General features: G+C 48.7%; 2 protein-coding genes across 3 annotated transcripts; one reads left to right on the forward strand and one right to left on the reverse strand.

Annotated features, from left to right (window-relative positions):
• Positions 1-2,967: 2,967 nt before the first annotated feature.
• PML (PML nuclear body scaffold) lies at positions 2,968-44,201 on the reverse strand. 2 transcript variants are annotated; one of them, XM_084642310.1, is made up of 9 exons: positions 44,064-44,201; positions 41,748-42,232; positions 33,752-34,332; positions 32,514-32,575; positions 27,939-28,025; positions 26,452-26,707; positions 22,159-22,211; positions 6,118-6,265; positions 2,968-5,251 (listed from the first exon to the last, which is right to left on the reverse strand). In XM_084642310.1, exons 1-9 carry the CDS (start codon positions 44,067-44,069, stop codon positions 4,677-4,679), a joined length of 2,253 nt encoding a protein of 750 aa, XP_084498436.1. In that variant the 5' UTR covers positions 44,070-44,201; the 3' UTR covers positions 2,968-4,676. The 2 variants fall into 2 exon arrangements, with proteins under 2 accessions (XP_084498436.1, XP_084498435.1); XM_084642309.1 differs by having other exon boundaries at positions 33,752-34,335.
• A 2,450-nt stretch (positions 44,202-46,651) lies between these two features.
• On the forward strand, positions 46,652-49,816 carry STOML1 (stomatin like 1; the record flags this gene model as incomplete). Its single annotated transcript, XM_084640353.1, has 3 exons — positions 46,652-46,763; positions 47,635-47,856; positions 49,614-49,816. The coding sequence occupies 3 exons, from the start codon at positions 46,652-46,654 to the stop codon at positions 49,814-49,816; spliced, it is 537 nt and encodes a 178-aa protein (XP_084496479.1).
• Between the last annotated feature and the right edge of the window lie 1,466 nt (positions 49,817-51,282).

Raw genomic sequence — 51,282 nt, forward strand, 5'->3', positions numbered from 1 at the left:
TGTCCTTCAGCAGCCCCAGGCAGTCTTCCCATTCACTGCCGCAGGGGCCACTCTCTCAGTGGCCGGTAGGGGTACCTGGCCCGCCCTCTGCTCTGGGCTGTCCTCTCCCCAGCCCTCACTGCTCTTTCCCGGTACTGCTACCTACCACCCTGGTTCCCCTCCTGGCCCTGGGTGTACCAGCTCCAAACCCTCCTCCCTGGGAGCGACTGCAGCCTGTGCATCTCTGCAGCCTCCAACACTCATCCCTCTTCCCAGGGAATGCCTGCCCTTTCCCAGCAGCAGCTCGTCTGTTGCCAGCAGTGAACTCAGAGTGGCAGCTGAGACTGTGAGCAGAGGGAGATAACTGTTACCTCTGATGCTGCTGTGCAGTGAGTGTTGCCAAATCTCTCTTTCATGGTCACCAGGACAGGAAGAAGAGATTAAATGAGGACTGTCTATTTTAGGTACTTCTCAGACTCTCCCACTAGTATACGGGCACCTCACAATCTCTATTGTATTTAGCCTCACAGCCCCCCTTGGAGGTAGGGCAGTGCTATTATACCCAGTATACAGAGGCAAAGACAGGTTAAGGGACTTGTCCAAGGTCACACAGGAAACCTCTGGCAGAGTAGGAGATTGAACCTGAGTCTTCAAAGTCCCAGAGTAGTACCCTAACCACTGGATCATCCCAACTCTCAGGACAGAACTCACAATACCTCTCTTCTCTGTTTGTATGTTGTAGCAGGTTAATATAATACCAGATACAATGGGGGTTCTCATGCTATACATGTGGCCAATAGAGGATGGATGGACAGGAAGAACTAGGGGACTCCTTTCTGACCACTAATCAGAGCGTTACTGGACAGTGGCTTGTGGATCCCTGCCACTCCTGGGCTGACCGCTAACTTCATTCCAATTAGCCTGGCGCCCCCAAACCATTCTTGACACCTTTGTCCCCAGCAGACAGCGTGGTGACAGTGAATGAGGCAGAACCACCAGCTCCTACCATCGCCACCATCAGTAGCAGCAGCAGGAGGAAACATAGCCCTGAAGAACTGCTGTCAGCTGGGGAGCTGTTTCAGTCTGAGTCCTTGGTCGGCCAAGTCAGAGCTTCCAACCAGCTCAACATCATACTTCCGCGTGGTGCCTGGAGCACCTACTTCATAGATCTCACTGCAAGTCACTGCCATTTATTCTCCCCGTGTTTGGGGGGCACTTTGGTGGGATAGGCGACTCATGGGAGGGACTAAATGGCGGGCACCAGCTAAAGGGTGGCATGTGACCTCCCCACATGACCACCCCTCATGATTCCACCCTGACCCCAGCCCTGGGCCCCCCGCACTCTCCCCATGCCCTTCTCCATCCCAGGTTACCTGGGGGAGAGGGGAGTCTGTCCTCTTGTTGTGCCCGATACCAGTTTGTGTCTCCCTGGCTGGGTCTCTACACCCCACCGGAGGATGGGGCTGGGGGCTGTACCGGTACAGCTGCACCGGAATAGCTGCCAGTGAGTGGCGCTGACTCCTGGGAGCGGCAGCCCCAAACCAGCAGCTCCTCCGGTGCAGCTGTACCAGTACTGCCCGCAGCCCCGCCCCCAGCCCTGTCCTCTAGTGGGGCTGTACAGACCCCAGCCAGGAGACGCAGCTGCATGGAAGGGCTGGGGGCAGGGCTGGGGGCAGTACAGCCATGCCAGAGGAACTGCCGGCTGCCCCATATTCTGCTCCTTTCACCACTGCTGTTCTGTGCTGAATGTATCCCCCCTGCCCCCACCCGAAATCTGGGGAGGGGCATGTGACCCTTCTTGCCCCTCCCAGGTGTCGCTGACCCTACATATAGAGCTGCTCATTAGTAGATTGGCTGGAAAATGCAGGTGAGGGGAAGTTCCATGGTCTCTCTCTCTCGTTCCCAAAGGCAATGGAGGAAGAATTCCATTTTCTGCTCTGCCAGGGATGCCAGAAAGAACCCAGAAATCACAAGCTCCTGTTCTGCCTTCACAACTTGTGCACCAACTGTCTGGAAGTGAACAAGCCCATGGGCCAGTGCACCATCTGCCACACTCCCATCCCACAAACCAGTGGGATCCCAGACCAGCACAACCTGCTCTTCGCCAATCTGCAGGCCAAGCTGAGCACCTACCAGATAACCGTCAAAGGCAGTGACCTGGTCTGTGACAACTGTGGGCAAGGGGGAGAGTTCTGGTGCTCTGACTGTGAGGAGTGCCCTTGCATCAAGCGGTTTGAGACCCTCAGAGGTATCTAAAGTGAGAGAGCCATGAAGCCAAGGTGGTGAGGGATCTCAAGGTGGGATCTGCCAGGATGTTTCTTGATGGTTCCAGGAAGCTCAGTAACTTGCCCTGTGCCAATCCAACCCACACAAACCAGATGCTGAGGTAATGTTCACAACCTGATCTGTTTTCTAAGCAGTTGCATCCAGAGTCTCTTTCTAGGCTCAGCTGTCTTTTTCACATATAGGCAAAACACCAAAACAGTTCCTCAGCCCAGCCTGGGCTGCAGCTCCCAGCCCCCTTCAGTCCTTCCTGCTTCAGGGCCTGCTGCACGATTCTTCTGTCCGCTCTTAGGTGAGCACCACCTCCCAGCACTCTCACTCCAGAGGCTCCTGTTCCCTAGCAGGTTCCCACTGCCTCCCCTCCAGGGAACTCACTCTGCTCCTGCTCCCCCGTCCCTCCTGACAGCCAAGCTGGGTTTGTTGACTGTGAGCATGTGAAAAACTGTTGGGTGTCTGTGAAAATGTTTGTGAATCCTGATGGCCCTGAACTTTCCACTCTAATGAATTGTGGTGTCTGAAAAACAGTGCTGGAAAGACAGCAGTTCCTTACTTGGTATTTTACTAGTTTCAGATATCTACTCAGGGAGTGCAAATGAGAGCATGTGGTTTAGGCGACAAATCATACTGCAGGAATCATTAACAGTGACCAGTCAACATGAAGCGTTGGTGAACAATCCATGATCTGAAATGTCTTTGTCCAGACTCTTCAGTGACTACTGATGAATAGCAAAGACTGCTGGTTCTGGAGTAGGACTGGGGCCATTGGCATCAGAAGGGGCAGGGTTGGGCCCCATAGTTCCATCCAGGATAGGCTGCCCCCATTGGCATTACGGATAGGAAGGGGGCAGGCCTGGACTCCAGCAAGACTTGTGCAATGAGCAAGTTGGCCAGGTTGTGATCTCCTTGATATTAAGGCCACAGGACAGTGACTTCTTCACATGCTAACTCTGGTGTGGTTAGCGACTTCCTCTTGTCTGTAACTACCGTGACTGGAATCTCTGTGACACTGTAAACTGGAATTCCCCTTGGAGCACTAAACTCCCGACCAACTAGTTAGCGATCAAACTGGCCAGTGGGGCTGAATGGTGGCTAGGACGAAAACACTCCTCTAGGGTACCTCACTGTCCTGCGCTGCTGTAAGATTCCTGCTGGATGTGATCTCCTTACAGTGCTATATTCTCCCAGGGAGAGGATTCCTGACTGCAGTCCTGCAGACCATCCTGCCTAGCTTCCTGTCCTTTTCAATCATAGAATCATAGACTATCAGGGTTGGAAGGGACCTCAGGAGGTCATCTCATCCAACCCCCTGCTCAAAGCAGGACCAATCCCCAACTAAATCACCCGAATCCCCAACTAAAACATCCAAAGCCATCATTGTGTTGGCTGGGAAACGAATCCAGGTCAACGGCTTGGAAGGCAGCTATGCTCACCACTATACCACCCACACAAAAAGAAAGTAGCTTTTTGTTAGAGAGCAGTATGATTTGCATTAAGGTAGTGCCTAGAGGCTCTAACTGAGACGCAGGCCCCATTATACTGGGTGCTGTACATACACACTGAGACAGCCTCTGCCCCAAAGAGCTTCCAGTCTAAATAGTCACGACAGAGAGAGGACAGCTCATTATTCCCCATTTCACAGCTGGGGATTTGAGAGATCAAACAACTTTCCCAAGGTCATACAGACAGTCTGTGGCTGAATCAGGAACTGAAGCCTAGTCTCCTGAGTCCCCATGCAATGCCTCCACACACACCATCCTTCCTCTTTAAGCAAGTGAGTGTGGCCCACATTCTGCTCTTGGTTGTATCAGAGGAATTCAATAACTGCATAGATCTTTAGTGGAACTGATCAGGATTTATACCTCTGTAACTGAGGAGAGTCTGACTTGGGGAGCAGGATAGACACTAGAAAAACCTAACTTGGGATAGTAAATCTCTTATCAGATGCTTGTTAATTTCAGAGAGTCATGTTTAGGGCAAGAAGCCAGAATTCCAAAGGCGTGTGTAGCAAATAGGCCTCTCTACAGTTGTGACATGGGTTAGATTCCAACCAGGAACACCTTAGAGACTCTCTTAGTTTTAAAAGTAGTTTAATCATACATGACAGATAGAGCACTGGGACAGTCTGGTGACTGACAAGCTAAAAGCACCTAAAGAGAGGTAGCTTAGTAATGGCCTCACGCTGCAGCTTGTTGCACTCTTGCTAGGAAAAGGGAGAGCTGTTTAGCAGCTTCCTCCCAGGTGTCCATCGGAAATACAGAGCTCGATTATCCAAAGCACAGATACACTGGCAATTGACGGCACCAGCAGAAGCAGGTCGACCGTCAGCAGCAGCACGGAATAATAATATAACTTATCATTCAAACCTTCAGGCTGATCACGGAGAGACCTGAAGTCACTGGCAGCCCTCTCTCCTGCTATGACTCCTGCAGTTCACAGAGGACCATACTGCGCATTGCCAGAGTCTTTGCAGCAGACCTGGTGAGCAATTTCTCCTGCACCAAAGGCTGAAGGGAAGTGTAAGATTCCAGGTTGCAGTGAGAGAGTGCAGGCCTCGGATCTAAATCTGTGTGGATCTCCAGAAGTTTACACAGATCCCTTAGGGCCTTCGCCGATGCCAGAGCACTGCTGTCGTTCAGCGGCTTCTGCAGGTACATTCTCACCAGGTTCTTCATTTTATAAAGACCAAACATGGGAATCTTTTCCTTAATCAAGGGCAGGGTATCCAGGTAACCACAGACAGTTGTGCAGAAGTCCCATTTCTTGGCAAAAGAATCCAAGGCTTTAAAGAGAACAGTGAGCTCCGACGTCCAGAAGTTATGTACAACTAAGATGGGCTTGGGAACAGAGCGGAGGTAGCAGAGAAAATTCTCTAGCCCTGTCTCAAGGGAGACACCTTGGGAAATCAAACCGAGCACAGTCTCTGGGATTTGTATCACAGCCTTAAAGCTGTTTTCTCCATTCACTGCAGCCAGCTGAGTGATCATCTGTGCTGGAGTAGGAAAATGGCAGAATCAGGAACTTTTGAGACATCATACAGCATCGGTAATGCAGAGAGAACTGGGATATGGGGAGCTGAGAAAAAGGGGTCAGAGGGCCAAGTGATCTCTTAGTTCTTGTCAAACTCTGGTATTGTAGGGACCCCCTGCCTACTAGCTGGAGATCTTTGCATTCTATAAGTGATGCCTGAGTGTAAAGGCAGCGTTGGGGGAGAGGGTTCCCAGCTAGTCCATCCTGCTGTCTCCTTTCCAAGCAGATGAGAATGCTTGTGCATAGAGCTAAGCGAGATCCTGATCAGAGAAGGCTTAGATTCCAATTATTTATTCACCTGATGTAACACACTAGCAAAGTGTGCTTCTGTGTCCCTATAGTGGCTGGCAAATATAAGAGGATATCAGCCCTGCTGCTGCCTCCTGCTAATGAAGTTAGTCCTTTAGTGCAAATGGCAGGGATCTGTGCTTTGGAGCTATACAGCTCAGGTTCAGTGAAGACTCAGCTAGGGTCATTACAGTAGTCATTGGATTGCTCTGTAAAGCACCTTGTCCCCATAGTGATTGGCACTATAGAAATATCATGGGTAGAAGGATAAACAAAGGGGGAGTGGACCTGGGCCTAGCCACAGAATGAAAGCCTCAGGATTTTCTTGGTGCTGGGCGCTGATTTGTGTGAAGCCCTGTATGATTGCACATGTCTAACCTGAACCGGCCTTGGAGTTTGTAGGAACTCCAGGAGAAAGATCTGCTCTGGATTGCTTAATAGCCGAGCAGGAGCAGGAGCTGCTATGGAAGCTCCTAACCCCTGCCTATACCATGCAGGTTATCTGCTAATAGAGATTCTCAATGAGCAAAGCAGACTCACTGTCTTTGTTGACCTTCATGTCGAAGAACACCAACGTGCTTCCCCCAAAGCCAGTGCTGGCCACGACCCCAGAGCCTGGCACACTGCTTTCCCATTCGAATGGCAGGTATGAGGAGGAGTCCTTGCTGCCCTCTAGCATGCTGGAGAGCTGCAACAGAAAACCAAAGAGAATGCACCATGCTCCCAATAGTGCCAAGAATCAGCCGGGTTCACCTGCACTAGGAGAGAGCCCTGTGCATGTGCTGAGAGGTGGAAAAGGAGGCTGGGCAAAGGTGGCCGAGCCGGTGGGTAGAGGAGTGGCCGAGTTTGAAGTCTGCGCTCTAACACCTGTCTAGGTAACCACCTTGACAGTGGTGTGAGCTTGGGGCCGCTCCCCTCCCCAAAGGGAAAGGAGAAGGAGGAGGTAGAAAAGTCTTGTTCCATGGTCTTGTCTGATCTCTCAATGCCCATATCTAATGCTGTGGAAGCCAGATGAAAAACAAAAAAGCGGATGGGAATGGATGACACTTCCTTTTCATATTCTTTTTCTCCAGGTTTTCACTGGCACCTCATAATTTTGAAATCTCACCTGACATGAAATATGTTGACCTACTCTGCAGTTGGTTGAAAAATGGGGGCACAGATTTTGTGAAAATTTTCTCCATGCTTTATTGTTTTTTCTTGGTTTTCTGCAAAATTTGAAACATTTGGGGCAGAATGTTGAGACATTTCTGATAATTTCTCCTCTCTCTCTGTCTCTCTCACCCCCTTGGTATTTATGAAGCACTCAGACTAAGCACTGTAAGGCTCTGTACTCCTTGGACAAATGCAGGGTTGCTTCCTATGTGACAGTCTCCAATCCTTTTTCTATTCCAGATGTGCCTGCACGTCTGCCATTCTGCTTGGGAGACTAGTCTGGAGTTTAATAGATCTGCAGCTTAGGAAATTGTTGTGTCTTGTAAACACAATCTGCAAAAACCACCCTGCCGAGTCAGGTCCCAAATAATTGTGGTTACTAAATATACCCTAATAGGCAGGGCTACACTCCACATGGCGGGCTGGTTGGGCTATGGTGGGTTTTAGAACATGGTGAATGCCACTGGAGGGCTCACCAGCTATTTAAAGGGACACTACCCTTTTCCAATAGACTACAGAAATACTGCCTGCTGTCCAGCTTACATCATCTTCTGCTCAGTTTCATTGCATTCATGCAAGTTTATACCCCTTGAAACAATTCTTCTCTCTCCTTTGCATACTAGGAACACATTGTATGCCAGGCCTTGATTCTGCTCTCATTTACACTGGTATAAATCAGAAGGAAGTCCATAATCAATGGAGTTACCCAAGGCCAAAAGCACTGTGCTGACTTTTCCTTTCTGTTCCCAGCAGTTGAGAGGCTAGGTCTTGCTGCCACTCCCCTGGAATGAGAAATCAGCTATTCTGCTTCCACTTTTTCACAGAAGGTAACCTGCATATGAAAGATCCCAGAGTTTGTGCCATGGACTGCCCACAGCAAACTAGCCCTTGTTGCGTCATATCTAGACAAAGGTGTGGGCCAGGGGTCCAAGGCCCAGAGCTCTCGAGTTCCTATTTAGGTTCTGACACTGGTGCCTTGTATACGCTGGGATACGACCGCTGCTCCTTGCTGTGTCTCTGTTTTCCCACCTGCAAACGGAGAGTGATGGCTTTAAGCACTCTATTGGGCTGCAGGAAATGTGGGTTCAATTCCTGGTTCTGCCATGGGCCTGCAAGGTGATATTGGGCAAACCACTTCCCTCCCATCTGTACAATGGGTACACTGATACTGACCATTGAGATCTTCTGCTTTCTATATAGTGTCATCAGCAACACTCTTCTACAGAAGGGGAAACTGAGGCACAGAGAGATGTGATGTGCCCAATGTCATGCAACTGGCCAATGGCAGAGCCACAAACAGAACCCAGCTCTCACAAGGGAAGATGTGAATGCTCTCTATAAATACATCAAATGGATAAATACTAGGGAAGGAGAGGTGTTATTTAAGGTGAGGGCCAATGTTGGCATAAAAACAAATGGATATTAACTGGCCATCAGGAAGTTTAGGCTTGAAATTAGATCAAGGTTTCTAATGATCAGAGGAGTGAAGTTCTGGAACAGACTCCCAAGGGAAGCAGTGGGGGCAAAAAACCTAACTGGTTTCAAGCCTGAGCTTGATAAGTTTATGGAGGGCATGGTATAAGGAGACTGCCTACAATGGCATGTGGCCTATCAACGACAGCTAGTAATAAATATCCCCAATGGATGCTGATGGGACAGTAGATGGGGAGATCTCCGAGTTACTACAGCAAATTCGTTCCCAGCTGTCTGGCTGGTGGGCCACGCGCACATGCTTAGGGTCCAACTGTCTGCCATATGGAGTCAGGAAGGACTTCCCCCCACCCGAAGTCACATTGGCAAAGGCCCTGGAGTTTTTGACCTTCCTCTGCAGCATGCAGTCACTTGCAGGTTTAAACTAGTGCAAATGGCAGAGTCTCTGTAGCTTGAAGTCTTTAAATAATGATTTGAGGACTTCAGTAGCTCAGACAGAGGTTCGGGTATATTACAGGAGTGGGTGGGTGAGGTTCTGTGACCTGCAATGTGCAGGAAGTCAGACTAAATCATAGAACCATAGAATATCAGGGAAGGGACCTCAGGAGGTCATCTAGTCCATCTAGTCTTTCCAATTTTTCCACATCCTCCTTGTCATGGGGGGACCAAAACTGGACACAATACTCCAGGTGTGGCCTCACCAGTGCCAAATAGAGGGGAACGATCACGTCCCTCGATCTGCTGGCAATGGTCCTACTTATACAGCCCAAAATGCCATTAGCCTTCTTGGCAACAAGGGCACACTGTTGACTCATATCCAGGTATCATATCCAAATGATCACGATGGTCCTTTCTGGCCTTCAAATCTATGAGTCTAAGTTCCAGTCCAGCGTTCTAGCCAGAGCCGTAACCAAGACAGGGCGAAAGGGGCAGCCACCCAGGTGGAGGCGGAAAAATGGGGCAGAAACAGAGGTGACATGTAAAGCCCCGGGTGGCAAGGCTTTGGTGGGCCAGCCCCATGCACCAGGGTTAGGGAGAGAGTGCCATCTCCAGCCCCTGACTCTCCTTAGTGTGCCACCCAGCCTGTCTGCATTGGGGGGCAGGGTAGCAAAAATTTTGGGAGCATATGCCTGATAGTAGGGCCAGAGATGACAGGTTTGGGATGCAGGAGGGGGCTCCAGGCTGGGGGGTGGGGTGGAGAGGTTCAGGATGTGGGAGAGGGCTCTGGGCTGGGGCAGAGGGTTGGAGTGCGGGGGGGGGGGGTGAGGGCTCCATCTGGGGGTGCAGGCTCTGGGGTGGGGCAGGCAGGAGGGCTTTTGTGTGCAGGAGGGGGCTCTGGGTTTGGGGGGAGCTCAGGGCTGGGACAGGGGGTTGGGGCACTGGGTTACCTCCAGCTGTTCCCAGTCAGTGGCACAGCTCGGGGGCTAAGGCAGGCTTCCTCCCTGTCCTGGCACCGTGGACCATGCTGCACCCGTAAGCGGCCAGTAGCAGGTCCAGCTCCTAGTATGGCAGGTGGCTCTTCGCACTGCTCTCGCCCACAGGCACCGCTCCCGGAGTTCCCATGGGCCATGGTTCCTGGCCAATGGGAGTGCGGAACTGGTGCTCGGGGTGGGAGTAGGGAGCGCAGAGCCAGGACAGGTGTGGACTAGCCTGCATTAGCCCTGCAGCACTGCCAACCGGACTTTTAACTGCCCTGTCGGCAGTTATGACCGGAGCTGCCAGGGTTCTTTTTTTGACATTGTATTCCAGTCGAAAAGCGGACACCTGGTCACTTTATTTGTGGGGGTTCCCAGGCTCCATTTTATATTCCTGGATTTCATTTTGAATAAGCAAGAGTCACTTCATCGTTAGAAGCTGCAGGTCACAGAGCACGAAAAACAGAATTGGTGGGAAAACCAAACTGGCGGGGAAAAGGTGGTGAACAACAATGCTAAAAACAGCAGAAGATCATACCACTGTCAGGTAAATAATGATTGCAGGCTAAAAATAGAACTGACAGTTTAGAATGTTGACAGCTGGCATGCGTCCAAGACAGATCTGACAGCAAGATATGAGCAGAAGTGTACAGAAAGTTCCCTGACAGAATGGTATAAAGGTCAGTGTGTCAGTTGAATTGGATTGACAGCTGGTGGGAGTTGAGAGCTGATGGTTGAGAGAGCTGGCAGAGAGAGGAGAGCAGCAGAGGGAGCCCTGCCTTGCCACTGGAGTGCACAGAGAGAGAGAGATAAGAAGCAGAGACCTCAAGAGAAGAGGCAGAGAGAGAGCGTGCAAGACAGTGCAGTGGAGTAAGTTTGTCAGACAAAGTTCTAGTTCTGGTATAGTATAGTGTTAGTGTATATGTGTGTGCATGGGTTTATAAAGATCTATCTGTGTGTGGTAATTGTAAAAGGAATTTATATATGTAGGACCTAAAAATATATTTAAAAACTGCTGTCAGTGATCTGTGAACAACTGATGACCAAAAGCAAAGTGCATCACTTAGCATCACTTTGTACTGTAAAGCAATATGGTTTGGGGTGCTCTTTAACTTGTTGGAAGGGATTTGTGTCTTATAATATCAATAAGGGATTTGTGCCAAGGATTGGGTTTATAACATCTATAAGAGGTGTTAACATCAAGAAAGGGTGATCTTTAGCTTGTTATGAGGAATAAAGGGCACCTTGTTTAAAACACGGCTTGTGTCACTCATTTATCGGAGGGCTGTATCCATGCCCTCTAAGATTTTTCCTTAGCCATCCTGGAGACCTAATATCTAATGAGAACAGATTAGTCATCTCAGGGAACCCAAATTCTGTTTTCGGGGTAACAACCCTGTGTGCCCCATACCACAACCCCTGTCACTTGTGAGTGGAAAAAATTGGTAGGGGTCACAAATATGCTTGCTCGCCCCAGGCGCTAAAATGCCCAGTTATGGCTCTGGTTCTAGTTCCTAGGCTATAATTGTGCCTATGTCTCAGGGCTGCTGGGAGGGTTACTTAGGTACCATATGTGCAGTGCTATGAAGTTGAAATGTGCTCCGCATTACTGCTACGGTGGCTGCTGCTGACTGAATTTGAATTGGAATCGGGGGGGGTTCTGTGAGATTGGAATTCTCCTGCCAAATCTGAGGGCTCACTAGAAATTGTGGCTTCTGTTGTGGCATTTTTCAACTAGTGGAGCAGACTGTTTGCTCAGTGAGGGAGCATGAACTCAGCTCCCTGCCGGACAGGATATGGAGGAGGCCTTGCATAAAAACCCAGCAGCTGGCCCCTCTCCCCTACCAGTCACATTTCCCGTCAGTGCCAGAGTATCCCCAGTGTGCTCAGGAACAAAAAAGCACTCAGGGAAACTCTCTTGCTATTAACTGCTGCTACAGCCCAGCCAAGCACATCTGCACATTGTTACTGAGCAGTAACACACAGAGATAGCCCCAAGCTGTGAAGTTCTTGGGTAAAATTTCCTGAAGTGCCTAGGTGACTCAGGAGCATAAATTTCATCTACAAAAGTGGCTTAAGAACCTAAACCCGACTGATTGTTAATGGGATATAGGCTCCTAAATCTAGGTCCCCCACAATATTTAGGTGCCTGCCATTGAAATCAATGAGAGTTAGGTGCCAAAATATCTGTGAGGATCTGGGCCTGCGTGATGAAGTCACTTTTGAAAATGGAACTTAGACAACTTCAACTTCCAGCCATTGGATCGTGTTCGAGTTGGGGCGTTGACTTGGTTGTCCAGTTCCCTTGTTTCCAAACCAACACACTTGATCATTTTGGGCAGGGGAGTTAAGGGGGAGGGAATCACCAAATGACCAAGACAGAGATTGAGACCAAGTAGTCTGTGAATTGCACACTGTATGCGAGGCCAGTTGTCTCTAGATAGAGAATTCACAGCACACCTGGACTCTGTTGCAAGCCCGCACACTATAGGGAACAATTCTAGGTCTTAGCTTTTCCTCTTACACTACTGTTACATTGACGTAACCCTGCTGATAGGGGTAGAGTTACTCTTGATTTACACTGGTGTAAACCAGAAGATTCAGGACACAGTCATAAGAGGAATTTACTTACCTGTAACTGGAGGTTCCTTGAGATATGTGGTCCCTATTTGTATTCCAAACATGGGTGTGCATGCCCGCCATACGCCGGAAGGCTTTCCTAGCAGTGTCTGTTGATATGCACGTGCATCGTGCGTCGTCTTGTACTCCCCAGCTGAGGCTATATTAGGCCGTGTGGATTGTGCCACTCCAGTGACACTCTTACCGCTGAGTAGTGCAGTCCACAGCTGAGGGGATGGATGGCACACATCTTGAAGACCCTCCAGTTACAGGTAAGTAGTCTCCTCTTCTTTGAGTGATGGTCCCAATATTTATTCCAAACCTGGGTAAGTACTGAGCAGTGATCAGTGTGGAGAGGGGTGTGAGGATGCAAGAGGCAGTGCAGTGTGTAGTATGGCGCATCCCACTGATGCATCATCAGCCCCCCTTGGGCAATGGCATAATGGGATGTGAATCTGTGCATGGAGCACCATGTTGCTGCTCAACATGTGACTTGCCAGGAGACATCCATCAGGTAGGCAGATGTGGTTGCTTGCGCTTGTGTAGAGTACACCATAACTCTGTCAGGCGGCAGTATGTTGGTTTGGGATGGAAGACAAGGAGGTGAACAGACTGATTGAGGTGGAACTCCAAAACCAACTGTGGGAGGAACTTAGCATGCAGCTGTCAGGAAATCATATCCTTGTGAAATACTGTGTAAGTGGGGGGTCAGCAATCATGGCTGCTAGTTCGCTGACCCATCTAGCCAAGGTAATAGCCACTAGGAATATTGCTTTCATGGAGACATGGGAGAGGGAACATGTCGCCATTGGCTCGAAGAGCGGCTTCGTGAGGGCAGATAGAAGAAGGGCAAGGTCCACGGGGGCATGGGCTTAAGTACTGTCAGGAAACTGCTGAGGACACCTTTTATGAAATGAATGGTGGTAGGGTGCGTGAACACCAAGCTGCCATCCACAGGGGGGGAAAGGCATCAAGTGTGGCCAGGGGACCCATACCGAGCTGAGGGAAAGGCCCTACATTTAGAGTTTGAGGAGATAATTGAGGATGATAAGTATGAGTATTGGTCTCAGCTGATGGTGATGGTCGGGAGGACATGAGGTGAAGCATTTACACTTATCTTAGTAGTAGGTCCAGTAGCGTAACTAGGGGGGGAGCGGGGCAGCGGCTGCTCCCTCACTGAGCACAAGTGGCACCTTGTCAATGTCTTGGCGCCTTTTAAATTTTCTCCTGTTGAGGGAACAGGGGGAGCAATCCAAAAAAAAGGCGCCACCCGCTGCGGCGCTTTTACTCACCCGGCAGCACTCCAGGTCTTCGGCGACGGGACCTTCACTCGCTCCGGGTCTTCGGTGGTACCTCAGCGGCGGGACCTTCAGTGCCGAAGACACCCGGAGCGAGTGAGGGCCTGCCGCTGGAGCGCCGCTGGGTGAGTATAAGTGCCACAGCGGGTAGTGCCTTTTTTTTGGATCGCTCCTCCTGGCTATGCGGCTGAATAGGTCCAGGGGCATACCCTCCTGCTCTGGTTAAGGAAGTGTCTCAGCAGAGTGGACAATGCCTTGTCTTTGGTCTGACCCAGTATGACCGTTCTTATGTTCTTATGTCTACTCTTGAGCCCCTTCCAAAAACTAGGCCGTGAGGTGAAGAGAACCCAGACTGGGAAACTGGACTCTGTCCCCATCTTGTGTGAGGAGGTCCAGGAGCAGCTGGAGGTGGAGTAGGTGTACGCATGGAGAGGCTGAGGAGGTCTGTGAATCAGAACGGATTAGGCCAGAATGGTGGCATGAGAATGACGGTGGCACGGTCCCGGTGAATCTTGCGGAGGACTTGTGGGAGGAGCGGAATGGGGGGAAAAGGCATAGCAGAGATTGCCCATCCAGAGTAGGAGAAGAGCATCACCCTGTGAGTCGTCCCCGATTGGCTCACCTGGAACCATAGAGGGGTAACTCGCGGTTGTCGTGAGTGGCAAAGAGGTCCCAGAATGGGGTGCCCCACGTGCGGAAGATGGAACAGAGAGTGTGATTGTGTAATTCCCACTCATGGTGGAGGTAGAGAGTCCCACTGAGCATGTTGGCTAGGAAATGTCGGGTGTCTGGGATGTACGTGGCTTGGATCATCTCATGGTGCTGGGTGAAGGGGGTACAGACCAGGACCTTGGAAGGGTCAGTCCACCAGGTGAGGGAGGCCAGAACTGTCTTTGGGAAAATGATTTTGGCATCCAACTGGTCCCTTGTAGGGTCTGTAAATGGAAAGGAGTCACATTTGGAAGCAACGCATGTGCAGACATACATGTGGTGTCACGTAGGTGTAGACTGCCATGTGCCAGCGGAGGGAGAGGAAATGGCAGACTGTGGTGCGAGGGTTGCAGTGTAAGTCCACAACTATGGCTGTCAACATCACAAAGCGGTCTGCTGGAAGGAAGGCCCATGTCACAATGGATTTGAGGGGGGTGCCGCTGATACCAGGCCGGTAGGGTGCATATGGCTGAGGGTGGAATGGTTGGTGCTGCTGTTTGCGTTGGAGGGCTGGGGTATAGATCCCCATGGAGCGCAAAGTTGCTAGAGTACTTCAGCGAGCGAAGGAACTAGTCTGTTTTGTCAGAGAACAACCTGTCCTCGTCAAAAGGGAGGTTTGGACCTCCTGAGGAAAGCCAGAGGACTGCAGCCAGGAGTCTTGTCACATGACAACACCCATGGCAAGAGAGCAAAAAGACCTGCCCATGACATTGACTGCCAGTTGGAGGCCCACTTTGGCCATCAGGCACCTCTCTTCCACCAGGGCATTAAAGTGTTGGTTCTTGCTAGTGCAGCATTGTTGTTGAAATCATACTTAGCCAGCAGAACCTGGTAATTTGCAATTTGGCATTGCAAAGCTGCCAAGTAGTCCTTTCTCCCCAAAAGGTCGAGGCGCTTGGCCACCCAGTCTGGAGGGCTGGACTTGTGTGTGCTGGCACACCAGTTCCATCACTGCATGCATAACCAGAGAGCTGGGGGATGGGTGGGAGAAGAGAAAGTCCGTCCCCTTAGTTGGTACCAAGTACTAGCACGTCACGCATTTTGGTGTGGGGGTACAGGAAGCGGGGTGTGCCACACTGCCCATGTGGGCTGAAGGATAGCATCTTTAATGGGCAGTGCTAGCCATGACAGTCCCTGTGGTTGGAGGACGTCCTGCAGTTGATGGTGCTGATCCTGGATCTCCTCTAACTGTACGCCCAGATCCGCAGCTACCTGCTGTAACAGGACCTGATATTGCCTTTGGTCATCTGGGGCCATAGAGAGGAAGGGGAGTCAGTAGGACCCTGTTCATTCACTGGCATGGGTAGCTTGCAGGCAAGCAGTGGAGAAGGCAGGTAGGGCAGCTCCAGTTGCCCCGTGGGGAGAAGAGGCTCCAAACGGCTAGGAGTCCAGGGGATGTCTCTGGAAGCACTGGAGAACCAAGGTGGTGTTCATGGAGATGGTTGGACCGATAGGTGCGAAGGCAGTTGGACAGTGCGCAAGCTGAAGACCGGTCAGGGCAGGCAGATGCTGGGACGACCAGCAGTACCACCAGATCCTTCTTGTGCTTTACTTCACTCTCGGTACGGGGAAGCTTAGCACTGGTGCATCAGTGCTGGTACATGACTCCTCACCCAACCTGGTCTGGTTCGGGAAAGGAACGCTATGCTTGGAGGTGGCCCTCAATGGGGACTTGCTCAGATGCCCATGAGAATGCTTTGTACCCTCATGTCTCGGCTCGCCCTTGACTGTCAGTACTGTCAGATCGGCGGCATGGGAAGTGCTGGGAGGAGCACTCACCACTGGTGATGGGCGCTGCAGTGACAGCTCTGAATCAGAGCGTGCCTGCGGTCTCATGGCCTCCTCCATAACCAACTTTCTGAGGTGAAGTTCCTGCACTTCCCAAGTCCGTGGCAGGAAGGACTTAAAGATCTTGCAACAAGTTGCGATATGAACCTCCCCACGTCAGTAAAGGTAATGCTGGTGCTCGTCGCTCACCGAGAACAAGTGGGGGCACAAAGCAGTTTTTAAACCCTGGAACTTGAGGCATAGTACTTGGGGGAGGGAAAACGTACCATGAGCAGGGTAAACAATCTCTAATTAACTACACTAACTACTATGTGTACTTACCATGCTATACAAGCAAACAACAACTATATACAACAGTCGAAAGTGCTCTCTTAGTCAAAAAGTGAGATCCCAGAAGAGGAGGGGGTCTGACTCTATACATGCGGCAGTAAGAGGGAACTAGTGCAGCGTTGACTCATTCAGCATAATATAGCCTCAGCTGGGAGCACAAGATGAAGTGCGGGTCAATGGACACTGCTACGAAAACCTTCCAGCTCCGGCGCATGGCATGCATGTACACCGACATTTGGAATACATATAGGAACCACCACTCAAAGAAGATTAGAATCATAGAATATCAGGGTTGGAAGGGACCCCAGAAGTTCATCTAGTCCAACCCCCTGCTCAAAGCAGGACCAATTCCCAGTTAAATCATCCCAGCCAGGGCTTTGTCAAGCCTGACCTTAAAAACCTCTAAGGAAGGAGATTCTACCACCTCCCTAGGTAACGCATTCCAGTGTTTCACCACCCTCTTAGTGAAAAAGTTTTTCCTAATATCCAATCTAAACCTCCCCCACTGCAACTTGAGACCATTACTCCTCGTTCTGTCATCTGCTACCATTGAGAACAGTCTAGAGCCATCCTCTTTGGAACCCCCTTTCAGGTAGTTGAAAGCAGCTATCAAATCCCCCCTCATTCTTCTCCTCTGCAGGCTAAACAATCCCAGCTCCCTCAGCCTCTCCTCATAACTCATGTGTTCCAGTCCCCTAATCATTTTTGTTGCCCTTCGCTGGACTCTCTCCAATTTATCCACATCCTTCTTGAAGTGTGGGGCCCAAAACTGGACACAGTACTCCAGATGAGGCCTCACCAATGTCGAATAGAGGGGAACGATCACATCCCTCGATCTGCTCACTATGCCCCTACTTATACATCCCAAAATGCCATTGGCCTTCTTGGCAACAAGGGCACACTGCTGACTCATATCCAGCTTCTCGTCCACTGTCACCCCTAGGTCCTTTTCTGCAGAACTGCTGCCTAGCCATTCGGTCCCTAGTCTGTAGCTGTGCATTGGGTTCTTCCGTCCTAAGTGCAGGACCCTGCACTTATCCTTATTGAACCTCATCAGATTCCTTTGGGCCCAATCTTCCAATTGGTTCTAAACTTGTGAGTACTCTTGATTCTAAACTTGTGAGTACTCTTGAACTCAGTCTCTGCCCATCAGTTACTATTCATGGGAGGCAGAACTATTCCTTGTCCCTAGGTTCAGTCTGGATGGGGCTGGAGACAGGACTTTCCCTGTGGAGGATCCTTGGTGGTAGAACTCCCCTAGAAGGCATCTGTTGGAGTCCTTCACCAGCTGCTTAAAGGGTGAGATGAGTGCCATTTATTTGAGCAGGCTTATCCTTATGCGTGGCTTGGGTTTGCTCTGCTGTTCTCTTACATCTGCTACCCCTTTCACTGCTGTTGGTGCCATCAACTGACTCGGGGTAGTGGCCACCTAAGCCTTTGCCCATGTGCCTGGTCCTTTAGGCTGCTTGCTTCTTCCTTTCCATGCTAACATCGGCATCCCATGGAGATACACATTAGGGGGCCCCCATCAATACAGCCAGACAGCAGCTCTTTATAAGGCAAAGGGGGCAGCTAGATTAATAATTGTCCCAATTCACTCTACACCTGGTAGCTGGGATTTCCAAAGGAGTCTGAGGGAGTCAGGTGTCTGAATCCTTTGAAAAGTATAACGTGCTCCTGGATGTTCTTAGCCAGGAGTGCGGTGGAAGCGGGCTCTGAGCCACAGTGCTCAATGACTTCCATGTCGAGTCAAAGCACTCTGACCTACTGAAGCTATGATGAAGGACAGATGAAAGGAGGATTCATGGATGCAGACACCTGGCCTGGGAGGTGTGTTCAAAGCATTGAACAGACACTACCCTAATTAATCCTCCCAGCACCCCTGTATCATCATCCCCATTTGACAGGTGGGGAAACACGAATGAAAGGTGAAGTGAGCCACCCAAGGCCACACACTGAATCAGTGGCAGAGCCAGGATTGGCAGCCAGTCCCCTATGACTCCAAACTCCATGCTTGTTCCTCCAGACCATGCTGCCTGTGGGAGAAAATGCCAGAAGGCGTTAGGGTTTACCAGAGAGACAGGGGTGCAGGAGGCAGCATTGGAAGAAGGAATGGCATGAGCATAAGTCTCTTGGTTGGATTGGATCCAGTTCCCATTTAGGCTCAATTCACTACTGGAAGAAGGAAAGAGAAACTGCAAAGAAAACGGGTAAGGAAGATGGCAGTGGGTTGCTTTTAGTTTGGAAATAGTTTTATTGAGGGTAACAAGAGTGACTTACATTCCTGTATTACTATCCCATACAAAAGCACCTCCACGTTACATTCCCCAAAACCATGGTCCCATCCCAATTTTATATCCAACCCCTTCCACTGAAAACAGGTCCCTTCCCACCCCATCAATTTAACTGCTTCTTTATTTATAAGGATATCTGCCACTAGGATTTGTCATGTGGTTAAATATATCATGAATCCTGTGGATTTTTAATATTGTTTTCAAAGTAGGGGGCGGGTGGTACCTTTTCAAAGTGTTACGTGACATTTTGTCTACACAACTACTATTAAAATTTCTACACACTGAACACCTTATCCTGTCCCATGCATCAAAGATGGTCCCCATTTTTATAGGCCCTAGATAATTGCTAATGCTGATCCAACAGTAACAAACAAACTACATAAAACCTCATTCGCTAATGTTTCCATGCATCAAAGCTCCAAGGGCGGATCCAAAGCCCAAGGAAGGCAATGCAAAGACTCCCACTGATTTCAATTGCTTGAGTCATACCCTAACTTTTCCCTTGATCTGGGCCAATTCAGTTTGGAACAGACAATCTGCCATATTGCTTTATCTTTGGCCTAAGCTAAAAATTCTCTTCTCTGTGAGGCTTATAAATTCCACAGGCTTCAGCCCCTAGAGTCATTAATTAAAATATCCTTAAATATAACATCCTTAATTCAGTTATCCTTAACTGATCTTGTAAGTTGCTTGATATGAAGCTATTTGGTCTGAAGATCTTAAAAGCTCTGCCTATTTCTTGAGCAGAATGGGTAAGTTCCTTCAATCGGAGATACTTGTCTTTTGACTCTGACAGTGCGGCGTGTCATGGACAATGGTGGCATCTTTGACAAAGTCATCCTTAAAACGAGTAAAAAAACAGGAAAGTTCTAATGGCGACACACAAAACTGCTGACTTCTAACATTCCAAACTTCAAACCATCTGAACTGACTGCCTACAAACGTAGCCTGTGGTTTTAAATCTTACTGAGATCTAAAAACAAGACAAGTTTGACGTTCCTGGGCCAAATTCTCCTCTCACCTACTCTGGTGTAACTCAAGAGTGAGTGCACTGAAACCAATATAAAAGTGACAGAAGTGAGAGAAGAATTAGACCCTCTACATTTTAGTCATATTGAGTCATCTGAGAGCACTTTCTGATGGAGACTAATAGGAATTATTGTTCACCCACTCCCCCACTCTCCAATAACTCACAAATAGCTCAAATGAAGTGGCTCAAACAATTCCTCTTTTGGCTGAGACAAAAACATAAAATTGAAGCCTACATTTGTCTGTGTAAATTATGAGCCTCTGGAAGAGCAAGCTGGAAATCAACCTTAACTAGGTCACGTGCTACCAGCACCAATTATAAAAAATTATTTTTATACATTTCATTCTGTAGTGTACCACAGTACTGCTATCCAAGTTAAGCTTGAAGAAACTAGTTCAGCAAAATACTGCAAAATTCTATAAAGCATACTTCCTCCTATTTAATTTTTGTTACAGTGTCATCAATAAAGAATAATACCAGAACATCTCAACAAGAATGATGTAGGAAGGTGCTTGAGTTCCAGAAAAAATACCAACTGGGCAGAATTTCTGGACTGGACAAAACTGGAAACATTAAGTATAGAAATGTGCAAAAGAGCTGGGATTTCCACTAGGAGATTTAGCAGTTCCCTTAGACTTCTTTGGAAATCTCAGGAAAGATGCAAAGTTTGGACCTGAATCCAGATCTTAACTTTTTTGGGGCCATCTCTAATTAAGCGCTGGTCACTTATTTTCTTACAAACCAGGAAAAGAAAACACCCACAAAGGAGGAAATAAACTCCCTGAGAGAGGGGGACAGTCACACAGATTGCCTTGAGAGTGCCACTTCTGCAGCACCAGCTGCAAAGCTGTATTTACATATGACGTGAGACCATTTCAAAGTACTTGCTGGCACATTCCCTGCAAGATAAAACGCCTCAGACAGTTACAGCAGCATTCACGATACATGTGGGTCCAGGTTCCCTGCTGCCCTGCACTCTGCATAGTCAATTACACCTAGGCAGCGTGAGCAGAGCAGATCCGAATGGTATTGGTTCACGCCCACTTTGCACAGGTGTGAGTGACATCACAAGACACAGTGGCAAATCCGGCCCCTGGTGGAGCCACTTGGCTTACCACATTGGAGTTGCAGCAATTGGGCTAAGGGATATGGGTCCAGAGGGAGTTTGCCAACAGCTGGAGATCACCAAAGCACGGGGGTGAGGGCTGCCCATGCTGGGAAGGGAGAGGGGACTTACATTGCTTGTTCCATGCTCAGAGGTGAAGTCAGTAAAGAGTGCATGTTTGAGACGGGATGACACCTTGGACCAAATATTACCTGTGTGGCTCTCTGGGCTTCAGGGGAGGTTACAGCAGGGACAGATTTGTCCGCTTTTGTTTTCTTTGGCTGGCATTTAGCGATCTATTTCTATATCCCTCAGCCTAGGGCATTGTGCTTGGGTCAGTCGCAACCGTGGTTGCCTGTGACTTGATGTACAGTCAGCAGCCATCTACTTCTACTCAGGTCAGTCTCTGAGACGCATTGCAGAATAACCATACCCAGCTCTCAGGTAGCGTGATCATCTGTAGACTGCTTTGCAAAGGAGGGCAGTAGCGTTATTCCTATTTTACAGGGGGGAGGGGGAAACTGAGGCACAGAGAGCTGAAGTGACTTGCCCAAGAACACACAACAGGCCAGTGGCAGCGCCGGGAATAGAACCTAGGTCTCCTGAGTCTTAGTCCCGTGCCCTATCCACTAGACAACACTGTCTAGGAGCAGGAAGTGGATATGTCAAACACATAATGCAACTGGTGAAGGGGAGGCATGTGCCTATCTGGGAAAGAGAGAAGGGTGTGTAGATCACTGGGAACAACAGCTGGGGGAAAATCCACAATTGGCTTCATTTTGGAAGGGCTCTTAAGCAATCAAAAAGTAGCTAATAACCTATTCTTGCTATTACAGAAGCAAGAGCTCAACCCATTGTGGTGCATTGAGAAATGGCATAGAGTCGCTGAAGGAGAAGAGAGCGAGCAAGCAGATGATGAGAACTCTTTTCTGAACAAACGTCAGGGTGGTGGAAGAATGTTTGGAAATGTCCCAGAAGATTCCTTCTGCTGGAATCTGACCGAGTTATGGGGAGAGGAGCCAACAGATAATGTGGTTACTTGTTCAGAAAGAGTCCTGGAGGAGAAGGTTAAACTTATACCTGCCTGATGACTCTCATCCAACTAAGGAGAGGTTTTCTTGCCCACACCTAGGAATCTGGAAAGGTATGTGACTGGCAGATTAATGTGGATCCTTAGGACATGCCAGACCTTTAATGCATGGTCTCAGAATCCGCACTGAACCAAGTGGGGAGAATTGCAATGCTAAGGCAGGTGGCTGAATGTTCCAACCATTGCGTGCTTGTGTTTGCATTCACTGCTGTTGATCTTACAAGAGGCAGCGTGAGCGGCAGCAACTCGCAGCATTTTGGCACAATCCATATTGTATCCCAGTTACAGTGGATGCTGGGCTTTTATTTCACTCACCACCGTGTCTTCGTCTGTATCTTCGGAACTGCTTATCACAATGCTGGAGTCTTCTGCAAACAGAAGACAGGGAGTCAAGTGCCAGTTTGAACAGGCACAGCGCGAAAGGGTACAGGACAGAGGAAAAACTGGCAAAGCAACGTGGGTCCCTCCCCAGCCACACATATAAGGGCCACATAGCGGGCTGGTTGATGAGTGTTGAATTAGAGCCCCCTCCACTGGCTAGGGTGTAGCAGCGAGAGCTTTTCCAGAGAGACAGTTTCCTTCGTTGCTGCATGTGCCAATTTTCCTGTTCACCCCAGCTGAAATACTTTTCACCTCTGTGCTGCCCTCCCGCCCTGATCTGCTACAAGAAGTCCAGTGCTTCAGGGAATCATTTCCAGCATCATAGCCTCCAATCAGCCAGGCATTTCTATTCCTTACTTTCTTATTTTCCTCCCTTACTCCTAGTTCCACTCCTGAGACCTTCTGCTGCCCTTCCTCTCTTCCTTCCCTGGGTGTTGAGGCTGTGTGGTTGTGTCTCTCTGCATCACTGTCTAGCCACACTGAATTTAGCCTTTCCCATCTCCTCCCCAGTCAACCCTTTCAACTCCTCATTATTTTCAGTCGCTCATTTTGGAACAGTTCCCTGTTTGTCTGTATGTGGACCCAGGAAAATCAAGGTTCCTAGATGTTGCTATAGATCATGGATTCTCTACCTGTGGTCCAGATCCTTAGCAAGGGGCTCATGAACAGTTTGGGGATGTGGTGGGTGGGATTTCTCTTTATGGCTACATGGGAGAGGTCCCAAAATTATTGGAAGGGGGGGGGTGGTCTCTGAACTTTTTTGCTGTAACATGGCATCACGCCATGAAAGAGGTTGAGAAGCCAACTGCTCTGCAATGACTATAAAGGCTCCATCAGTGGACATTTGGTTTTACATGTTGAAGCTCCAACTCATTTGATTTTCATTGGGCTGCTGTGACAATTAGGGAACCCAACCCTTTACCCTGAGATAAGGAGTCACTACTAAGCACATGTCACTACAGCCCCTGCAGGCCGGCCAGGCAATGTTACGTGATGGCTGGGTATGTGTGGAAGTACTAAAGTGTGATGGGGTGTGCATGTCTCAGCCAACGACAACACTGAAACCGCCTCCTGCTGCTAGCCTGTTTCCTCATCTGGCTCCATGGATGCCACTTCTCTCCCAGGGCCTGTTACCTGCCTCCTCATGCCTACCCTGGAAGTGTGGCCCCATCACTGCCTTGTCCAGCTCCTCTGCCAGCTCCCCTACATTCCAGGATCCAGTGGGAAGTTGCCTCCCTCCATGGATATGGTCCATCGTCTCTGATGGACATTGCATTTTTTCTCCTCCCCTCACCATTCCCTCTGCTTGTGGGCCATTGATTGGCTCTCTGCCCAGGGCTGGTGCAAGAGCATTCTCCTGTGAAAGTCCTCCAAAAGCCTTCTTGTATCTTTCTGCCTCACCAGCCTGTTCACCCAGAGGGGGTTGGTTCACCTCTGAAAACAGGTCTCTCCTTTGGCCTATGGCCCTGATCTAGCAAAGATCTTAAATTTAAACACCCAGGACTCAAATGAAGGGATTTGCTGGACCAGCAGCTGTATCTCTCAGCTCCGCTTCTAAGGACTTCACTATGGAAAACAACATGGGAGGCTGCATTTTTAAAAGTATCCACCAGATGTCCCCGCTGCAGTCCCTGTCTGTTTGCCAGCTGGGACTCATCTGACTTGGAGGGCTGGGGAAGGGCCCAGTACTATCTGGGGAAGGCTGTGGCTGCATTTTAGACTGGTAGGGCTTGACCCCTGGCTGCACTGTGCCTGAGCCTGCCTTGCCAAGCACTGTGGCCTCACAAGCCTGCTAAGCGGCCCCAAGAAGGTTCCCCCCACCCCTGTGTGGTACTTGCTGATATAGGACCTCTCTCTCATACCACCTCCATGCTGCCTGCCATAGTGGAGAGGCAGGGGCACCCAAAGGGGTATGGTCAGAACAGCCTGGCTTCACTGACCTAGCAGTTGAGGCCCCGATCTTCAGGCGCCCTAACTCCCATTGATTTCAATGGAAGTTAGGTGCCTAAGTCACTTTGCAGATCTGGGTCCTGGTGCCTTGTGGGTGTTACAGGCAGGTGTAGCTCAGGGTGCTCTAACACAGAGGGCTGGGTGGGAGACACGGCTGCAGGAGCACCAGGGGTAGGACATAGAAAGCAGGAGATGTAGGTCAGCTTTTCTCACCATCCCAATGTGAACTCTGGGCAATTGGGACTCAACCCTGCAAGGTCCTGGAGGTGGTCAGCTACACAGCGCTTTTCCCCTTTCACTCTCAAAGTGCCTTACAAGGGAGGTCAGTATCTATATCCCAATTTTACAATTGGGGAAACTGAGGCACAGAGAGGGGTGACAACTTGGCTAAGGTCACCCAGAGCTGAGAGACAGAGCTGGGAACTGATCCCAGATATCCTTGGTTTAGGGTGACCAATAGTCCCTTATTACAAGGAACGTCCCATATTTTTTCATCTCTGTACAACAAGGACAGGAGTTGCTAAGTGCTGCAAAAAGCAGAAGAAATACCCTTGACGAATGGAGGTGAGTGCTGCTTAGTATCAGAGATCCTAGTTTTCCATTATAACGCCCCACAAAAAGAATTCTCTGACAAAAAACATAAAAATCTGTTTTTTTCCACTATTAAAAGGAAACACTGAACTGTAGTTTCCCTAGCCACAGTATAGACAGGTATCCATTGAACACAATGTTTGATTGATCTATTTACAATTTTTCAGCTAGCAGCCTGAGCCCTGCCGCCCGGGGCTGACAGCCGGAGCTCTGCCCGGTCTCCTGATTATCTGAATTTTTAAGTATCTGATCTGTCGCTGGTCCCAATTAGATCAGAGAATCGGGGTTCCACTGCACATGTTCTTATTTTTTCACAAAATGTAAAAACTAAAGATTCTCTATAAAAACACAGGTTTCAGAGCGGTAGCTGTGTTAGTCTGTATCAGCAAAAAGAACGAGGAGTGCTTGTGGCACCTTAGAGACTAACAAATTTACTTGAGCATAAGCTTTCGTGGGCTAAAGCCCACTTTATCAGATGCATGCAGTGGAAAACACAGTAGGAAGCTATATATATACAGAGAACATGAAAAAATGGGTGTTGCCATACCAACTCTAACGAGACTCATCAGTTAAGGTGGGCTATTATCAGCAGGAGAATAACAACTTTTGTAGTGATAATCAGGATGGCCCATTTCAAACAGTTGACAAGAAGGTGTGAGTAACAGTAGGCGAAAAATTAGCATGGGGAAATAGTTTTTAGTTTGTGTAAAGACCCATCCACTCCCAGTCTTTATTCAAGCCTAGTTAAATGGTGTCCAGTTTGCAAATTAATTCCAGTTTTGAAGTTTCTCGTTGGAGTCTGTTTTTCAAGTTTTTTTGTTGAATAATTGCGACTTTTAGGTCTGTAATTGATTGTCCAATTATTCAACAAAAAAACTTGAAAAACAGACTCCAACGAGAAACTTCAAAACTGGAATTAATTTGCAAACTGGACACCATTAAATTAGGCTTGAATAAAGACTGGGAGTGGATGAGTCGTTACACAAACTAAAAACTATTTCTCCATGCTAATTTCCCCCTACTGTTACTCACACCTTCTTGTCAACTGTTTGAAATGGGCCATCCTGATTGTCACTACAAAAGTTTTTTTCTCCTGCTGATAGCCCACCTTAATTGATGAGTCTCATTAGAGTTGGTATGGCAACACCCATTTTTTCATGTTCTCTGTATATATATAGCTTCCTACTGTATTTTCCACTGCATGCATCCGATGAGCTTATGCTCAAATAAATTTGTTAGTCTCTAAGGTGCCACAAGTACTCCTCGTTCTTTTTATAAAAACACAAATTCCATGTTTTTCCCTGGGAAACAGATTTCTAGGATCCCTGCTTCTTCTTCTTCATTGATAATAATAAATAATAGTAGGAGGAGAGGTGAGATGGGGGTGCTAAGAAAACAGTCCCAAATGTTTGTTTTGAACTACAATGTTGGCAACCCTACCTGGGTCCCAGGCCCGTGCCCTATCCACTAGGCTGTACTGCCTTTGCCTTGCTGTTTACATAAGCACGGAAGGTGCAAATTACAAAGCCAGAAATGTGGAGGGTGAGGCCATGACCTCTGCTTCATAATCCTTACGTTCCATTCAGGACCCTTCTCGTGGTGATGTCTAGCTGCTTTGGCCCAAGCTTCCCTTTCAAGATGCCCCGCGGTGATCTCCCAACAAGGCTCCCACTTCACTCTTCCTACCTTGATCTCCGGGCTCAGAGTGGGCGTTTCCCAGCTCCTGAGAGAGCACAGCTCCCCTCGCTGCAGGAGCCCCTCCACAGTTTCTGCTGGGTGTTGAAGTGCTGGGTCCAGGCTGCAGGTCCAAGTCTAGCAAGCCCTGGTCGCACTTGCTGGGGGTTCTCTCCGGCACCTTGGGCTGAGATTCAAGCTTCAGCACCTTGATTGGTGTCTGGATGGCCTTTTCAGCTTGGCCTGGTTTCCTCTTCCCTGGGGGGGCCTGGGGAGAGAGAAGAGCCCCTAAGCAGCATGAGGATGGGTACCCGTCCAGGGAGCGTTGTGGGGCAGGCTGACAGTGTCCTAGGCCAGAGGTTTGCTCGGTCCTCTGAACACCCAGCCCAGCTGTGGGGGACTCTTTAAAATCCAATTACTGCTCAAAAGGTCCAGGGTAAACTATAAAGTGCTGGACTGTGATTGGGAAGTGAGGCCTCTGCTCTGTCACCCAGCTCCCTGGAGCCTGGATCTGGGCTCCGGATGCCACATGCTGTCTGCAGGGGGTGGGCAGAGTGGGTGGAACTATAAGCCTCCTTCCCCTCACTCTCCCATGCCCCAGTTGGCGCTGGCTGGGTGCCCAGGGCAATGGGGGAGGCAAACTGCACCTTTCTCAGGGCTGCGGTAAATGAGATCCTCACCAAACCCCCACAGTAGAGAGGGCTACGGGAGGGACCGTGACGCCCCGGGGGTACTGCTGGGGCAGTAACCTGCACCCGTGACCACTAGCTCAGGGTGAGGAAGAAGGGCAGCCTAGCCGTACATGGTCAGAGTACTAAGTGTGAGCTCTTTGGAGCAGTGGCCATGTCTCTGTGCTGCGTTTGTACAGCACCTGCATAGCACAATGGGCTCCTGGGCCATGCCTGGGACCTAGAAGCAGCCACGCTACAACCAGTGACCCTCCCTCCTCTTCCCTGTGCTCTTTACGAAGCACTGTAGTGAATCTGGGGCCCGAGTGCCAGCCTCTCCGACCCACAGGACAGACTCTGGGCAGGAGGCAGTCGAGTGAGCTTCCTCCACCCCACTTGCACCCCACCCTGCCCTGCAGAGACCAACAGAAGTGCCGGGTTTGTCCAATTTTTGGAGGGGCCCTGGGGGATGCCTCCAGCAGGTAGCATAAGGGGCAGAGACCCCAATACCCTCCAGGGAAGAGAAAAATACCTCCATCATACCAGGGACAGGCTCCCTTATGCTGGGCTTTGACTTAGGGAGACACAATCCCTGCCCCAAAGAGATTACAGGCCAAGAAGGCATGAAGGCAATCAAATAGATACAATGTGCTGGTGTGAATCAGCATAGCTCTGACAACTTTTCACTACAGCCCAGCCATCTGCTGTACCTTTTGGTCCAATTGTTCTGCCGACCGCTGGGCTCCTCCCCGCTGAGCTCAGGTCCCGATTGGGGAGGGAGGGTCATCTGCAAGCCAGAGCGCAATGTTCCATAATCAGCAGGAAACTTACCATGCCCAGGTGCGCCTCCTGGATGTTGCCAGTAAGCATGGGAACCGAGTGCTGCTCTTGAGTCCTAAGCTGAGTGAACTCCCCTGACTGGAGAAAGCACAAAGGAGCAATTAAAAGGAGCCCTTGGCATTCAGGCTGATAAGGGCCAGTGCGTACGTGAAGTCAGCTTCTCAGAGTTCTTCTAATCCGGACATCACAAGGGCCAGATCCAAAGACCTTGAGGAGCTGCTTCCTCAGCTTGGGCTGTTTGGTGGCCTGCTACAGCTGGGGAGAGAGAAAGGGAGAAGGTGCTACCAGAGAGGCTGAGGAACCACTGAGTGCAGGGGCCTGGTGGGATGCAGCCCAGCTAGTTGGACCTCAAGAGGAAGAGGATCACGGGACAGGAGTCTGGGAAACAGCTTAGGAAATAAGAACATAAGAATGGCCTGAGTGGGTGAGACCAATGGTCCACCTCACCTAGTATCCTATCTTCTGACAGTGGCTTGTGCTAGATGCTCCAAAGGGACTGAATAGAACAGGACAATTATCAAGCGATCCACCCCTGTCATCCACTCCCAACTTCTGGCAGTCAGAGGCCAGGGTCATCTCGAGCATGGGATTGCATCCCTGATCATCTTGGCTAACAGCCATTGATGGAGTTATCCCCCAAGAACTCATCTAATTCTTTTTTGAATCCCATTATACTTGTGGCCTTCACAACATCTCCTGGCAACATGTTGTACAGGTTGATTGAGCGTTGTGTGAAGAAGTACTTCCTTATGTTTGTTTTAAACCTGGTGCCTGTTAATGTTCTTATGTTATGTGAAAAAGTAAATAACATTTCCTTATTCACTTTCTCCACACCATTTATGATTTTATAGTCCTCGATCATATCCCTCCTTAATCGTCTCTTTTCTAAGGCGACCACTCCCAGTCTTTTTAATCTCCCCTCATACGGAAGCTGTTCCATACCTCTTAATCTTGTTTTGAGATGGGTGACCAGATCTTCATGCAGTATTCCAAGTAAGATGGATTTATGTAGTGGCATTATGATATTTTCTGTCTTATCATCTATCCCTTTCCTAATGGTTCCTAACAGTCTGTTAGCTTTTTTGACTGCTGCTGCACATTGAGCAAATGTTTTCCCCAAGATCTGGGGAATGACCCCAAGATCTCTTTCTTGAGTGGTAACTGCTAATTTAGTTCCCCATATTTTGTATGTACAGTTGGGACAATGTTTTCCAATGTACAACACTTTGCACTAATCAACATTGAATTTCATCTGCCATTTTGTTGCCCAGTCACCCAGCTTTGTGAGATCCCTTTGTAACTTCACAGTCAGCTTTGGATTTAACTGTCTTGAGTAATTTTGTATTGTCTGAAAACTTTGCCACTTCACTGCTTACCCCTTTTTCCAGATCATTTATAAATATGTTGAACAGCATTAGTCCTAGTACAGATCCTTGGGAGAACCCCCACTATGTACCTCTCTCCTGAAACTGACCATTTAGTCCTACCCTTTGTTGTCTCATTTAACCAGTTGCTGATCCATGAGAGGCCTTTCCCTCTTATCCCATGACTCTTTACTTTTCTTAAGAGACTGAGGTCTGGGACTTTGTCCAAGGCTTTCTGAAAGTCCAAGTACACTATATCAGCTAGATTACCTTTGTCCACATGCTTGTTGACACACTCAAGGAATTCTAATAATGGTGAGGCATGATTTCCCTTTACAAAAGCCAGGTTGACTCTTCCCAACATATTGTGTTCATGTATAATTCTCTTCTTTACTATAGTTTTAGCCAGTTTGCTTGGTACTGAAGTTAGGCTTACCAGCCTGTGAGTATGTCTACACTGGCAAATTTCTGTGCAACAAGAAATTTTATTAAAGAACAACACTTTTATTAAAGCATTGGAATTAAACTACTGTTGCATGTCCACACTGTTTTCCTTGTAACGGTGGAGCGCATCCACATTAGCAGCTCTTGCAACAGCAAAGAGAGCAGCGCACCATGGCAGCTATCCCACTGTACAACTGGCTGCAGGGTGCTTTGGGAAGGGTTCGCAATGCTTCATGGGGCAGGCACAGCATTGCATGATGTAGGTTTCCCAATCCCATTGTTCCATGGGCATCTTACTACATTGCCAGCTGCTTTTCAACTGAAGTGGGGTGTGGGGTGGCAGAGTGTGTGACAGGGAGTGTGTGTGTATGGACAGGGGGAGAGACTATGCTTTGGGGGAAAGAGTGTGTCAGCTTGCTGTCTTGTAAGTTCAGACAGCAGCAGGAAGCAACCAGTTCTGAGGCAGGAAGAGGGGGACACCCTGTCATCAGCCCCCGCCTTCCTCCCCAGCTCTCTGCACAACAATCTGTCTATCTCTCTCAGCTCTGTGTTCAACAGCAGGAGCATTCCACATCAGTGGTTTGCTTTGTGTCCCAGAGCAGATCAGCTCAGAATGCAAGGGTTGTCAGAAACAGAGCTTTGAAAGGGGAGGGGCGCATGTCTCCAGGGCAGCAGAGTTCAAAACAATGAGCAGAGCAGCCACTTGAGGGATTACGGGACACTTCTGGAGGCCAATTGATTTCTTTCTGCACTGTAATGTGTTTACACTGCCAATACAACGCTGGAGCCTCTGTGCTTAGGACTCTCAGGGTAGGTATACACTGCTCACGATGCCGCGGCAGCGCTCTGACATGAGCAGTGTAGACACGCTTTATCGCCGGGGAGATAGCTCTCCCCGCTGATAAAAAAACCCCACCCTGAACATGGCTCCCAGCAATAAACCGCTGTCTATACTGGCACTTTTCAGCACTAAAACTTTTGTCACTCAGGGCGGTGTTTTTTCACACCCCGAACAACTGAAGTTTTAGCGCTGAAAGTGGCAGTGTAGACACAGCCTCATCGAGGTGGTGTTTTTGCAGTGCTGCAACTGAGGAGTTTCTGTGCACAAAGTGGTTTGGCAGTGTGTACACCTCGGGAGTTACACTGCAGAAAGCTGCTTTACTGCGCTGTAATTTGCAAGTGTAGACAAGGCCTGTATTTGCAAGGATCGCCTCTGGAGCCTTTAAAGAAAAATCAGTGTTACATTAGCAATCCTCCAGTAATCTGGTACAGAGGCTGATTTAAGCATTAGGTTACATACCACAGTTAGAAATTCTACAATTTCATGTCTGAGTTCCTTCAGAACTCTTGAGTGATTACCATCGGATCTTGGTGACTTATTACTGTTAAATTTAAAAATTTGTTCCAAAGCCTCCTCTGCTGACACGAATCTGAGGAACTGTCCCAGATTTGGGTAATCTAAAAAGAATGGCTCAGGTGTGGGAGGCCACATCCTTTGCAGTGAAGTCTGGTGCAAAGAATTCATTTAGCTTCTCCACAAGGGGCTTGACTTCCTTGAGTGCTCCTGTAGCCCCACAATCATTCAGTGGCCCTCCTGATTGTTTGGCAGCCTTCCTGCTTCTGATGTACTTAAGAATTTTTTTGCTATTAGTTTTTGTGTCTTTTGCTAGTTACTCTTCAATTTCTTTTTGGGCCTGTCCAATTTAGCTTTTACTGCATTTTGTACTCGGTTGTTTAGCCGTGGTGGCACTTTTTTGGTCTTCTTATTATTTTGTTGTTGTTGCCTTTTAAGGAACAGTCATAAGAGTGAAATGCCTGTAAGCTGCATGGATACTATTTTAAAACACCATAAGAGAGGTTCAAACTAAATGTAGACCCCAAATCAACAACAACAACAAAACAGTAAGAAGACCAAAAAAGTGCCACCACGGCTATTCTCTCCTTGATGTACCGGGTCGTTTTCTCTGTTGGTCACAGGTGTGGCTGCCTGTCTCCAGGGTTGGCAGTTCTGGCAGCTATGCAGGGGTGTAATCTAGATGATTGCCTGTAAGCAGGAAAGGCTCTTCTCTCCCTTCTGCTCAGGCTCAGTAAGGGGTGTGTGACCCCGTTACAGAGATCAACCACTGAGAGGAGGAGCAGGCAGAGCAGCAGCTGGCCAGCGAATGGGGTGTGGTGACAGAACAGGGTGGGAAGAAGGGATGTGTCCTGCTTTGAGCAGGGGGTTGGACTAGATGACCTCCTCAGGTCCCTTCCAACCCTGATATTCTATTATTCTATGTTGTAGAAAAGAGGGAAAGGTCTCTGAATGTGGGCAAAAGTGCGGGCTCTTCCAGATGAAGGGAGCGGCATGAAACAGACCTGTCCCCTAGCGTGGGAGATGGGGACAAAGAGAGAAGAATGTCACAGAGTAGAACTGCATGGTGGTGAAGGTCCCTGGGGGATCTCTGTTATTGGGTGTCTGGACAGAATCTCACCCATGGGCTTCAACACAATGAGGTGCCATGCTCCCCTCCTTTGGCCTTTTCCCTGCTAGTGCTTGGTGGGAGGGTCACGGTAGCCACGCTCCTATCAATGCAGAATTGGGTCCCCCCCACACTCCTTGTCCTGCTCAACACTCCTTACCCCCCATCACGCATGTAAATTTGGCCAGTGTGGCAGGTGGGAGAAACTACAGAATCAGCATCTCCACCAGCCCTTGGCATGGCAGGAGCCCTCCCCTACCCCTTTGATAAGGGCAAATGCAAATAGCTCCTCTCACCAAGTCCTTAGGTGAAGATACCTCAGTCACTGGAGCTACTTGGGCAGCACAGGAGGCAGCATCTACAAAGGAGAAAGATTGAGCTGGGTGAAGCTGTTCTCAGAGGCAGTGAAAATACTCCCAGATTGCTGGTTACAGTGTCGGCAGAGTGTCCCCATGCCCTGCAAGCAGCTGAGTTGGGAGTGGCCTTGGCAGAAGGCCTGTAATAGTAAGATCTGGCTTGCTTCTCATTCTGATTCTCAATCCCTCATCAGAAGCCCGACTGCTAGGTTCTGGATGAGCCAGGAACATAGGTGCCTGCTACCTTTGCCGGGAGTCCAGCAAGCAGAACCACAGCAGTGAAACCAGCACGTCATAAAATCCAGCCTAACTATCTTCATATTTGCATAGGGAGATGAGGCAGAGACCGCTGAGTGATGCTACCGTTGGACCAACCTCATTGCTAGTGGAACTGACTGCAGTGGAGTTACACCAGGGGTGAATCTGGCCTCCTGCTTTCAGACAGAGCACAGAGTTGCCACCTGGCCTGCAGTGATGTGGGAATGGCCTCAACTGGAGGAGGTAGTGCTGAGTCCTTTGAGACAGTGAGGCCCTGCTTTTGGGAAACAGCTTCCTATTCTGAAGGGGCACTCCTAGCACTTAAAACATCCAGCTAGTTGACGGGCGGGCCCAGTCTCATCAGAGTGTTATGGACTGCAATCCCAAAACTGGAGAGCACAGGCTGGATTCTCCACTGTCCTGCACCTCAGGTCATCCTTTACACCAGTAGATGCAAAAGGCTAGGGAATCAGAAAGGGAGCTATTGCCACACACTTTGCATTGGTGGGAATGATGGACCCATGGCATGGGGCGATGGGGAATCAGGGGAAATGGGACCGAGCCTGAACTGGCCCATTTCACATCACCTCCCACCACCCTGAAAGTTAGAGCACTGTTAGCTAAATGAGGGCCAATTATGCAAAGAGGGAAAGAATTCCTGGACACTTGAGAGATGCTGGTATTTTGTGGGTTTTAACGTAGCTGCCCCAAAGTGTAACATCTTCCTCAGATTTCACAGGCAGCTTTTTGCAAGAGGGAAAATAGTTTGCCCCATTTTCGAGGTATAGTAATTAGTAAGGCAGGGCAGGTGGTACATTGAGGACATCAGACATGGCATCATGCAGCCATGCCCCCATCCCGCCAAGCACTACCCCATCTTACTCCAGCAGGAGCCACACAGGTCTGTGAAACCATCTTACCTCTCTCCCCAGTCACTCTTTCAAACAGAGCCTGGAGTTTGGCTTTACACTCGGCGAAGTCTCCAGCCTGGACACTGGCTCCCACTGCCAGAGGCTGCAGTTTCATGAGCTCCTCTAAGGATCCTTTGATGAAGGGGTGCATGTCCATCACTTCCTGGTCTGACGCATAGAGATGCATCTTCTCCACTAGCTGCTCACTGGCCCCCATCCTTTTGAGCACAGCTTCCATCTGCTTCAGCTTCCCCTCCAGGTCCTCGTTCCCCAGGCGGTGCTGCCTTTCCACCATCTCCAGCAGCTCCTGCTCCTTCTCTTGGATCAACTTCACCATGTGTTCGATGCTCTTTCGGATCAGCTCCTGGTTTTCAGTCCTCACCCGGTCCATTTGGTCAGCTTTGCCCTTCAGGCTTTTATAGACATCCTCAAAGTGGGCCTTCTTCCTCTTCAGCTCTTCGCTCAGGCTCCCCAGCTCCTCCTGCCGCCGCTCAATTTCCGTCTGGATGTTGCAGTAGAGTTTTGAGTGCTCACTATCCAGGAGCGCACAGGAACAACAGAGAGGCTTGAAACATCCTCTGCAGTAGATACTACTGATACAAGCACAATACAGCTTAATTTGAATGCATCCTAAGAAGTCCCTTCTTCTCTACAACCCACTGCTTGGCCTACAGTTGAGGCTGGGGCAAGGCCTTTGGTTGTAGCCACATCCTGAGCCTCGTGATTAGAGCTGGTGGGGATTTTTTCAAATAAACATTTTTTTCACTGAAAAATGTCAATTAGTCCCAAGTGAAACCATTCACAAACAGGATCGGTGTCAATGAATTTCATGACTCGACAAAATGTCAAGCAATGTTTCAAAAGGGTTAGTTTCAACATTTTCAAAATGAAAAATTCTGGTTTTCTGGTCCAAAACAATTTAAAAAAAAAGAAATTTAAGCTAACTGCAGTCAAAAAAAAGGAGAGCTTTATAAAAAGAAAAAAAAAGGTCAAAACCGAAACAAAATGTTTTGATTTATACAAACAGAAACCTTTTGCTTTAGAAAAATCATTGAGATTTTGACTTTTTGTCCCGATTCAGGATGTGGAAAAAGTTTTGAACTCTCAAAGATTTTAGTGGGATGGGAAACCATTTCCCACCCAATACTATTGTGATGAGAGGTGTAGAGGAAAAGTGGAGTAGAGGAAGAGAAGAAGAAATAAGATCTCCAAAGTTTCCCACAGGCAGCCAGACTTATGGGGGTTGATTCAAATATTTGGCCATTGGCATATCTCTAACAAAAGCATTCCCTACTGGCACATAGAGAAAAAGGGCAGCGACGTAATGGGATAATAGCTGCATCCTGTGGAAATTCCCTTCCCATTCTGGGGAACTCCTTAGAGATTCTCTAGGACAGATCCTCCTCAGCTGGTGTTAATGGGAATGGTTGTGCTGAAATCAATGGAGCCATGGTGATTTACATCAGCTGAGTATGATGCCTTCTGTTTTTCAGGGAGTCCAGGAGAGGGACAGTCTCCAAAGAGGAGATAAATGGAGAAAAGCTGCAGCCCAGCATAGCCACCCAGAGGCTGGAATCTACAGAGTGATTCATTAGGAACTGTTTGTAGAAGTTGGCAATTCGCTCTTGATGAGAAATGGGATATGCCTGCTGCTCTGATTCCATTCCTTCTCCCACTCAACTGCTTGTAGGTATCAACTAAATTAACAGCCAAGGCACAGAAAGGCTAAGAGACTTGTCCAAGGTCACACACAGTCTGTGGTAAAGCAGGGATTTGACCCCCCCAATCTCACAGGTCCTAGCCTAGTCCCCTAAATACTGGACCAGCCCTCCTTGCAAGGACATACTGGTGCAGCTGCAAGAATGGTACTAAGGGTGTCAGCTGCAGCATACCCAGGGCTCAGTCACTACTTTCACCATGCAGGTTATGCTGAGCAGATTGCCATGACCTGGTGGTGAAAATGCCTGAGTCCCATCTACCCTAATATCTTAGCACTGATTCAGCTGCACCGTTGCTGGCAGTCGTTGGTGCAGCTGCACCCAGTGAGTAAGCAAGACAGAGTATCCAGCATGTCTGTGCAACACATGCTTCTCATTTGCAGTAATCTCACCGGGCCAGATTCTAGACTCCGTTACAGTGGTATAAAGCCAAGTGTAACCCATCAGTGACAATGAAGTGATTCTGCATTTATAATGGTGGAAATTGGATCAGACTCTGGCCCATTCTGAGTATAATACCATGGGGTGTGGGATACAGACACCGAGAGCTTGAGCAAATCTGAGACATGCAGAGAAATGTGACATGAGATTCTCTCTCCTCCCACCCAGTATTGTTTCTTTTCATGCCCGTCACTTTTCAGTTTGATGGCATTCCCATTAATCCCACCCCAAAGCATGATTTAAAATCTACAGGCAACTAAAGAAAAGGGCTGGGTAGATGGGAGGAATAATCAAACCATTGTCCTCTAAGAGAACCAGGAATTTAATTACCATATCTAAGGTAGAAGCAAAACTCAATCAGCTTAATGGGACTAAATCGGGGGGGGGGGGGGGGCCCAGATAATCTTCATCCAAGAATATTAAAGGAATTGGCACATGAAATTGCTAGCCCTTTAGCAAGAATTTTTAATGAATCTGTAAACTCAGGGGTTGTACCGTATGATTGGAGAATTGCTAACATAGTTCCTATTTTTAAGAAAGGAAAAAAAAGTGATCCGGGTAACTACAGGCCTGTTAGTTTGACATCTCTAATATGTAAACTCTTGGAAAAAAATTTGAAGGAGAAAGTTGTTAAGGACATTGAGGTCAATGGTAAATGAGACAAAATACAACATGGTTTTACAAAAGGTAGATCGTGCCAAACCAACCTGATCTCCTTCTTTGAGAACGTAACAGATTTTTTAGACAAAGGAAATGCAGTGGATCTAATTTACCTAGATTTCAGTAAGGCATTTGATACCGTGCCACATGGGGAATTATTAGTTAAATTCAAAAGATGGGGATCAATATGAAAATTGAAAAGTGGATAAGGAATTGGTTAACAGGGAGACTACAGCGGGTCCTACTGAAAGGTGAACTATCAAGCTGGAGGGAGGTTACTAGTGGAGTTCCTCACGGATCAGTTTTGGGACCAATCTTATTTAATCTTTTTATTACTGACCTCGGCACAAAAAGTGGGAGTGTGCTAATAAAGTGTGCGGATGATACAAAACTGGGAGGTATTGCCAATTTAGAGAGAGACCGGGATAACATACAGGAAGATTTGAATGACCTTGTAAACTGGAGTAATAGTAATAGGATGAAATTTAATAGTGAGAAGTGTAAGATTATGCATTTAGGGATTAATAACAAGAATTTTAGTTATAAGCTGGGGACGCATCAATTAGAAGTAACGGAGGAGGAGAAGGACCTTGGAGTATTGGTTGATCATAGGATGACTATGAGCCGCCAATGTGATATGGCAGTGAAAAAAGTTAATACGGTCTTGGGATGCATCAGGCGAGGTATTTCCAGTAGAGATAGCAGGTTTTAGTACCGTTATACAAGGCACTGGTGAGACCTCACCTGGAATACTGTGTGCAGTTCTGGTCTCCCATGTTTAAGAAGGATGAATTCAAACTGGAACAGGTACAGAGAAGGGCTACTAGGATGATCCGGGGAATGGAAAACCTGTCTTATGAAAGGAGACTCAAGGAGCTTGGCTTGTTTAGCCTAACTAAAAGAAGGTTGAGGGGAGATATGATTGCTCTCTATAAATATATCAGAGGGATAAATACCGGAGAGGGAGAGGAATTATTTAAGCTCAGTACCAATGTGGACACAAGAACAAATGGATATAAACTGGTCATTGGGAAGTTTAAACTTGAAATTAGACGAAAGATTCTAACCATCAGAGGACTGAAGTTTTGGAATAGCCTTCCAAGGGAAGCAGTGGGGGCAAAAGACCTATCTGGCTTTTAGATTAGACTTGATAAGTTTATGGAGAAGATGGTATGATGGGATAATATGATTTTGGCAATTGATTGATCTTTAAATATTCATAGTAAACAGGCCCAATGGCCTGTGATGGGATGTTGGATGGGGTGGGATCTGAGTTACTACAAAAAATTCTTTCCTGGGTATCTGGCTGGTGAATCTTGCCCACATGCTCAGGGTTCAGCTGATCGCCATATTTGGGGTCGGGAAGGAATTTTCCTCCAGGGCAGATTGGAAGAGGCCCTGGAGGTTTTTCGCCTTCCTCTGTAGCATGGGGTATGGGTCACTTGCTGGAGGATTCTCTGCTCCTTGAAGTCTTTAAACCATGATTTGAGGACTTCAGTAGCTCAGACATAGGTGAGAGATTTTTTGCAGGAGTGAGTGGGTGAGATTCTGTGGCCTGCACTGTGCAGGAGGTCAGACTAGATGATCATAATGGTCCCTTCTGACCTTAATATCTATGAATCTATGAATTAGTGATTGGTACTGGCAGCAATAGATTATTATACATGTGTGTTATATGCATGATTGGTGGGTGAAGCTTCCCCTCAGGGAGGCTAGCTCCTTGTCCCGCCTCTTCTGCCAGTGGCCCCACCCCACTTCACCCCACTCTGCCCCAGGCCCACTGTAACAGGGTGCTGGCCAGGAGGTCCTGGGCCAGCCCTCTGTTAGCCTAGCTCCAATTAAGAAGCATTAATTGGGGCTGGCTGAGTATGCCACACTTAATTGCTAGAAGGGAAGCACCTGCGGGCCTCATTAGCCAGGGGGCTATATAGGGCTGGCAGGCAGGCAGGCAAGGGAGGAGCCAAGGACTGTGCATCACTGCTGGCTGGAGAAGCTAGCTTTCCCCCAGGTTGCTGGTTTGCAGCGGTCTGTAAATAGAAGGTGGTGGGAGTTGACACCGTGAATAAAATAAAAATAAAATAAAATAATTGTACTCAGAAGAGATCTCTGGCTGATTTGTTGCAAGGACAAGCAAACTCCTTGTTACGCCCACCTCCTCCTCTGCTCAGCCCCCTCCCTGCCACAGGTGTCCCTCCTCTCCATCCCCCCTGCCCCTTGGGCCCCCACTGCTGCTCACCAGTCCCTCCTCCCTTTCTGCTCAGTCCCCTTGCTGCTGCTCGCCAGTCCCACCTCCTCCCTCTCAGCCCGCCCTCCTGCTGTTCACTGGTCTCTCCTCCCACCATTTGTCCTCTCTCTGCTCACTGTATGCTTCTCCTTCCCCCCTCCTCCCCGCTCAGCCCCAGAGCCACTGCTCGCTGGTCCCTCTTCCTCCTGTCCCCGCTTGCCCCCCCACCTCTGCTCACTGGTCCCTCCTCTCTCCCCCTCCCCGCGTGCATCCCTCCTCTCCTCCCCTCCACTGACCCTCGCCACATCCCTTCCCCCCTCTTCCCACACAACCCCCATCGTCACCCACCGCATCCCTCCTCCCATTGGAGGCCAAGTGGGAGGGGAGGAGGGACCGGCGGTGGGGGGCCGAGTGGAGAGGAGGAACCAGCAAGCGGCAGGAGGGACCTCCAGAGAGGGGGTTGGAGAGTGCTGGAGAGGAGCACCAAGGCAGAAAACGCTGAGTTTTTATATGAGCCATGCAGGTTCCTGGGCAGCTGAGGAGGTGATTTCTGCTACTCAGCTTCCTGGGTTCATCAGTAATCTCCCTGGGGAGTCCCAGGGACCCAGGTAGCTGAGTAGTAGGTACCGGCTCCTCAGCTGCCTGGGAACCTGCATGGCACATAATAAATAAGCAAACTCTTCCCATGGAAGCCTACTCCCAGCATGTAGGGGAAGAGGTGGAGCCACCATGGCCCAGGCTTCTGGCCGCAGGATCAGCGGTGGCTGCACCGGGGAGGCTTAGCCCCTCCTGGCCTACTGTACCCGCTGCCCATGGTTATATGCCTTTCAATATGACACATGCGTGGGGAGTTTGTAAGTCTCTACGAAGGATCTTTGGGAATAGAGGTTTTCCCATACTAGCCCAGAGGGTTCGTCAAGCCAGTGCCTTCAGCAGTGGTCAACATGCACTGTGTCAGACGGTGTGTGGGAGGGAAATCCCAAGATGTACCTGGCCAATTGTTCAATGGGGGGTGTGACCCATGCTTTGTCCCCCGCATTACTGCACCACACACAGAAGTTTGAGTCTCCTCTTGCCTCCAAACTAAAGAGCCTGGTCTTTTAATTCAAGCAGTAAGGGCTCATGAATTTAGATGCTGAGGTCCCGGGTTCAGTCTCTGCAGAAGAGCAACCCTGGGGCATTGTTTGAGGTGCAGGGGGATGCGAATTCCAGCCTGACCCCTGTTGTGATCTGCTGACACCATGAAGCAAGGGTGGGAATGTGCAGAGGCCACTTGAAAAAGAGCTAGCCTCATTTTACAGATGGGGAAACTGAGGCACAGGAAGAGGCTGTTGTGACAGTACATCCTATATTCTGCATAGTAATATGGTTATGATGGGAATATGGCATAACTAAGATATACTTTATGCAAGATGGCTCATGTAAGATACCATTGGAAAGGTTATGATTTACTGAATGTGATTATCCAGTTTGTATGCATGTATCATTTCTGTATCTAAAGTTAGGAATATTGACTATGTAACAATTACATCTGTGTGTGTACTTTGGAGGAACGCCTGCCAGACAGTAGGCAATCCTCCTGAATGACCCATTTAAGAAGGACAATAGAACTCTGAAGATACAAATCTCCCACCTTCCTGAAGTGCTTCCTGGGATGCTGTATTGACACTACAAGGTCAGGTGATAATCTCACCTGATGAAAAATACCCCTTTGGACACAGCTGGTACTTTTCCACTGTAGGGGGATGGGGATCAAACAAAGGATTCCTGCCTTAGGTAAATCCGTTTTAAGGGCTGGGGAGCGGGTTGATCTGGACTCTCCTCCATTGCCTACCCAAGAAGAAGGACTGCTGAAAGTACCTGAAGGGACAAAGGAACTAACCTGAGGGGAAAGGCAGGGGCGAGTCCAGACTGTGACAGGGGTCCAGTCTGTAAGAAGACATAACTGGAACTCTAAGATACAGAAACTCTGCAATTTACCTTTCCATACTAACGTTTACCAATCTTCTAGCTCAATAGGAGCTCTAAGTTAATTAGTTTGAGGACCCATTGTCTCACACTCCTTAATATTTCTCTTCCTGACAACTATATTTCGACAAACCCTTCAAGCAGCATTTCTTTAATGAATTATAATTTCAATATAATTCATTCTACTTTCACACCTAAAATAACATTGAGAGTGAGAAATTACTTCTTGAAACCACTCTCTTTAAGATCTTATGCTTAGTATGCATATTTTGTTTTATTTGCTCAGTAATCTGCTTTGCTCTGTTTGCTATCCCTTATAATCACTTAAAATCTGCCTTTTACAGTTAATAAATTTGTTTTGTTTATTATTAAACCCAGTTTGTGCAATTTCTAACTGAGGGGGGAAGAAGTTGTGCATATCTCTCTTCACATTGAAGGAGAGGTCAAATTTTTATGAGTTTGTGCTGTGCAGATCTTTCTATACAGCACAAGACAATATTATTTTGGGTTTATTCCCCAAAAGGGGTGTGCAAGTGAGTGCTGGGTGAATCCTCTCACACAGAGCTGGCTTCAGTTTGTGTTTGCATCTGGGTGTGGCCCTACCTCTGTGTGTGTGCTGCAAGGGGCTGGAGAGCCTAATTCAGCAAAACAGGGAGAGGGAATCCAGGCTGGTGGAGCAGGTGGGGCCCAGTGAAACCCTGGTACATCCAGAAGAGGGGTCCAACCCATCACAGCTGTGACTTGCCCAAGGTCACATAGTGGGTCAGTGGAAGAGCTGGGAATAGAACCGAAGGGCCATATTCTTGCAACATGACTCAAGTAGCTCCTGCGGAAGTCAATGGGAGTTACTCTCATATCTTGGTGCAGGAAGAAAGGGTCCTAAGTTCCCTAGACTCCCAGGCCTGGCCTTCACCACAGACCCTCCCTCCCAATACCCTTTTCCCATGTGCTCACAACTGTATGGGAATAAATCATAGAAGGTTGATGTTCTTACCTTGTAATGTAGTTCTGGTCATTGTGGGTGGGATTGGAACAGAAGAGGATTCTGGACTTCCTTGCTCCCTCCAGAAACTGTTTGGCAGATTCTGCCTTCAGCTCCCTCACCTTCCTGGTTTCGTGGCTTTTCTTCTTTGAGAACCACTGGTGGGCCTCAAAGCATCTGATGCAAAAGAACTCCTCGCACTCAGAGCACCAAAACTCGGCCAGATCTCTGCAGCGGTCACAGACCAAGTCGCTGCTGCTGACAATCTTCTGGTAGGTGCTCAGCTTGGCCTGCAGATTGGCAAAGAGCAGGTTGTCCTGGTCTGGGATCCCGCTGGCTTGTGGGATGGGAGCCTGGCAGATGGGGCACTGGCCAACGGGCTTGTTCTCTTCCAGGCAGTCGGTGCACAAAGTGTGAAAGCAGGACAGGAGCTTGGGATTCCTGGGTTCTTTCTGGCATCCCTGGCAGAGCAGGAACTGAAATTCTTCTTCCATCACCTTTGGGAGAGAGAGACCCAGGGGGTCACCAATGCTGTGCTGCTCTGCTATGAGCCCCAGTGAGTGATGGGGGGGGGGGAAGAGATGTCTCTATGTAACAGTAATAATATTACAAGCTAACCATGTACTGTATTTTTTTAAAATCCCTTCTATCCATTTTAAATTTGCCACCTTTCAATTGCCCCAAACATCCCCTTGTTTCTGTGTTTTGAGGAAGGGTGAAGGGGAACAAAGGGAACTATGAAGTGTTGTGAGGTGTGGTATGTGGCCTGTGTGATGGGGTGGACTAGGCCTAGAGGACCCCTACTGGAGGCTGCAGGATCCTGCCTCTGAATATGGCACCCATATGTTTGTGCCTACATATTGCAAATTCATGGCCCTCAACATCATGCGAACTGGCTTATTATAGAACAGTTCACAGTGACATTGCATGCAGCAGGGCTGCATGCCTATCTCTCCTGGGTGTCTACATTGTCCCCACTGCTCTAGTATAAAACCTCACCATGGAAAGATTATTTTATCCAGTCCTGGGAGGCAGGGAAATATTATTATCCCAATTTTGCATATGGGCAACTGAGACACAGCGTGGTTCAGTGACTCGCCCAAGCCACCCAGGGGTTAATATGCAGAGATCTCACAACTCCCCAGCTGTAACCACAAAACCATCTCACCCCTCTTCCCCATTGTGTCTGCCAATTAGTCACCAGCTTTTAAAGCAGAGGCTTGACTCTTTGTGCCCTGGACAAAGTTTGGAGGAAGACTCCAATCATCCCTTAGTGGTAAGAGATGGAGGAGAGCCACCTCTCCTGGCAGAAAGGAATCCCAGTCCAGGTAGGGCTGTGATGCTACGTCTCAGCACGAGCATACTGTCATGCCATGTGTGAGTCTCTCCACCAAGATCTGTTGGAGGGGTGGTGTTAGCGTCAAACACCACATGACACACGTTAGTCACTCAATGAACTGCTGAAAGGCACTCAGATACTATAGCCATGAAAGCAGTATACGAACTAATATAGAACAGATCCAGCAACAAGTGCAACAAAAAGGATTTTACACTGGAGTGTGGATGGGTGGGAGATGGGGTGAAGCTCCAGCCTTGGCAAAGCTGTAGTTACAAAAAATTAGTCTCCGTTCCTTGTCAGCAAGTTTGCAGAGCAAACTGCAGCCCCTCCCCGGTGGGAATATTAGCCCTAGGGATGTGGGTCGCCAGGTGGGTGGAGTACATCCTTAGGGGGTGTTGTGTGGGCTTGTTTTCAGAGGTGTGTGCTGCTTTTGAGACCCATTTCAGCTTGTGGTTGTTGAAAAATCTGGCAGCCAGTTCCCGTTGAAGTCAATTGCAATACAACTTTGTCAGGTTGGGCCTTTGGGATATCACATGGGGAGGGAAGCAGAGAGGGAATAGAGGAACATGCACAAGTAGGATGCCAGCTCCAAGAGCTAACTCCATGGTCCTATTCTGGGCACTAGATCCAGCCTCCTCAATATTTCTGGGATAGCCCCAAATTCACAGACTGCCTGCCTCATGTGAAAGAAGTTAACAGGACCCTCCAGAAATGCAGGGGTGCATGAAACCACAGCATTTCGTCCTTTCGCATCATGGCACAACGGTGTCACAGGACACTGACGTACTGAGGCTGTGCCACAATGCTGATGGCTGTTGCACCATCCCATCCGGAGCAGAGTGTGCCCCACAAAGTGGGTCTCTCCCAGAAATGGTCTCCAAAAAGTGGGGAGCTGGGGTTTGTCTCATGCAGGAATCCCCCTACCCCTTCTGTGTAGCTGGGAAACAAATGGCACACTATCAGCCAAAGACAAGTGAAAGATAAAATACCTGCATTGAGAGCGGATGCACAGCCAGCTCCGGCCACGGCTCTGGGGACGGTCTAGCTGCTGCTGTGGCCAAGGGAGAGTAACTGGCCAAGGGAGAGTAACAAGGAGCTTCCTGCAAAGCAGAAGCACCACAGCTAGTTTCATTTTCTCTGTGTGACCTGCAGGGAGGAGGAGCTGCAGGAAGTTTCCACTGCTGCCAAGGAAGGCAGCACAGCCTAGTGTTGGGGGAAGGGAGCAGCTGGCTGCAGGGCCTGAACAGGCCAAGTTCTCTGTTTGCAGGCTGCCTGTCTCAGCCTGCAGCATGTAGGGGGCCAGGCTTGTGCCTTGGCCCTGCCTGGGATGCCAACATGCTCAGTGCACAGCAACTCATTCCTAATGAAGCCGGGATGGTACCGACCACTGGGTGCAGTGAGGTCTGCAAGGCCTTGACTTGCCTGTGCCTACGGTTAGCATACATCTGGGTTTTCCTGGACACGACCTCTTTTTTTTTTTGATCTGCCCATCTGTGTCCAGGAGGATTTTTCAAATAGGAGGAAATGTCTGGGATATTTCCTTTCAGAGCAGACCTTGCAGCTCAGAAAGAGCTGTCTCCATGCCCCGACTGGTCCCTCCCATACAGCTGCAGCTCCCAGCAGCATAAACTGCTCCTTGTCAGAATTTGCTGCCTATGTTGTACTGAGCATATAACCTGCCCCAGCCTGGCCTGCCAGGTAAGTGGAGATGCCACTGCCTCTCAGCTGGGCTGCCTTCCCTGACGTAGGGCCTCAGAGCCTGGCCAAGAGGGGTGACAGGGCCAGACCCTGGCTCTTCACCCCGAGGAGAGGCCTGCAGGGAGGCGCTGATGGGCTGGCGCTGCATCCTGGGCATGCGCCAGCTGCCCCCCATCTTGAGAGTGAGACTGCAGGAACCCCGTCCAGTACCCCCAAATATCCCCTCCCACTGCACATGCACCCCCCAAATACCTCCCTCCCAGTACATACACACCCCTCCAGTTCCCCCTCCCTATTCCCCTGGCAGTGGCCTCTATTTTGGAACTCGAAATATGTAACTCTACCTGTGCCCATCCTTGCTGGGCAGCTCCATGTGTGGCAATGAGAACGGATCGCTGTGCCACATCAGGGTCCCTCCCTCAGCTGGGGGGATGCCAGGAGTCTGCATTTGTCCGGTGTCCTGCTATGCTCAATCACTTGAATCTCCATCCTATGTGCTGGGGATGCTGGGCACAGACATGCCAAGTCTCACTCACATTGGGTATGAGCCTCACTCATTAGCATGATATCTCTTTCCCACATATATTCCTAAGCGTATCTTACCCATTTTGAGTAAATAGATAATATTTTTACTCAGGCACTGCAATAAAAAACAATACATCCAGGCCCTCAGGCACTGGGCCTGGTGCTTGCAAAACTGCTTTCCAAGCTTGTGTACTGTGGTAACTATGGAGACTACAGGCCCACCTTGAGAGAAGACTATGCAGGAGGAGGGGTGTTTGACAATCAAGAAAATGAGTTTGCCCAAAAAACAAGCAGGACTTGATTGAAAGTTTGCGGGTTCTGCAAAATACAGTTCAAAAGTTAAGCCACACTGGACAAATTCATGTCCTCTGGGATCTCCAACCATCTGCATTTTCATTTCAACCAGCAAATAATTGTTAAAACCCACTGGTTTGCATTGCAAAGAGAATTCTTACCTGCCCTAGACTTTAGTATGAGCTAGGAAGTTGAAGTGTTTCAGATGCAATATTAAGCAGTGTACATTTTAAAAAGTTATTAAGTGCTGGTTAAGGGATTAAAAGCCAGGACTACTGGATGTCACCAAGGAGCAAAAAGGAGAGTCCCTGTACTAAGCAATGATCTGACATATCCCTGGAAAGTCTTACTCTTTGAGGCTGTAAATCTCACTCTTAAGGACAGCCAACCCTTGGCATCTCTGTGGGCACCACTGCCTGTATTAAGGCAAACCCCACATAGGGTTGCCAACTTTCTAATTCCAGAAAACCGACCGCCCTTGCCCTGCCCACTGCCTCGCCCCTTCCCTGAGGTCCCACCCTGCCCCTTCCTGAGGCCCCATCACCCGTTCACTCCGTCCGCCGTTCACTCCATTCCCCTCCCTCCGTCGCTTGCTCTCACCCACCCTCTCTCACATGCTCATTTTCACTGCAAGGCCCAAACAGGCATATTTATTGTTTTGACAGATGCATTATGCTAAGTTCTGGTTTTATTTGTTACAGGATGCTAGAGCTGGCAGCATTATTCATTATTTTATTCAAGCCTAATTTAATGGTGTCAAAAAGGGTAATTTTTTAAAAAAATGAAATTTCACAAAGGTTTTCATGATTCTTTCTCTCCCCTCTTCCCATTTTTTGTAACCAGCTCCATGTTTTATGTTAACTAAAGTTATTGTAATTTTATCTGTGGAATTAGGACCACACATTATCACAGCTGCAATGGGTCCATTAAAGCCCCACTCCTGAAGCCCAAATACAAATCCATAGAGCACAACCACAGAAATACACACCTGTCCAGACACCTATATAAATAAATCTGTAGAAACTGACACCCACACCAACATGCAGATACACACATGACCATGACACCCCCGATCCTTGGGTTTGAAGGGCTACATAACACCATTCAGCAGCTGGCTACTCACTTCTTTAGCAACAGCGTGTCAGTGGCAGCAGCAGCTAGTCCTGAGACAGGTAACCAGCCTGGCTACGCCTTCCTCACCCACGCCTGCTACGTGCTCTGCTTTTATCCTCCGGGGGACAAAACAAGAAGTCTTTGCTTGGCTTTTAAACAGCCAGGATGTCTATAGGCATCAATGGATGAATCTGTCTCTCAGATCCCGAGTGGGACAGACCATGTCTCTGGTGGCAAAGTTTTGCCAGAAGTGACCATAGAGCAGCAGCTGAGAGTCGTGGCAACCTCCCATTGTGAGAGGAGGGAGATAATTGGTATCTTGGATGCTGGTGTGCAGTGAGTGTTGCCAAATCTCTCTTTCAGTGAGTGTTGCCAAATCTCTCTTTCATGGTCACCAGGACAGGAAGAAGAGATTAAATAAGGATTGTATATTTAGGTACTTCTCAGACCCTTGCCCTAGTATATGGGCACCTCACAATCTATTGTATTTAGCCGCACAGCCACCGTGAGAGGTAGGGCAGTGCTATTATCTCCAGTATATAGAGGCACAGACAGGTTAAGGGACTTGCCCAAACTCACACAGGAACTAGTGGCAAAGCAGGGGATTGAAGCTGGGTCTTCTTAGTCCCAGACTAGTACCCTAACCACTGGATCATCCTAACTCTCAGAACAGGACTCACAATACCTCTTTTCTCTGTTTTTATGTTGTAGTGGGTTAATATAATACCCAGATATGATGCGGGTTCGTGTGCTATACAGGTGGCTGATAGAGGTTGGATGGACAGGAAGGACTAGGGGACTCCTTTCTGACCGCTCATCAGAGCTTTACTGGACAGTGGCTTGTGGTTCCCTGCCACTCCTGCGCTGACAGCTAACTTCATCTCAATCAGCCTGGCACCCCCAAACCCATCTTGACACCTTTGTCCCCAGCAGACAGCATGGTGACAGTGAATGAGGGAGAACAACCAGCTCCTACCATCACCACCACCAGTAGCAGCAGCAGCAGGAGGAAACCTAGCCCTGAGGAGTTGCTGTCAGCTCTGGAGCTGTTCTTGTCTGAGTTCTTGGTTGGCTCAGTCAGAGCTTCCTACCAGCTCAACATCATACTTCCGAGTGGTGCGCGGAGAACCTACTTCATAGATCTCACTGCAGGTCACTGCCATTTATTCTCCCTGTGTTTGGGAGGCACTTTGGTGGGTGAGGACTTTGAGCTGTGTTGTGTGTGGGTGCAGGCATGTGCATGGTCTTTATACCCCACACACAGAGCTGAACTCATTAGTAGAGTTGGTTGGAAAATGTGGAGTGGGGGGGAATTCCATGGAAAAATTCAACTTTTCAGTGAATAATTGAAATATTTTGGTTCTGAAATGGTGCTACTTGGGAGTTGTAGTTTGGCAGGGAGGTGATATCACCAACCCCAGTCCCCTCTCTTACACAGGCTCCTGGTAGGATTCGTTCTCTACTAAGGCATGTAGCATCGCATGGGTCAGCCAGAACTCACAACCAGAACAGCCTGGATATAATCAAGGAGGCTCCCTGCTCTGCTGTCTAAACAGAAACAGGACGCTGAGCAGGACATGGGACTAGAAGGAATCCAGGTTGCAAGGGGTGGTGATATCTCTCTCTCCTAGGCTCCAGAAGATGAACCTGACCAGGCTCAGAGACTGTATCAGGGGCCTGGGCACTGGCAGTCCAGCTCAGTGGTTACAACTGGGCTGAGGGGGCAAAAGGTCAGAGCCCGAGTCAGAAGCCAGGAAGGGGACATGGGCTGGAGCACAAACCATCACAGCTGCGGGCCCAGCATTGAGCAGCCAGCGACCTGCTGCTGAGCTTAAAAACAGGCCCACTAACTCTCTTCAGGCACCCCTAGCAGAACCCATCAATCAGCCTGGAGAGTACTCAAGCCCAGTAGGAGGTGCCTGGTCCTGACACCTTGCTGTGAGGACTTTTAGCTGAGGAGTTGTGAGCCAGGGTCTGAGGTGAGAGCTTATTAAAGGAAGCAAATTTACTCTGATTAGCTTGTTTTTTGGCTTGCACTTGTTCAGATCCTTTATGGGGAACATTTTGACACCAGATGGGGAATATAAGGTAGGGCTAACCTGCAGTGTCACATCCAGCCACAAAAGGGTGCACAGGGATGGCACATAGCTTTACATTTCCCATGATACCACACTGTTCCATGACCATGCCTTGCATGGCCATGGTGCATCATGGGAGATGAAGTCCAGGCTGGCTGGCACAGGAAGAATAGGCGCATGAAGCGCCCGAACTACAACTCCTATCAGGCACTGCGGCAGCATTTCCAAATAGAAGTATTTTGGTTTTGCAGCTGAAAATGTTCCAGTTTTTCGGCATTTGGTGGTTCAACAAAAAGTCAGTTCTCTATGGAGAGCAAAAACCCAATATTCCTTCAAAAAAACCATTTAGATGGAAAATTTTACAAACAGAAATATGTCTCCTGCCCATCTGCATAATGAGCAATTACTGTGGTGTGGGATTGCTGGTTGTTGTCCACCTCTAGCCCAAGGTGGCAGGAAGACGCTCCCCTCCAATGGCAGCTTGGCCTAAAGCACATTGTCTGGGTGATCTCCACTTCCTAGCTGATGGGCAGCCACGTTGCTCAGTAACCCACCATCATCCTAGACATTAACTGGCACCTTTATTGGTGCCCTCAGCAGAGAGGGCGTGGAGGAGGATATCCCTTCCCATCTGGGATGCTGCTGGAGCACTGTAGGGAGAAGCTTGCCCTGCTGCTGGAGGGAGGGGATTGTCTCCTTTCACCAGTGCTAAATTCACTTCATTAAACAAAACAACCACAAAGGGCCTCTGACTTCCCCAAGGTGTTAGATGTGAAACCCTGGTACTGATCCCCCCTTTCTCTCTCCCTCCCATATATCCATGCCCTACAGGCAGTGGGCGAATTGGCCATGGGGACCCTGAGTGCAACCCTGATGTGATTCTGGAGATGATGGAAAATGACCTGCAGGCTTTCTTCTCAGGTGAACTTCACCCTCTGAGTGCCTACATGAGCGGGAGGTTGCGTGTCAAGGGTGACCTGAGCGTTGCCCTGAAACTAGAGGAGCTCTTCAAGGCAATGAAACAACGTAGATAAAGAGAGAATGTGTGTGTGCGTGCGCACATGCATGTGTGCGTGTGTGAGAAGGCAGGAGAATTGAAGAATCTGGCAGGAGAACCATCTAATTGTGAAGGGAGTGAGGACTCAAGCTTTTCTATTCTCTGTTTCATGCACTGGGGATATTGATCATTGCACAGAGGAGAAAGAAGACAAATCCCCTCTGTGATGGGATCCCTCGGGTGCAGCCTGGTACTGTGGGACCGCTGTGCCCCCTTAACTCTCCAGCCTGGTCTGTCTCTCACAATGCTTTGCTAATGACAAGCAGCAAACCCCTCCAGGTGCTGTGATCACTCAGCACAACCACATGTGGAGCCCCACACCCAGCTAAATTGCATGAATGCTCCCAGAGCCACTCATGAATTGCAGAGAAAGGCACCAGCCAAATCCCCCCAGCTCCCAGCACTGTACCTCAGGAATATACCATCTTGCACTGCTGAAGACGAGCTGTGCAAGTTTATTAATTGGTTTGCCACTTCATCAATGGAAAGTGGATATACACCAGCCTTTGCAAACCTGAGCAGATTTACCAAACACTTCAAGCAAATTCACTGGTAAAGATAAACAGTAAAAGAAGTTTATTGACTACAAAAGATATATTTTAAGGGATAAGCAAAAAGTCAGAGTTAGTTACCAAAAGAAAAGAAAATATAAGCACACAGCCTAAACTCTCAATCCTATTAGACTGGGAAACATCTAGATTAAGCAGTTTTTCTCACCCCACTGGATATTGCAGTTCATAGTACACAGGTTTCACCCTTGAAACCTGGGCTAGTCTCCTCTGTTGGCGTCTTCAGTCTTCTGAACATCCTTGCTGCTTGCGGCATAGGTGGGGGAAAAAGAAAAGGCCAAGCATGAGGCTGTGTTCTGTTTTATGCCCTTAGTCCATATGCTTGGAGAACACAAGTCCAGGCATGTCTGGTGGGCATTGCTGAGTCACCACTTGGCAAGATTAAGCAATTCCACTGGTATGGCCTTATACAGGTGAGTCATTGCATTGTAGCTCCTTTGCTGGACAATGGTGGTTGATGGTTGTTCAACACTCACCTGGGCATTGGTTATCCCCCTAGTTATTGTCTCTGGAGAGCTAGTATCTGGGTGCTTCCCAAACCCACAGCATATTTTAGTGACAACCATACAACACAATTCTCATAACTTCATATGCACCAATTATATATATATATATATATATATATATATATATATTTAGATGGAACAGTCGGTTTCAGCAGATCTTAACTTTTCCCATGCTACCTTACATGGCATGCTTTATATGCAATATCACAATTATATACAAAATTATTAATATGTGGGTTACAGGGCGCTCCCCTGGGCTGTAGAGTGTCACACCCTCCAAACACGAGTGCCCTGGGGGAGTGCAGAATGATAGTGCGAGAGGCCACACTGAGAACCCAGCAATGCTAAACCCAGGGTTGTGAATTCAA

This window comes from Lepidochelys olivacea, assembly GCF_965140295.1.
Source record: "Lepidochelys olivacea isolate rLepOli2 genome assembly, chromosome: 10".
NCBI classification, from domain to species: Eukaryota; Metazoa; Chordata; order Testudines; family Cheloniidae; genus Lepidochelys; species Lepidochelys olivacea.

Bases quoted from the DNA above. Each gene is read 5' to 3' on its own strand.
- PML (XM_084642309.1), bottom strand. The intron at 34,336-41,747 runs GTAAGAACATCA...TGCTTGTATCAG, and splicing joins GACCAGAACTACATTACAAG to TAGTATCTACTGCAGAGGAT. The intron at 22,212-26,451 runs GTAGGAAGAGTG...TTCTGTTTGCAG, and splicing joins CTCTGAGCCCGGAGATCAAG to AAGACTCCAGCATTGTGATA.